This window comes from Silene latifolia, chromosome 1 (genome assembly GCF_048544455.1).
Source record: "Silene latifolia isolate original U9 population chromosome 1, ASM4854445v1, whole genome shotgun sequence".
NCBI classification, from domain to species: domain Eukaryota; kingdom Viridiplantae; phylum Streptophyta; class Magnoliopsida; order Caryophyllales; family Caryophyllaceae; genus Silene; species Silene latifolia.
Window position 1 is genome coordinate 6404896 of NC_133526.1, and position 58315 is coordinate 6463210.

The window sequence follows — 58315 nt, forward strand, 5'->3', positions numbered from 1 at the left end:
TGTGATTCTCGGTACGCAAATCCCCATCAAGTGCTCCATTTTTCTAGCTGCATATATTCAAATCATTCAAAACAGGTCATATTGCCTTGCTCTTTCATATTCTTAACACTTGTAAATCTTTATTTTAGTTATAAGTTTGTTGATTAAATTGTGCTTGAATACATAGTTTTGATTTTGGTTGAGTTGATATATTATTGTTTAAGTACTCCAATGTTGTTTTAGGCCTGCCAATTTGATGAATAACTTGTATACCTGCCTATTGTGACGTCTGCCAATTTGGTGTAGGTTCGCTATTATCAACTGCTATTAGTCATAACTATCTTTATCTTAGTAAATTGAAGTCTCGATTGGGATTTACTTGCAGTTATGTCTGACCGTACATGGATGTATAAAAGATTAGATGAGAAATATCTTTCAAGTGACTTTGTTAAAGGAGTAGACGAATTTATCAAAGTAGCATGTGAACAAGAAAATTATAAGAAGTCCTCGAAATTAAAGTGTCCTTGTCTTAAGTGTCACAATAGGCCTTATTTGGATGTAGACACTGTCAAACTACATTTATATAAGGATGGATTTTGTCCTAACTACACTTACTGGATTTGTCATGGTGAAAATTTACCCGAGTCGCAAAATATAGTAGGCGAGTCATCTTCAGTTGGTATTAATCATAATTTACCCAACTCTCCATGAAGAAGTCAAAGAAGAGTTTGAGAAAACTGCTGTTAAGCGCCTTAGAGACATGGTATACAAGGCAATGAAAAGGAAAACATGTCCTAAGTGGATGAGTAAAGAGGTTAGAAAGGGTATAAAAAAGATCAGAAAAACAAAAGAATTTAAAAAGAAATCTGCTCAAGCATCTAAAAATAAAAAGGGACCTAATAAGGGCATTGCGCACATTCAAGGATCAGTTTCAACTCGCGAGTTGGCACGTCGTCACGTAAGTATTCAATTTAATTAGATCGTGTAATTATATGTATTCAAAGGTGCATGTATATTGTCTGTACTAACAAAACTTTTTGAAATCTTATACAAAGTACAATAAACACAAAAAGATGCTTACGGCGTGGTTCCATAAAAACTCATATGAAAGAAGATGGGGCTTGGGTAGATGAGAAAGCAGAAAATGTGTGGGTACGTGCTTACTTTCTACAATACTTTTTAACTGTAAGATGTGAAATTTTCTCTTGTGTAAACTCATGTCAGCTCATAAATGTGTTAATTTGATTCTTTTTGGTGAAAATTGTCTACCTCTCATGAATTCATTTGTTTGAAATTTCATAATTTGCGATTGGCTATGCAGAAAGAATATATGAAAAAGTCCACAAAATCGGGGACCAAAGAAGATAATGACGCATATTTAGAGGCTGCGGGTGGTAGAAATAAAGATGGCACTGTTTATGGAGTCGGTAACCTTTCTCAATTTTACTATCCATTTCCCGACTTGAATAAAACAGCGAAGGAATTGCCTCCTTCAAGCATTGTTGTGCAATTAGAAGAGCAACTGGAGATTACTAAGCAAGAACTTAAGTCTACACAAGAACAGCTACAACTCACACAAGAAGAATTTAAAAAGCACAAAGAAAGTAGTGAGGAAGAAAAGAGAGAATTTCAGGGGATGTTATTAGGTATGAAGAAGGAAATGGCTCGTATGTCCGAGGTACTCGAATGCAGTGAATTCTCTATGAAGACCCCTGACTTCTATTCTCAAGGGCAATAATTTCATTTTGTTATTCTGAGTATTTGATAGTTTGAACTTTTGGATGTATTAGCTACATCGAATAATTGTTTTTGAATTTGAGACAGTTTTAAATATTGTATTAGCTACATCGGATGATTGTTTTTGAATTTGAGATAGTCGTCTCAAGTATTGTTAAGATATTTGTTATCGAATCTTTGAAATTGCATTATTAATTTTATTTGTAGTTTCTGCCAACTTTTTGTTTTAATTTAGTATGAAGTCAGCTACTAGCTAAGCTGATGTGTTTTAGGTGCTTGTGTAGCTAGTGCGAAAGCATACTATTGTGGTACTGTATTTAGCTACAAGCCGTTTTGGACGCTGAAGTTAGCTACTAAAACATCTGTCTCTAATGGTGACTCTATCGAGCTACTGCCATCGTCTGACGCAATTTTTGCTACAAAAATATCAGTGTCAAGATCCGACTCTACTTTGGCTACAAACTATTTTGACGCTAACTTAGCTACCAAACTAACCGTCTCTAAATGCTACCTTTTTAGCTACCATTTGATTTTGGTATCTAAGCAAACGACAAACAATTTAGTCGCTACTGCAGTTTCTAAGTTAGCTACCAAACAATTAGGGTAGCTAAGTTAGCGACGAAAGTTTTAGTCGCTAATGCAGTAGCTAAGTTAGCTACAGATTATTAGTCGCTAATTTAGTCGCAACTAAGCGTCGCTATTGGGGTCGCTAAAATTAGCGACAAGGGTTATAGCGACAGGAAATGTTCTGTAGATAAGTTAGTCGCTAGTATCATTTAGCGACAGAAAAGTAGTTTTTAGCTACGGAAACTTCAGTAGCTACGTGGCCAATCCCTTGTAGTGACAATTGGTTACTTTAAGACAGATTTAAATATAAACAAACTAGATAATCACCGCCTCCCTGTGGATTCAACCCTGACTTACCGCTAGCTATTTTGTTAGTAGTAGTTTAGGTTTACTTTGATTAAGGTGATACGACTTTAACCTTATCAGGTTTTAACTTCCTTGCGGCAACGACGACGGCGAGGGCTGCTTTCTCGATCAGTGGGTAATTCCTTTCGGCGTCCAACGGTATCGGCACGGACGGGTCGGCGGTGTCGAAAGGTGAGCTTTCGATTGCACGAAAGCTTGTGCTCTGTTGCTCCCCCAAGCTGAAATTTTTATTCCCTTTCAGCACTTGAAAGAACGGTGTGCTCTTGTCCGCCGACCGAGAGATGAAGCGGGCAAGAGCCGCCATTCTCCCGGTCAGCGTCATAACCTCTTTTCGGTTCCTCGGCTCTGGTAGGTCCAAAGATTTGCTTGGACTTTCTCCGGATTGGCATCAATTCCCCGCACCGACAAGTACGCCGAGAACTTGCCCGGACACGGTTGCACTTCTTTGGGTTGAGCTTCATTCTATATTTCCTTAGTAAACAAAATGTTTCGCTCAAGTCGGCCAAGTGCTCGCTGTCAGACTTGCTTTTTACAATAGCATCGTCGACGTAAGCCTCGATATTTCGCCCTTTTTGATCTTGAAACACTTTGTCCACCAGCCTAGTGTAAGTTGCGCCAGCGTTTTTCAAACTGAACGGCATCATTTTATACATGTATGTGCCGTGTATGGTGATGAATGCGCACTTAGGCATGTCTTCCTCGGCCATGAATACCCGATGGTATCCTGAAAAGGCGTCTAGCAGGCTCAACATAGTGTAGCCTGCCGTTGCGTCAATTAAACTATCTATTCGAGGCAAGGGATAGCAATCTTTAGGGCATGCTTTATTAAGATTTGTAAAATTAACACACATCCTCCACGCCCATGATGACTTCTTTACCATTACAACATTTGCTAGCCATTCAGGGTAAGTACAAGGCATGATAAAGCCCGCCTCTAATAGTTTATCTACCTCAGCCTTGATGGCCTCGTCTTTCTCGGCTGAGGAGTTCCTCATCTTCTGCTTGACAGGGCGAGCGGTGGAGAGTACATTCAGCTTGTGAACGATCATCTCCCGGCTCACGCCTGGCATCTCGGCTGCTGAGTATGCGAAGACATCTTTGTTCTTTCTCAGCAGGTTTAGGAGGTCGGCTCTGAATTTTGGCTCCAGACCGACACCGACAGTCACGGTGCGCCCTGGGTCAATTTCCACTTCTTCGGTCTCGGCTCCTTCGACCATGCCGACGTTGGTGTGCATCGGATCACCCCCCTGTTGTAAGGATGGGCTCTTCCCCTTCTCTGAATTCTTTGCCACTTTGAGGGATTGCATGTTGCACCCTCTGGCAGATACCTGGATGTTGACGATTTCATCCCTTTCGTCCTTTGAGACGAGCTTGTGTGCCTCCCCCCGGTCCGAGACGTACATCAATGTCAGGGCCCGGATGGACATCACAGCATCGGCCTCGCTCAAAGTGACACGGCCTATAAGGACGTTGTAGGCGGATGAACCGTCAATCACCACGAACTCAGATAGAACATTTTTAGCCGCATCGGCTTGGCGAACATCACCGGCGATCCCGATTGACCCTGGGGTACCAGGCCGGCCCCAGAGAAGCTTTACAGTGGGTTAGTGCAGGGGCTCAGGTCTTCAATCTTCAGACCGAGATTGAGAAAGCATTCCCTGAACATGAAGTTCGTGTAGGCGCCCGTATCAATTAGGCACCTCTTGACCAAGTGGTTGGCTATGTCCAAGTGGACTACCAGTGGGTCGCTGTGCGGGGCAACGACTCCTTCGTAGTCCTTCCTTCCGATGGTTATATCGGGGACGGTGGAAGCGGGGATCGCTGTGGTGGGCACAAAGTTGATGGCTTGATAAAGCTCATTCAGGTGCCGTTTATGCCCATTAGCCGACCTGCCGTTCTCGTTTCCTCCGATGACAACCTGGATCACTCCCATCCTCTGGAATACTGATTTTCTATCGCCCCGTCGGAGCTTGTTTCCGGGGCTCTAGCCACATACATACTGAGGGCCCCCTTTCGGATCAGCTCCTCGATGGCGTTCTTCAGATGCCGACAGTTGTCGGTCTTATGGCCGGGTTGGCCGTGGTAGTCGCAGAACTAGCTAAGGTCACCGTCTCCCCTCGCCTTGGGGGGCCTTGCCCATTTTTGCCCTTCGTTCCTGCTTAGGGCGAAGACCTCGGCCGGTGATTTGACCAGGGGGGTGAGACCGCTGTACCGCTTCGGGGTGTATGGTCCCGAACTCCCCCCCGGCGCCCGTCGAGTTCCGTTTCCTGTTGAATCTTTCAGGCCGTGACCTATTCATGTCACGGCGTCCTTCATCTACGTTGTCCCGGCGGCTCCTCCTTTCTGGGTGCCCAGCTTCGTTGTGGCCTACCCAGGTCTTGTGATAGTCCTCCACCTTTATGGCTCGGTCGGCCATCTTTCTGGCGGAGTCTAGGTTGAGGTCCTCGCACTTGATGAGCTCATTTTTGAACTCGCCTTTCGGCGGAGCCTTTCATCGCATCGAAGGCCGCCGATTCGGTGTTCGACTCTCGGATCTGCTGAACCTTAGCGTCGAATCTCTTGACGTAGCTCCGGAGGGACTCGTCCTCCCCCTGTCGGATAGTCAGGATATCCGAGGTCTCCACGGCCCTTCGCTTGTTGCAAGCGTACTGGGCTAGGAAATTGTCCCTTAGTTCGGCATAACAGTATACCGAACCATTGGGTAGCCCCTTGTACCAACTCTGAGCCATCCCATGTAGGGTCGTTGGGAAGACTCGGCACCACACCTCATCGGGTTGCTCCCACACCGACATGTACGACTCGAAAGCCTCGGCATGGTCGGTCGGGTCGCTATCCCCTTTGTATGATATGGGCGGCAGCTTCAGCTTGGTTGGCACCGGGACTTCGAGGACATAGGCATTGATGGGCTGTCTGACCACGTGCCGAATGACACGTGGCGATTGGCTCCTCGCATTCCTAGTCCGGCTTCTCTCCCCGTGGCGGGAAGGGCTTCTTGTTGTCCGACTTTGGAGAGTCGGACTTCTTTCTTCATTTCTTTGGCGGTGGCCTCGTTGGTGCCGCGGCGACGCTGTCCTCCCGCGAGTGGGGGAAGGACTTTGGTCTGCCACTAGCACCACGGGCACCGCCGGCGTCCTTGCATTCCCAGCTCCTTGTATTGCTCCGGTCAAGTTGTTCGGAGTCACTTTGTGGGCCCTGGTTGCCAGTGGAGGCACTGCCGTCACCGTCGTCGTGACAGGGGTGACCGGCGTACCACCCATCAGGTTCAGGAATAGCTTCAGTTTGGCTGCATCGACCACATGTCCCATGACAGTGACCTGGCCGTCGGGCAGCGGTGTTTCTGGCTCTCTTGGCATCCCGTACTTCACCGGCTCAATCACTCGGCCGGTGGGGGACTGCCCGATCTCAGAATTAGGGAACGTCTCATCCTGGTAGAATGCGGTTTCGTCACTCACAATTACTTCTTGTTGTTTTGACATCCTCATAGCTTTTTGAGTGGTTTTTTTTTTAAAGGGAGGTGACTAGCTTTTAGTATCTTTTTCCCCACAGACGGGCCCAATTGTTCCGAGTGTAATTTCGGAGCAGTGTTTTGTGACCACGTAAGCTTGTGGAATGATGTCGTTGCTTGTCTCTTCCTTTCGCTCTTTCCTGTTTAAGATGAACAAATTGAGGGCTCGGCTTGGTACCGAGCGTACTCACTCCGACGCTCAAGTCAGTAAACTTAAAGAGATTAAGTTGTGTGTTACTTGGCAAAGTATATTGTAGAGAGATAAGAGAGTTTATACCAGATTATGAGATGTTTAGGTTATATTTCGGATTATTGGATCGTTTTCTCAATGAGGATTGAGGAGTATTTATAGACTTTCACCTTTTGTCACGTAGTGGCCAAGTGGCCAAGTGGTAGAGCAGGTGGAAAGACTGTTCTACCCTCGGCCGAGGGACCCATGGCAGGCCGGCTGGCCTTGTTGACTCCATGCCGAGGGGTCTTGGATATGAGTACGCGGATATGTCTCCCGGCTGGTGGTTGCCTAGCCGAGACCAGTGACAGCCGACAAAGTCGGTTGCGTCGGTTAGGCTGTCTAATACGTTGACTTGCTGTCTTTTGGCTTTGACCTTGCTCAATGTGTTGACTCGGTCAGCGGGTGCAGAATATGCCCCATCAATAACAAAAGATGAAACTCGACAAAATCTATTGATAGGCCATGGCACATTGGTTGACCGGCCGTCGGCTTGGCTCAACCAATGTCCTGTCAGCTGGTGAACCTGTAACACCTCACGGTAATTGAAGAGGTCCAGTGATAGGCTTAAATGACTAGTGCTTAAAGGGATTGGAAGTACTACTCATATCAACAAAGTGCACTTTCTTTTATGGTCATGCATGCGAAAGAACTCCAAAGTTAAGCGTGCTTGGCTGGGAGTAGTCTTAGGATGGGTGACCTTCTGGGAAGATTCCCGGGATGCGCATGAGTGAGGACAAAATGCGCTATAAAGGACCCGTGTTGATCTGTGGGCCATGTACACAGCCTGGTGAGCTATCATAAGTAACCGCTCCCGGCCTGGTTTGGGTCGGGGTGTTACAAGTGGTATCGAGCAACCTGCGACCGTGTGGTGATCGGAGGCAGTTGTTATACGCTCCTGGAGGCGGTGGTTATACGCTCCATTGTGATCACACACCTAGCGGGGAGGATTACGGTTAGCGGTTATGCTCCCGAGGCGCAACGAGGACGTTGCGTTCTTGAAGTGGGGGTGACTGTAACACCCCACGGTAATTGAAGAGGTCAAGTGATAGGCTTAAATGACTAGTGCTTAAAGGGATTGGAAGTACTACTCATATCAACAAAGTGCACTTTCTTTTATGGTCATCCATGCGAAAGAACTCCAAAGTTAAGCGTGCTTGGGCGGAGTAGTCTTAGGATGGGTGACCTCTGAAAAGGTTCCGGGATGCGCATGAGTGAGGACAAAATGCGCTATAAAGAACCCGTGTTGATCGTGGGCCATGTACACGGCTGGTGAGCTATCATAAGTAACCGCTCCGGCTGGTTTGGGTCGGGGTGTTCTGAGAACCTGTCCAGCTCGACTCGACCAATCTTTTAATATCGACCGGTCAACTGGTTGTTGGTCTAATACCTAGGTCGAGACAAAAATTCTTAAAACCTTTAGATCTTTAATATCCCCAAGTCAACATAACCACAATTGAAAGTGCACGGCGGCCTGCCGATCGCCTACCTGCCAATAGCTGGTGTTTGGGATGGAAATGGGTCATGTACTCGTGTCGTGCTTAAACAATTCCTTCACTCCAACCTTATTTATTTGTATTTTGAACGTGTCGTTCCGTGCTTGGGCTAGCACGATTTTCTTTCTCAAACTTCAGCCCTGCCGTGCCATGCAGGGTTGTGCCGATCACTTGTCGTGCTAAACTTGGTCATGGGTTGCCATGTGTCTGCCCAATGACTCACGTGCCCACTACCATCTCTAACTGATACGAGTTCAAAATTAATTAAACTCTTCTACAAATTTAGAAAGAGCCAAATCTAAACCTACTTACCGACTATTTTTTCCAAATTAAAATAAAAAACTTATCTCAAAAAATTAATGAAAGCCCAAATCCAATCTAATCTACAATCTACATATACATAGTGGTAGTTGCCGTAATTGGGGTTTTAAATCTAACGGCTAAATAACAGCAAACCAAAGATCTTCAATCTTCATCCCTTCATATCTCTCTCTTATTTCCCCCAACAACTAACGACTACTAGTCGTAGCTTCCATAACAACAACAAACAAACATAAACATAGCCGTTTGATTTTCAATTTTCCCCTCTTTTTCCCTTTCCCCTTTTCCTTTATTTTTTTAATTATTTCTCTCTCCTTCTTCGTCGCGCCATCGCAATCCCCACCTTCACTCCTCAATTCCTCTCTCCTCAATCTTCAACGGTAATATTTTAGTTTTTTTTTTTTTTTTTTTTGAAGTATTGGATTAATTGAATTTGATGTGATGTATGATTGCAAGATCTGTGGTTTTAATTTGATTGATGTTTTGATTTTGATTTTGATTTAGTTGAATTGAATTGAATTGATGTATTGTGAATTGTTAGGGTTTATAAGTGAGTTTGTGTGGAATTAGGATGTGGTGAAAGGAAATGGCGGAAGGTGAAGATTATTGTTTGGAGAATAAACAAGCGACGACGACGACGGGTTCGAGTTCGAATTCTGAAGGAAGTGCTACTGGTAGTGCTAGTCCTAGTATCAAGTCTTCTGGTGTTAGTAGCCCTGTCGCCTCTTCGTCTTCTCATAGGTATATTACTCATCCACTCATGTATTATTTCAATTGTAAAGTTTATAGCTTGATTATTTTATGTGTGTTGTTTGAGCAATTTGAATTGTGAATTGATAACGAGATTGCGAATAAAGTATGTTTAGGTGATTGATGTACTGCAGGATTACCCTTGTTAAGCGGATTAATGAATTGATGTAATTTTGTCTAAAGTTTATAGCTTGGCAGTTTTCGTGTGAATTGATGTGTGTGTATGAGATTGCAAATAAATTATGTTTACAAGTTTGCTTTAGTCGAGCGAGGTTACCCTTGTTAAGTGGATCCCAATTACATGAGAACAGATCCTTCTTTCTTAGTTCAATTCTTTACTAATAACTAGGAGTTATGGGGGAGGATCCCTGTGCCAAAGCAGGCATCTTTCTTGGCAGTCGCCGTAGTAAACTTCCTTGAGCTAGATCAATCACCCTCTTTGTGCGCGATTGAAACCCCCACGCTTACTGGATAAATCCTTGGTTGTATTCATTCATTGACTCCCTAGATTGATACTTTCAGTTAGGAGATAATTTTAGGAGAATGAGGAAAGATTCGTCAGATGGTTTTTATATAAGGAAGATTATGCTCAATACCTTAAAGTATCAAACATTTTTTCCTAGTATGTTACTTTTGATTTAGGATAATTTGAATAGCTACTCTAGTTGTCTAGAACCCTAGATAATGCTAGATACTTCAGACGTTTCTTTCTAGTTTGGTCCTTTCGATATAATATAATTTGAATTATTACTCTAATTGTTCAGATGATGTTAGATACCTCAAATCTTTCTTTCTAGTTTGGTCTTTTGGATTTAAGATGGCTGATTCTTTTGGCACGATCCAAAAAGGAATTGCAATTGTTCTTATGGGATGGATCCAGTTCCAGTTTTGGTGCAATCTGTGGGCAGGTGGCTGTTCTCTAGTTAAGAGAGTTGGTGGCAGGCACGGGCAGTTTTTAGAATCTGAAAAAGTTTATCTAATTATGGCTTGTGATCCTTCTCTTTTATAGTAATAGTTGTGCTTTTAGTGGTTCAAAGTTGACATAGATCTTACAAAGAAGGTTTTTAACAACTGATGATAACATAGAACTTGTGGCAATCTAAAGGCAGTCACTTGTGATACTTTTTAGGGTAAAGATTTTAACTTTAGCGGAATTTGAAGAAGGGAAATGAGACACTTTTTAGTTTTTAGGATAGCTGATCTTCTAATTTTATAAATTTTTGAGCTGTTGACGCTAAGAAGTTATCACTTTTGAACATTGTGGAGGCAATGTTATTTCAGTAGAAATTTTCGGTTACTATAGCTGGTCAATGCTATACTCTTGAAGATATGTATTAGTTGGAGAACAATGCTATGCTCTATCATTAGAAATTAGTTTCTTAAGATATTTTGTGCCTTTTAAGCAGTTCCTACTATGAGATAACAAGTGAAGCTGAGAATGACCTAGTAAGATAAAAATTCTCGATATGTTTATTATTTTGGTTGAATCGAGTTACACTATAAAGTTTCTTATGAGATCTTTTTGTAGATATTCTACGTGGCGATCATATAAAACTGGCTAATTTGACATCCTTGATGTGTAACTACTAATTATAGTACTTATAAAAGTTAATGTGATCTATTTTGTTAAATATGATTTCCGCCTTCTCTTTTCAAGCAATTACTCTGTTGATTAATAAAATACTTGTTGAATAAGTGAATTTCTTGTTCTAATCTATATGAGGCCAGAGATTAAGTTTTATCATTGTAATAGTCATTGAATCCTTATTGGAAAAAAAAAGTTGTCACTGAATCCCATTTGTAGGTGACTGTACTGCAGATATTCTATAGTCCTTGAAATCAAATATTTAGTTTTTTTTTTAGCTTTTTACGTAGTTTCTCACTTCATAACAGATGTATACTGAGCATATATGTCTTTTGGCTTAATCTCAAAGAACTGTCTCTTTGTAGGAGGATCACAGGACCAATTAGGCGAGCCAAAGGGGGATGGACACCAGAAGAGGTTAGTACTAAATTTATTTTTCTCGTTACTTTAAACTTGAAACCTTTTATTTTATTTTTAAGCCTTTGGTGTTAAGTTATATTATCAGGCTTTTCTTGTTGTCTATTCGAAATTTTGTTCTCCATTAATAGACAAATGTAGCTTTATGAAAATAGACAACTTTTTCTTGGGTAATATAAGTTGGGGCCATGATATTAGATCTGTTACATGGCACCTTCTCAACTGTGTTAGGAAGGTGTTAAAGGCTCCCATAGCTGTATTGTAAGGTGGTATAGGCTGTGTTTATGGTGCAGCAATTAGGCCAGGACAACTAATTTTGAGATCAAGTCTCACATTGAGACTTAGCACCGCTTTCTAAAGATTGAGGGTCACCACGAGTCCACGAACATAGTTTGAAGGTATTGGTCGCATTTGCGCGACCAGACCGATTTCTACATCTTGGCTGAAAACAATATGTAGTTCTATACTTTTGCAGAAATTGTCTTTTTGCAACTTATTTGCACATGTTCTACTAATTTCTTCGTTTAGTTCTTTTATGTGACTGTAGTTCTTTGTTTTCTAAGAGAGTTTGTTTATTGGCAGGACGAAACTTTGAAAAATGCTGTCAATGCTTTCAAGGGAAAGAGCTGGAAGAAAATAGGTTTGCTTCATTTTTAAACATAGTTTATTGTTTAAACTTGATTGCTTATCTATTATTATGACTTGTAATTTAACCCAGCGATATTGAGTCTGAATATGCCCTGTAATAAAGTTTAGTAACCTCTTGTCTTTAGCTTAGTGCAGAAAATGTATGATTTTTGCGCCTCTATAGTATTATTTGCCAAATCATTTTAAGGGGTTGGTTTTGTGTGTAAAACAAAGTAGAAATATCTCCATGCATCCGGTCGAATTACTTTCTGCAGAAATTAACGCGGCAAAATAGGAATAATGTCTTCTTCTCAATGAACGGATAGACAATCTGTGTGTGTGTGTGTGTGTGAAATTCTAATTCGCGTGCTTCTTAGTTTATGTGAGTCGAAATCTTGCCTGAAATTGGAGTGAAAAGAGGAATATTTATCATGGGAGGGTAGTTTGAGACAGCAAATATTTTCAACTGTACTGTACCCTTGTAGCTGCTTAGTGTAAAGCGCAGTATGTAACTCTACCTTAGGAAGTTTGTTCAATAATACACGGTGGTGACTGATAAATTCTAACTAGTGTGCTTAACTTTAATTTATATGATCCAAATTTTACCTTTAGTTTGAGTAAAAAGGGGAATGTGACGTAAACTTGTAGTGGCATATACTGCTTTGGATGATCAATTAGTTTGTAGAATTCTTTTTTAGAACATGAGTATTCTTTTGACTAAGTATTTTCATCCAGTTGCTGCTTAGAATAACATGACCGGTAAATTTATCTCATCAGTAAATACTTGGTATCCAGCTATAAATTATATATTCTGATTAACTTAGTTTCTTATAGTCCTTTTATGTGAGTCCAAATCTTGCCTCGAATTTTTTTTAATTATGGAAGGTGAATTTGAGACAGTCAATGTATTCAATTGCCCTGTTCCCTTATATTGGATAAGTACCCTTTGGATGAGCAGCTTACATTCTCTAATAGGAGTGCAGATAAAGAGGGGTAAGGGGGATTGGATATACACATCCTTATCCGTGTGTTAGCAACACAGAGAGGTTGTTTCCGGTTTACTCAAAAAGGGTAATGACTGCTACCTCTCTTTAAATAAAAGTGCAACCAATTTAGTAAGCCATTTTGCTTGACTTTGTCACATCTGGAACCAAAGGTTTATGAGTTTCTGGGCCTTTAGCGTCACTGGAAAGGGAGATGAAACTATGATATGATGTAAAATCACTGATATTGGACTATCAGTTGCCTTTTAGAAATAATTTGTATGCTGGATTACTGGTTAGTGAACGTGTATAGCTTTGAAGGGTATATTCTATGATTAATGAATTATAATTTTTCTATAGCAGCATATGATGTGCTTCATATGTGTATTACTTGCTGAATACTAGTTCTTGGAGTATGTCGATTTTTTCTGTCCATGGCTGTATGGTTGTACCGTGTTTTCAAATTGTCAAGTCTAGCTAAACATGAGATAGTTTGGCAAATGTGTCTGAAAGCACTGTAATTCATAAATGCTTTATGCCGTAAATTATCTAATTTTCAGTTTGTAGTCTTACTTGAAGAAACTACAAATCTCCAAGGATGTTTCATCCCGCCGTATGTAAAGCTATTAGCTATGCACTGAAATGGCCTTATGTTTTTGTTTTATGTCAAATCCTGTTTTTTCATAGGTTGTAAGTCAACCTTAGTTTTATATGAATATAAAGTAGCTTGGCTGTGCTATTTTTGTTGCAGCTGAGTTCTTCCCTGATAGATCTGAAGTGCAGTGCCTACATAGATGGCAGAAGGTTCTTAATCCTGAGCTTGTCAAGGGACCATGGACCCCAGAGGTCAGAACTACCTTTTATTGCTAAGGCAATTCTTAAAGAAGCAACATATAGTTGTTGTATAAAATTTGAAATATCGTTTATTGCAGGAAGATGAAATGATTATTGAACTTGTGGCAAGATATGGCCCTTCAAAGTGGTCCATCATTGCAAAGTCTTTACCAGGACGTATAGGAAAACAATGCCGAGAAAGGTAAACTGACAAACACAATAGCATGAATCATGGTTAACAATCAACTTTGTTACTGCAATACCATTTATGCCTATGTAAGTTAGATATTTATGTCTATATTGCTGAGACTCACCAAGACTTGGATGCATGCAACAAGCTTTCGAGTGTTTGTTTCTGCTTTAAAATTAAGCGACGCATGGATAAAGCCAAACAAGTGTTTAGACCAACTATGCAGACACGGACGTGACTTCTTTTTGTAAATAACCCCCCTATCTTCTGTTTATAAATATTTTATATAACATTTACGATATATAATTAAATAGTGTAAACTAGTTATCTAGAGGAAAACAACCAACAAAGGTCCATGCACCTAATATAAGAATTCTCTTCATCCTCTAATTCCCTTCTTCCAAGTGTTTTTATTATTATGCCCTTTTGCTATTTTCTTTCTCTTCTTGCTCTCATTTCATTGATGAATTCAATCTTACGAACTCAGTCAAGTATCAGTGTAGACGTGTTGGACATTTGTCCTTTGTCTTGTCCGCCGTGAGTTGTGTCCGATGTGCGGCATGATATATAAGTGAATTATCGAAGTAAAAGAGTCTTATAATACCTGTAACTATTATGCATGAGCATAATTAATCCACTCTGACTCTATATTCTTGATAATGTCTATACACGTAGTGGGGGTCTTGCTCTCCAACTAATTCTGAATATTAATTAAATCATCAAATTTGACAAATTTGTGACTTTGAATATTTTGAGAAATTTTCTAAATTTTGATATTTTTTTGTAGGTGGCACAATCACTTAAATCCTGATATAAAAAAGGACGCTTGGACATCTGAGGAAGAACTAGCTCTCATGAATGCCCATCGAACACATGGCAATAAGTGGGCTGAACTAGCTAAATATCTGCCGGGCAGGTAATTCTTGACGACACCTGATATTTCTTTAAAGTACGAGGAATTAAATTTTGGGTGGACACTTTTCATTATTTATTAGGCAGACAGTTGATCCCCTTCTTTTTTCTGTAACCAAACCTTTAGTATGCTGCTAGTTTACGTTTTTCTCTCCCGCTGGCCTCTCCCAAGTTTTATGTGTTTCTTATGTAGAATTTGCGTTAGCTCGACATGTACAACAAATTTATTAGAAAGAAATGTTTTAATCAAGGTACAGTTTTACACAAGACATCAAAATTTCCTTGGCAGTTATCTTTTTACGGAATACTTTATTTTACCATGAGAGAAGACAGTTGTTAAGGTAAGCTTGATATAAGGGATTGCATTGTAGGCTCTTCCAATCTAGATGACTAAGTAGTGAATACTGACAATATTAATTTAAGAGAACATAAAATCAAACTTTAGATGACTATGAAATAAGCACTGTTAATGTTCTCTGAGAATATTGGGTTTAAGCCATATAGAAATGGAAGTCTCTTGCATTCATGTGTGCCCCAAGGATTTCACTGAAAAAGTGCTTATTTTCACTAAAAAGGTATTTTCACTGAAAAAGTGCTTATACATAACACTATAATCTTGTGGTAGCTGACTACCCCGTTTTTTTAAATCTTCTCTGTTTGATGGTGATTTTCCCGTGATTATTCTTATATGCTACCAGTATGCGGTATGCCTTTACTCCAATATATCTGAATTTCAGTACGGTTCTAGCTATACGTATCCCAATCCTCTCTTACTTCTGAAGGTTCTCTACTATATCCTTCGATAACTAATTTATATTTTCCTCAAATATGGTCCTATAGGACTGATAATGCAATAAAGAATCACTGGAATAGTTCCCTCAAGAAGAAGCAAGATTTTTACTTGGCTAATGGTAAACTCCCACCTGCGTCAAAGAATAATCTTCAAATGAATCCACGAGATATAGAAAGGTCCACTTGCAATGGGAGATCGGGTGGCATTTTAAAAAAAGATTCCGATTCATCTGCTCAGACTACCTCCGGTGCTGCAAATTTTTATGGAACAGAAGATGATAAAATCAAAGTGGATTTGTCCGGTAAACTCCAGTACGTGGGTCCATGCAGTAGTAATGCTGACGAATCTTCCAATTCGGAAGTTGTAGAACGATCGCCGAATATTGATTCCATCTGTAGAAAATCAAATTCTGTGCCACTGCCGGATGTGCTCTATGGAAATGATGCTCCTGGGACACCTGTTCGGCAGAAAAATCGATCCTTTGGTTCATTGTTTTATAAACCTCCTCAATTTGAAAGTTGTAGCCTCTCAGGATCGAACTTAGCGGATTGCACTCCAGCTCGAGGAACATCACAAGTAGGGTTCTTCACTCCACCTTGTGTGAAGAGCAACAGTCTTTCAGAGCACAGCCCTGAATCTATACTTAAAATGGCAGCCAAGACTTTTCCAAATACTCCTTCCATAATTAGAAAGAGAAGGGCACAATTCCAAACCCCTCAAACCCAGAAGGCGGGAAAATCTGATGTAGCTTCCTGTAATAGTCAGCACTCATGCTCAGTTGAGCAACAAATAGCATTCGATCAATCTGAATGTCAGAATGGAGGAATGAGTCCAAGTCCAATTCCTTCGTCTGTGGTGGATGAGTTTTTTAATGGCAAGTCTTTTAATGCATCTCCTCCATATCGGTTAAGAACAAAGCGCACGGCTTTGCTTAAATCTCTCGAGAAACAACTAGAGTTCGCATTAGACAAAGACAAAGAGACAGAAGGTGCAAAATCATTAGGTCTACAATCCAATGGCAATACTCCGATCAGAGAACATCTGTCAAAGACTAAATAAATAGTACCCTCGTCTCTGGTATGTTTTTCTTTTTTCAAAGATGATGAATTGCTCTCATGCATTGTCAATACTTGTAGAATTTAATTACTTGATGCGTATTTGGTGTATCAATTTGTCTTTGCACGATACCTAATTCAAATGTGAAACCGTCTTATACGAGACTCGTTACCCCCTGCCTTAATAAGCTGAAATCTTTATTTGATATGAACCTAGCTTGAAGAGTGACACAAGGCAATTGAATGGGGGCCTTGAAGAACACCGTGAGCCTTAGAACAATGTTGAGCATGGATATACCCCATTAGATTAGAACCTTTGTTACATGAGTCTGGCTCAAAATATCTGAGACATCTAATAGGTTCTGCTTGGTGCCGATTTTCCGTGTATTTCTCAGTAGAACATAGAGATGTGTGATCAAAATTAAAATTAATGGACACTTCCCTATTTATTTTTTTTATTTTTCTTGACACCATGCTATTTTGAAGTCAAGGACACTTTCCTATTCGATTTTTCTGCTGTGACCATGACTGACGAAGGAAGCAACAATGACATTTTTGATGATGACACATCTCGAGTCATGTCGTCAGTACCATTACGAGATTACTCAACAACATGCTTTTCACTTTTTATACATTTCCGTTCTTATTAAGTCTCCATTTTTTTTAACTCATGGGCTTGACCTCAACTTTTTAAACACTAATATCAAGGAAGCACAAAGACAATTTTAATACCGACAGGTTTTCAAACTCAGGTCATGGTTATCACTACTCGATGACGTTACCTATGAAGCTAGCTTATATTTTCTGCTGATGTTAATGTGTTTGGTGTTCTACATGTACCATTCTTGCTGAAACTTCGTTCTTCTACGTGACGTTTATGAGTGCCAATATTCTATAACTTTACCAACAAAACCTTGCTTATTCTTCTTGCTGATGATGTAAATGTTCCTCCATTTTTTACAATTACGTTTGCGTACCTCTGTCTCAGGTTAGAAGTTTTTGTGGAACATACAACCATTGAAGTAAAGTTCGAGTGGGATCCGGAGATGGCTCCCTCCTCAATCAGATCTCGAAACCACGAATTTGTACAAGAGCATGTACATTACTAACAATCCATAACAATTATGTGGAATTATTTATTTTGCTTACAAGCTTCAATTGTTCATACCGATACGCATAGAAGATTTGAGGTAGAAATGTCAATCATTGTATAATTTTATCATTCTATAGTTCTATACCCATTGTTTCAGGTTTATCCAATAAATAGCGATTGGGAGCTGAAACCCTGGTTACTGTGGACTCGCCCTCTACGAGATAATTTTTTCCTCTCCAATGCGGGATCTTATCTCTTACGTATGGTTTTCTTGAAACAGTTATTCCTGTTTGTAACGAAAAGTAACCTGTGACATCTCACAAGTATCTCCCCTCTTTAACATCATTTTAACATCGGATGTAAGATGTTACAAGGTTATAACACGTCACAAATGAAAATTTATGTTCTTGAAGACGTTTAGTCTACCATTTACTAAACGAAGTATGATTGGAGTTCCACTCCCTTGTACTCAACCTATCCTATACACTTGCAGCTTTTAGCTAATTTAATTGATGAAGTTATGAGGGATGTTAATGTCGAATCCCAAGAACATCATGTCCGCTATGGATTCCCTTAAAAACACTCTAAACATAATATTTATATTCCATTACATAAACACGGTGAAAAGCATGTAAACACATAATTGAACTCGATTATATTCCTTAAAAACACTCTAAACATAATAATGGAATATAAATATTAGTTGGGTTTTAACCAAAATCCTAAAGTGATGGTTGAAGCTCAACTAATATTTATATTCCATTACATAATTACATACACACAGTGAAAAGCATGTAAACACATAATTGAACTCGATTTTATTATTATAGTGAGATCGCCACACTTATGAAACGATTTCGTACAACAAATAACCCATACATCGACTTACAACTTAGATATGTAACAAAATGTAAATTATATAGGAGTATATAATAATTACTCCATTTCTAAGGAAAAAAATTACTGCGGGTTACTTAAATTTTCCAATTATTCGCAACCACTGCAGCTAAGTACCAAATAAGAACTTGTAAGTTGTAACAACACAGTATAATATAGGTTTCCTATATTTGGTCGTGACGCCGTCAATTTTTCCTCGTAAAAATAAGAGAGAAAAAACGTGATGGCAATAAAGCGACACTAAAAATACATGGTATTTCAATGATTTATGTTTAACTAAAGATTATTAATTAGCGGACTTTGAAATTCTTGCCAACGTAACTGTTGCCAAAGGACCAAGAAGCCGGAGCAACGTTCAAAGACGTGGAGGTCCGTTTGTCGCTGGTGGTAACGCGGAAGGAGAGGGCTTGGCCCACTAGTACCGCGTTAGATTGCCAATTTTGGCCCCAATTGCGACTCATACTCAACCAATTTGTGTTCGTACCCTTAATTCTAACACGTACGATGTCACCAGCGCCGGCCACGTTGGTTATAATTACCAAGTTAAAGTACTTGGACCCGTTGATTGTGAATCTGATTCCACCACTCTTTCTACATGGTACCCTGTTTATTAGCCGATAAAAAATCCAAATTATTTTAAGATAAAACAATTAGCATCCAAATATTATGACATTTTAGAGTCGATAAATTCTGGAAAAAACAAAGAAAGAAAGAAAAAACTCAGTAAGTTGATTATACATATGATGTACTACCACCAGCTGTATTTTCTGAGCATTATAATAAAGTTTTTGAGTTTTGTATTAAAAATTGTTTAATATAAAGTTTATGAGCATTAAACTCAAAAAATTACAATAAAACTCAAAAACATTACCTATAAGCTTAGTTAATTTTGAGTTTTGACGGAAAAAAATTAAAATATAACTTATAAACTTTAATAAGCTCATAGAAAATACACATATATACTCAAAAGCAAATAAAGTTTGAGGTAATAAGCTCAAAAAAATACATATATGCTTAAAAACAAATAAAATCTGAGATAGAACATATATTTGAACACATTTCTAAGTTGTTTTAAAAAATTCATTTAGAGTTTTTAAGGATTCGCAAATGTTAACTAGCTAATTTAGTTATTTAGCCAGTAAAGTTATGAAAGGTGTTACTCATGATTCGAGTTCAAATGTCATTTGAATTAAAATGGCCTTTGTTAAAATAATGATTGAAGAAAGCCCATAATCATGAATGCATGTGGACCGGATCTTATATCCCGGATTTTCTTGACCATAATAATAATTATACTCCGTAGCGTATTTCCCGTGCACCGCCCATACATGTCTCTTGCATGATTCTGCATCCTTCCTGTTCTTATATTTTGTGTATCCATCAATGTTTCAATTCACGTAATTCGTCACTTTCTGATTAGTTTGATACTTGGTGACGAATTGACGATATAAGACGGTTTTATCCAAGTATCTATATATATATATGTAGATCTGACAAATGAGTTATTCAGTTTGGCTTCAAATTGAGTTAAATTGGTGCTATTTAATTCGCCTTAACCTTGGTTTCGACTTCCGTTCGATTAAGGCTCTTTATTTCTTTAATTTTTGGACGTATATTTTTTGAGTATTTTCCAAGTAAAATGTAGCAAATGACAAAGAATGAGCAAGTACCAATGTACAGCGGCGACTCAGATTCCTTCTTTTTAAGTTGATTATTCTTTCACATGTTTCCGTGATTCTTGATAACCACCACTTTTAGGCTTTACTGTAACTCTTTCATAAGACGGTTTCATATTATACAAAATCTCATTGAAGACTGCACGTATCCGTCACTTTGGAGTGACGGATACCATTTCCTCTCACAAATGACCCAAATAGAGGAGAGAGGGAAGCACATGGGGGTGCCCCCACCTTGTCCCCCCTATCCATTTTGTGAGTGACATTACCCGTCACTTACTCCGACCCGTCTTCAGCAAGACTAACTGTTCATATTATGAGACGGTCTATTATATAAAAAGAAAACTCATTTATTAATACTAAATGAGCAAATATTTTATAAAATCGTCTTATTCTAGAATTTGTGTTACTATAAGACTATTATCGTTTTTAATAATTTTATGGTAAAAAATAAAATAATAAAATAAACAAAATGAAAATTTCAATCTCCCACTTTTGCGCCAAATTAGAAAGGTTAAGAATGTAATTAGACTATTTTCTCATAGATTGTGATTAATAAAAAGATTAAAGATAATATCTTGAATCAATCGATAATTATCGAATAATTCAGATGCGATATCATTCAACACAAGTACAATCTACCCAGTTGTAATTACTAATCTTGCATCATATTCTTATACTCCATATTATTTTCATATCATGATATCTGTCGACGGTCGTATTTAAAGACTATGCAATCATCTGTGATTGCTCCAAATATACTCGTATAAGTTTAGCTCTAAAACGGCACAATCAATGGGGAGGAATTAGGGAAATCTGCAAAACACACGACATATTCATTGTTTACTAATTGATAGTCTTCCTCCTTTAAACAACACAACTACATGCAATTGGCGACTTTGTACATTGCGCATTGATTTCTAAAGTATTCAGAATTGTGATATCAACATCATTGTTGATTAAAAAATGGATAACGGCGAAATTAACGTACTCTACAGTTTCAAAACTAGAAGATCAATTTTAATTTTAATTAAAATTTAGTTTTAATCTCCAATGAAGTTCCAAAAATACCCTTTTATGTAAAATAAGTTTAAAATTCAAAACGTTAAAGAGGGAAGCAGAAATATTAAGGAAATTACGATTATGCCATCGGTGGTACTCAAATTGAGTGCCACCAGGTGGCGCTATCTCAATAAAAAACGATCATTTCAAGTTAAAAAAAGAGGCAATTTTTTTACTATTATAAAACTACTTTGTAAAAGTGGGTCACATTTTAACGTAAAATAGTCATTTTTTATTGGTCGTATTATACCACAGTCGCCCACAATAACTAATGCAGTAGTATATTTACTTGAAAATTAGTTATACACAAAAATTAAGGTATTAAGTAAGTTAAAACTAATCACAAATTCTATTTTTAAGTGTTAATCGCTTTTTAACTCGGGTTATGGATAACATTATTAGATGACTTTACCAGTTAATTTAGTTAACGCTCATACATTAAATAAAATATGAAGTAAAATGTTGGTGTAAGACTACTAACCGACGAAATTGAACCGGGATTATTCCGGCATGGTATTGAGCAAGCTTAAGGAAGGCAGGCTCAGCGAGGTCGAAATGCTGGAGAGGAGGGTTGCACCACCCGCCATTGTCGTTCGCTTGCGCGTAATTAGGAGGGCAAAAATTTGTACCGGTAACCAGAATAGACGGGTTACCGGGAGTGCACCATTTGGGATCATCGTTACATTTAATTTCAAAGCACGCACCACATGTTAATCCTTTATTGAATAATGCCGTGCTTAATGCTGCCGTGTCGGTCCCGTACCCGGAACTGTACAAGTTTCCGAACCCACATGCTCCTCCTATATATCCAACATCAAATTTCCAATTAAATTAAATGATAATCAATATCTTTGTTGTATAATAATTTCGTCACAAGGTAGACTAACTGTTTATTCAGTTAATGTATGATTCAACTGGTTGTATATACAACTTATTGAATATAATTGAGCTTTGTTATGAAGTTATTGAGCTCTACTAACAAAATTATCGAACTATCATACAAAGTTATTGAGCTTAACAGAATAATTATTAAGCTCAATAACTTCGTAAAATAGCTCAATAACTTGTAAAAACTTTGAAGCGGCTGTACAATACTACTATTATACAACTGATTGTAGGATAGTATTTGTGCTGTTTATTTAATTGAATGATTAAAGATTACCAAATTGCTTACATTATTGCAAGCTCATTAGTTAAGATTAAGTAGTTCATATGATTTTTCGACTACATTTTGATTAACGCGAATTATACACTAAAAAGAATACATTAAGGTTAGGGGCCTAAAAATAGATGTAATTATTATTACATGGATTTTGATTTTGATGATTAGCTAAGATTAAATGAGGACGATATAAATGAGATAATAACAGCATCTATAGACCTAAATAACGTAATAGCAGAAGTAAAATATAAGAAAAAAAAATATATTAACGTACCCATAGTTCCAGACGCGTCATCACCACCATAAAAGGTAGCATGGGCACCGGTCCAAGGACCGGGTTGGTAAGTCCCCGGGACTCGACCATGAACACTAATGAAGAAGACACCTAATAATATAACCAAGCACAACACATTATTATGAGCTTCCATATTAGTTGTTGCCCTAATATTATGAAACTCAAGTCACTCACTTATTTGAGCAAAAATAAAGAAGGAAAATTTGGAAGTAATAATAAGAGGAGAAAGAGAAGTGGGAGTATTTATGGTGTGCACATTGTTAAGGGATGGTCTTACAAATTATTTAAGTGTTAAGTCATACCCCCCACAGGATCAGGGGATCTCCATTTATTTTCATGTTAGCTAAAATTAATGCACTTTTTATTATTGTTTTGCTTTGTAGTTTGTGCATTTGACATTTGATCATTTTTTACTCCAATTGGAACATGTTAATTAGTACGGTAACTTATCTTGACAAGTACTCTTTATAGTACATATACTTCTCCACTATAGATAGCTAGTTTTCAAGTGTCCATGTTATGTTGCACTTGGATTTTCATTAATTTCTCACATATTTTGATAAACGTAGTAAGTTGAATTGAACAAAGTAAGTATATTACGAGCAATGTCGTGATGCTTGGCCTGGTTGAAATGTAATCTACAATTCAGTGTTATGGTATTGAAATCACATTATGAGTTGCATTATTGTTAACTGTTGTGTCTAATATGGCAGTTTATCATAACTTGTTTATTATGTATCAGTCATATAAGCCATATTGGTTTATTATCGATTATATTTCCTTTATTAGCCAGACTCCCAAGTATAAACAAGTACGGGTCCATAGTAGTCAAATATTAACCGTATTTATCAAAGGTGAGGCACATTGATAAATACTAGCTACTCGTATATTTGACAAGTCTATATATAGAAAAATTGACAATAATTCTTCATCATGTAAGGACTATGTTGTATTCGATTTTGATAAGATATATGGATTATCTAATGTATAAGAACCACTTAAAATTGAGTTTGAGTGACTACATTTATGTTTATCTACTTGATTTAAATGATACACCATAATAAAGACTAGTTGACAACTGTACAAAATGATCTACTAAAAACCAATCATGCACGACCCATGACCATTGGAAATAACCCAACCAAGCAAGGTTGATACTCCGATAGCAACCAAGGATCCTCGAAATGGCTTGACCTGATTGAACTGACCTGATTTAAACTAACCCGAATACCCGATACATTTTTTTACTCAATAGAAGATACTTAAGTTTTTTTTTTTTTTTCCAATTAGATCATAGAATAAGACAAAAGTTGAAAAAATCGTTGAAGTATTTACATAAACCAATGTGCCAAGTCTTGTTGCCCTTAAGATAGTGGTCTGTTAATAACTACTTGTAGATGTAATATGAAACAAATTACACTCAACCTTGTTAAATTAATGCTATTAATGAGAAGTCAATTCTTTCATTAAATTAGGATTATATAAATTAGCAAGTCTCATTTCAGACGCGCGATTCATGTCTTAAGCCAAGGGCCTAAAACGGATAAAATGTGATCATTTTACAATAAAATGTAAAAACTTTCGGATAAAATGGTACCAGTTTATTGTTAGAAAATGATAATTTTTCTTTGTTTTTTTTGTATCCATTAAATAATTGCTTTTTATTTAAAATGATGATATTTTCCCGTCTTAAGTTATGATCGCTTGAAATAGGAATTTGTTATATTAATAATTTTAGAAGTATTTATTTTTATATTACCAATATACTACATTTCATAAATGTCACAACCATGAGGAAATTAATTTGATGGAATAATTTGGAAAATAATAGCAAGGGAAAGTAGGCATGTGGAAGTCACATGGGCACTAATTAGTTGGGGTTTGTTACGTTTGATAAATCAGCTTCTTTTAAGCTTACTGAACGTGATCACATGCACTCAATCAATACCTGCAAAGCTAAGCGTTGGTTGTTCCTGCCTTTCTTGTTAACTCTACCTAGGTGTTCATTCATCAAAAAAAAAAGAAAAAATCGACGACACCGGTGAGGGTTGGTCGTAAGTTCCGATTTACCCGTGTCCATTTAAATCAGTTACCAAAGAATTGTTCTGGTTGAATGAGAGAGCTCTAATGAGCTTATGATCACTTCAAACGGGATGAAACCAGACGATATACAACAACAAAAATGAGTACTTCCGTATGATTTAATTTTAGGTCAAGGGTTTGATTACTTGTGTTATAACATTATTCACAAATTGGAGCCAGTGGGGTGACCTTTGAATGATAAAACACAGCAAGTCACCCGAGCTATATGTTAACAAGGCTTACGGAGTCATCTTACTTCGAGGGTAAGATTATTTGTAGTCTTGACAAAGCCTTAAGTTGAGCCTTAAAAATCTAAGATTCAACTTAAGACTATGGGTGAGTGTTTACCCCTCTTTTAAGGGAAATTATCCAATGATTCGACAACATGTGCCAACAGAAGTGAAGTGGAAAAGTAGAGTCTGACGGATAATGTATAAAGTCTGAGGTGAGTCTGAACAATAAAGAAATAATAAAAGTTAGTGAAAAGCTGATGTGGCAGAGTTTTAAGACTTGGAAAAGATCTTGTTAAAGAGGTGACGAAAATACAAAACCAAACATTTTCCTGTAAATGTCTCATTTAGTGAAAGGCATTCTATACTCCAAAGTCCAATCCAATAGAAGGTTCCCTGCCCCAAAGATTTAAAAAGCTAACTGAAATCCATAGAGCAAAAGTGTTGTTGTTTTCCGCTTCATCTTTAACGTTTCTCAAACACTACAACCAACCTTCTTCTACATCAGTGTTCTAGTACAATACATATTGAAACATTAAGCCGTTAAAACTTGATGGATCAAGATCAAGATTGATTTGCGACCTTAATACACAGGCAAAACCTTTAGGAAAGTCGAAAAAACATTTGACCCAAACCTGGCTACCACAACGCCTAAAACTTGAAATCCTTCTTCTTTGATTTCACATCCTTGTCCTTTCGTTTCCTCTTTTTCTCATTCTGTGGAACAAATGATCAATCAAGTTAAAAAAAAAACAATACAAATTGAAACCGAGGAATTGTACCGCACTCTTTGGAATAGAGCACTGACCTCTGCCACCATATCACTGAAATCTTCACGCTGGTTGCGTAATCTCTCTTCCTCCCTTGCCTCTTCGTACCTGTAAATTTGATGGAGAAAAAAGGACAACAAACTTACACATCGAAACAAAGGATACGGAAAAAGATCAACAGGTCTATAGGATTCGAAACTTACTTGGCAGACAAAACATCATCCATGGCCTCCAATTCTTCTGGTCGTAGAGAGACGTCCACTTTATCTGTTTTTTGCCCTCTAAGAAGATCAACCTATGAGGAAAGAAAGGAAGCAAAAGATAGATCAGTATACAACACCTGCAAGTAGACTATGCTTGCTGCCTCCCTTCCCACAAACAAGGGTGTCTTAATCCCATATTGATTCGGGTCGGCTAACATGACTGTATTATTTGAAACAATCAACTGGTAAAATCATGATGAATAAAGAATATACAACAAATGGAAGAAATCGGTGTGAATGAAGGAGAGGACAACAAATAAGTAATTAAATACATAGATAATGAATTAATCAAGCTCCAAATTTGGGAAGTTAGAAACAGACGGAAATAAAGCAACTGCGATGACACAAATTTACTTACCCTCTTTGCTGCATTTTTGTCTTGGGTGGCACCTCCAAGAACATAACTGATTACAATAAAGAATACCCGCATGAGTAGGAAAACACTAGAACAAAAAATAGAACAAAAGGAACAAAATGCATACGTATGACTTGTTCCAAGTAGAGTGCCAGGCGCAATCCTTTCTTCTTTTTCCTCAAGTACCTTCACAAACATCAGAAATTTTAGATCATAACCAAGTAAACAGACGACATTCTACCAGTGGTACAAAATCACAGAGCCATAGAACTGGTAAATTAATATATCCTTGCTTACTTGATAGAGTTGTTTTTCAGGCTCTTTTCTTTGGTGCTTACGAAGCTCAATGACATCAGGTGTTTCAACTCCGGTGGGGGTACTGTACAGTACAAACAAGCTCATTAGTAATAAAATAAAGGGAGGGAGTACTGCAGAAACAAATTGCTAACAGATAATGCTCGATAACCAAATAGAGCACACTAGCCATCAAGTGTAGTTTGTTTGGGAGACACACAAAGTTCAATAAACAAAGTACCTTGAGAGGCTATCCGTAGACTGTATACCATCGAACAGCTCCTCATCTCCAATCTCTTCCTGTTCCTCTTCTTCCTCATAATCCTCTTCCACTTCCTCTTCTTCCTCAAGATCTCCCCAATGCTTGGACTTATCAACAGGCTCTTCCTGCATCCATTACACAATTAGAACAGTCTTTACATAAAGAAAGATAGGTGAAACACTGAAAGAAGTTAAGAAAATCCACCAGGATACCTCATAATTTGGCTCATCTTGCTGCTGGACACCAAATACATCCCCGTACAAAGGACGTCCATACTGTCAAAGCACATAAAATCATAGATTGAATCAAGTTCTTCTTCCATTACATACTTGCCAGAAAACAATTGTTCATACAAAGCACCTACCTCGTCAACAGGGGGTTTTCCCCAGCCACCAACATGATAACCAAAACTAGCGCCGGGAGGAATTGGAGCATTCAAACCAGGGATTTTGAGGTGAGGATATGACGGAGGAGGACCATACCTCTGTTGAAGAAAAATGCAGATAAGAAGTCTGTTAGCCAAGAGCCGGGAAACCGCAATAAACGCAGGATCTTTATAAACAATGCACTTAGTGCATCGGTTAAGTAGTTTATCGATGCAAAAAAAGATTCTACATAATGATATTCATTAGTGTGTCACAATTCGAAAATACTACAAATGGCCATAACTAATAGATTCCCCAAAGGTATAAATCATACCTCGACCAAGTAACCACCCTCCTTCCGTTCAAAAGTTCTAGACCATTACTGGCCTACATACTGCCGCCATTGACCATTGTTTACGATAAATTTGTTGGCTTTAACAGAATAATCATAATCAAAAAAATTACAATTTTACATCGTAATTTAGATCCTTTCCTCTTAGTGGGTAACAAGGCGAATCACGTTATGGAGGTAGTTGAAGAGCTTGTTGTCGTGGAACATAGTGGAGGAAAGAAATAGGGAGTATTGATATTTAGCGAAGGAAAAAGAGGAACATTGTCGGATTAAATTGAGGAGCAGCAATCTTAATTTAGATCTCAATTAATATAGTTGAGTTTTAAAATCACCTAAGAATTTAAGATACTATTGAATTAAAATATAATCTGACTATGATATAAATGGGAAAACCAGAAACATATAGATCAGTTACCTGCATATTTATGAGCCATGGCGGAGGGGCACCCTCTGGCATGCCAAGAGCTTCCTTCAGATCCTTAGATAAGGTACCAGGCTTCATCTCTCTCAGTTTTACCTGAGCAATAAAAGTAAAACATAATGACACCGATATCTGTAGCAACTAGCACATCATCCAGTGTCACATTTGTATTTGATCCTCATCTAAAGTTACCAACACCAGGAGGGTTATCCAACTATTTTTCAATGAGCATTGTGTGATTAAAACAAAAAACCACCCAGCAACTCACCTCCAAGGAAGTAAAGTACTGTAGTAAACAAGCCAGAGAAAAGTTATCCACCATCACCATTGTTTGTTGGGGGTTCCCATGAAAAAGTAGAAAATAAAGGTATACTATTGTTGCTCTCTTAGGACTTGCTGGATACCAAAGCATGAGGGGAAGGGGAGATGAGGGGGTTGAAAGATAGAAAGGAGGAAGTGGAAAGGGAGCCTTAGGGTGTGTTTGGATTGAGGGATTTGGAGGGAAAAAAAAGAGAGGGAGAGTAGAGGACTTAAAATCCCTTGTTTGGATAGCAAGTAAGGTTGGAAGGAAATGGGGGGGAGAGATTTTGAGGGGTTCATTTCCCTCCAAGCCTAATCAAAATGTCTCCATAATAGGCAAGATTTGGAAGGAAATTGTGTCCAAACACCCACATCCCACATCCCATTTCCCCTCCCCTTCCTTTCTCTTCCCTCTTTCCCGCTCCCCACCCTTTCCCTCCACTTTTGTTATCCAAACACACCTGGATTTAGAGGGGAAAAGAAGGGCGGGAGAGTGGGGGATTTAAAATCCCTCGTTTGGATAGCAAATAAGGGTGGAGGGAAATGAAGGGGGAAGGATTTGGAGATCCATTTTCCCTCCTCCAAGGCTCCAAGACAAATCAAAATCTCTCCACAATAAGCAAGATTGGAGGGAAATTGTATCCAAACACCCACACCACATTCCCCCTCCTTTCCCTCCACTTTTGCTATCCAAACACACCCTTAGTGTCTTCCTTCAAAATATATCCTATACTGAAGGAGATTTAATTTGGCTGGCTGATGGGGAAATGGATCACTCTTTTGCCCCCAAAACCAATATGCCGTCCAAACAGGGGAAATTGTTCCCCTACCTTTATCTCCGAATCACTCACTCCAAACAATGTGTTAATATCTTCCTATAACGACCACCATAAATACCTTCCTATGAAACAACAGTCCTTCTCCCCCTACCCCTCTCCCTACACCCCCAAAGGCCCAAACAAGAGAACCATGAAAAAAAGATCATATAATGGAGTTTCCATTCTATTACCAAAATTAATATTAAGCAGAAATAAACATCACTCAGCAAAGGTGTCACATCAGAACAGTAATCTGATACTCGCTTTGTTTGTGCCTCATTGAATATCTTGTTAGGTTTGAACTGAAGTAGGAAATCCTGAACTTGTTTAATCTTTAATTGGTACCACACCAAAACTACAAACATATTCAAGGGCTTGAGAATGATGAAGGCTTCCCAGGTTGTGGCACTAAAATAAAACCCCACATGCGGGCACAAAATTCATACCTCGAATTCTTTTCCTTCATAATACATATCACCATAACTTGTCAACTTTGGCTTTGTCTGATACTTGAAAAAAGCATCATGGAGAACCTGTAGGGTGCAATAAGGAACAATATCAGCAAATCAACAACCGGAGGAGGATAACCCAAAACAAATTTATCATTTCCATATCTCCCTTGACTACAGCTGTCAGTTATAACAGCAAAAACACTGACAAGTGTGACAGCACAACAAACCTGATAGTCAATATCCATCTTTCCCATCTTTGGCTGCATACGTTCACGTTGTTTCTGCTTTAACTTTTTGCTATCCTCCTTCTCAATATACGCCTACACATGGCACAATAAACTGCTTTGTCATGCAAATACTTATAAGAAACATTTCTCATGGTGACATCAAATTTTATAAAGAAGTCGCATGACAAGCAGTGCACAAGAAAAAAGCAATAAATACCTACAAGGATATAAGCAGCTGCATAAAAAAAAAGTTACTAAATCAGATTGTTCATTTTTCATAGGTAAGAACTGGACCAAGCTACACCTACTATACAGACCCAAGCTCAACTGGATGAAGCCCTCGTAGCACCCCACCCCACCTATGAGGACTTGACCACCAGTAGGGGATCAGCTCAGCAGTGGTACATGCACGAACTTGGGAGCTAGGGCCTAATTAATACTCCCTAATTCTCAGGAATTTTTCCATAGATCGTTTTGAGCTTATTCACTAGTACTGCCCCATTTCCATTTTGAGCATGTTTTACTTAGTAGAATCACCCTGTTTTAATGATGAGACTCACCACCCCCACGCACAACCTTAATCCTTGTGCAAAAAACAAATGGAGCATTTCCAAAGAATCAGCGTAGTATATAAGATAGATAAGGGACCATTTAAAACAATAAGAGGATGACTTGAACTATGCAGCATATTGAGGCCTTGAGGGTATTCAGCCCTATGTTACTCAAGCTTGACTGACTGTATGTGCAGCAAGGTAGTGGAAATAATTAATGTTTACGGCCAAAATGAATGTTCGAGAGTTCACATAGTAATAGATATAATCCTCTCTTTACTCTTTGAAATATCACCAGCCTTATTTTATTCTCCCTGCAATTCTTTCAGTTCTTTACGTTTTAATATTCTTGTGAGGAGTATTCAGTCAAAACGTAAAGAACCAAATGAGTCGGAGGAAGTAATGTTTATTTGCGCTACTTTTATTTACGAACAATGAAATTGACCAAAATACTCGTTCACCCAAGACTCAAGTAGGATTAGAAGATGGGGAAGGAAGATTGGTATTATTGTGACAACAGTCTTTTTATTAAGTTTCTTAAATTATCTCATCATAGAAACAAAGGGAGTATTAAATTGTCGCATTTGCCCCGATAGTTGTAACTAAAGCAAATCAAGGTAGGATGACATGGTGCCTAGTGTTGATAAGGATGTGATCTATGACGACTTTATTTTTCAAAAAATGTAGCCAAAAAATTTAAAAATAACAAAACTAATACAGCATCAAATACTTTGAATTCAAAGCATGCTGAAAACAGCACAAACAACTATAGGAAATATGGGGATAACATATTCCATTATCCCGCAATACGCTATGGACAACTACGCGTGTATCAAGACGAATATTCAATCAGTTACCTGTCTAATTTTCTCAATGCCAGTAGCAGCAATGAAATCAGGAAGCTGAAAGGGTTGTTTCTCAATACCTCGTTTCCCCTGCAAAAAGAATACCAAGATCTGATGAGGTACAAATTCACATCAACAATGAACCACGAAAAGTCGAAAATTGGAAAAGCAAAGTAAGAGTCCGCCCGATCTAAAATCTAAAAACAATAATGTCCCACAACATCTGAAATAAATTAAAACATCTTCAGGACAGCCTATATTAGACAAGCTAGAATGACTAGTGAAGCATACATCCTCGTGACAACAAACCCTAAAATTCCCAAGTAAACCTAAATGCATATCAACATACTACAACAATTCCTTTTTTTTTTTTGAAGAATCATACTACAATTCTAGTCAACCAAGTTCCACAATCTAGGTATCCAGTCACACCAGCAGACACATAATCGAGGAACCACTCAAGGGTCATCTTTAGCAAACACCTACCCATTTGGCCTCCAAGATTGTCACAACAGCCACCCTGCAAGAACCATGTATATCCGTATAAGATAAACCTCATCGAGTGTTACCAACCCTCACCCTGTTCCCCAAGACTTAAAAGCAAAAAAGAATCCATGTGTGTTTACAACATGCATACTTCTACAAGTGAAGCCAAATGATCAATTATTTTTACTAACCTGCAGGTATTTCCGCTTCTGACACCAGTGCCTAGGAACAGGAACTGTATTTCGGTACGACTTCAGAAACACCAAAAGCTTAGGGTCTGATGCAGTAGCGTCCCAAATCTAAAATAATTAATCAACGTTAGCTTTAAGCAAATATACAGAACAAAAGAACACACAAATTAACACAGATCTGGCCTAAATATGTAAAATTATATTTTCAAAAATTGTTCACAAGCAACTGAAAGACACGTCATGCAACTGACCACCTTCTAACTTATCAAACACAATGTTAGAGAAAATTGAAATGAAGTCAATTAAATAATATTTTCAAAGTTCAGTAGATTAATAAAATACATCATACAAACTTGCAGAAGTGCAATAACAAAAAAATAAAATAAAGAACCTAGTCTATTAAACATGTTGGCACACGAAAACACAAAAGACATGCTGAACCACGTTCTCACTAATATAAAACAAAAGATCAAAGAAATGAAGTCTCGGAAATAAAAAGAAACCAATGAAATGAATCATGTTCCCAAGTTGCACAAGATACTCATATCAACTCATTTAGGAAAATAAAATTTGCGAGTCCAATTGATTGCCATTTGTTTGAACCATATACACTAAGCTTACCACCACAAGGGACTCAACCCCCTTCCACTCCCAAAAAAAAAACATTTCCTGATTTCCATTTTCACTTATCATAGGGTTGACAGTATATGTTAAATAAAACTGTGATAAACAAGATACCCGTACCTCTACAACATCAGGCCTACGGCACACCTGCTTCAACTGAGCAATTTTCATTCTCCTTTGCAGCTGAAAGTAAGAAGAGTTGAACCAAAAGGCAGTTCAGCGAGAGATTAAATTAGCAAGTATACCTAAACTTACGAGTTCACAACTAGCCGGAAATAGAATAACAGAGAGGAAAGATAATAATTCAAAACCTTTTTCTTCTTATTTGAAACGCCCTTCTCTTTCTGTTGGGATTCTTGTTCTTCCTCATCAGAATCGGAATCGGCTTTCTTCTTCGCTGCAAGTTCTTGATCCGCTTCATCTTTCTTGGCATTGCCCTGAGTTGATGAGAGAAAAATCAGATTGAATAAGTCAACAGAGCTGTAAAGCAGAGCCAAAAGAGTCACAGGCACACAGCCCACAGGTGAACATTTACCTCAACTTCAAGTTCTTTGAAGGAAAATTTCTCAAAAACACTTTTGAAATCATCGAAAACGCCATCCAAATCTGCCTTTTCTGGCACATATTTAATCTCAACTTCCTCCACAATCTGGAAAATCAATTACGATAAGTCTGCTGTACTACAATTTTAAACAGAAACATACTCTCACAAAAAAAAAAAAAAAATTAAAAAATTAAAACCTACACTATTATTCTATTTCTACAAATTTCAATAAAGCGGAGTAAGCGGAAGGAGTAAATGGCAAATATAAGTGAGGGTAGTGTCCAAAGGATAAGATACAAGTTGAAAAAACACATTCCTCTATTCCAATCAGTAAGCAACATCTATCTTTTTCAACGAGGGGATGATCTCCAGTAGCATACCAATTTAAAAACAAAATACAAACTTCCACCATATTCTCCAGAACCATTACGCTAACTCTCCAGCCATCCATGCACAGAGACTGTTCCAATAAATTCCTATACTAACGGGGAAACGAACACTTAATGGAGCAACTTCTAACTAACCAGCACATGCATATATACCAACATGATGTAAGCAACAAAGTCCCACCAGCCAGAAATTCCAAGCCTAACAAATCTTACTATATGTTGATGAAAACAAAGTCATTGCCATCTGCTTTTAAAAGAGGGCGCATAAAGCTGACATTGCACCTCAATTCAAAACACTAATACAATTTGTGTATTCAACGAAACATTTAACCGGTTTGCACTCGAGCAAGTACAACATTTGTAACTCAAATTATGGGTAAGAATAGACTTTGAACTAGTAAGAGTCCATTGCAGCAACCTCTGACACCGAATAACCCAAACACAAAACCAACCCTCAATTTCCAAAAAAACTACCCTATTTCTAGTTCACAAACTCACTAAATGCTTCGCTCTACACACAACTAGACCCAACAACATAACTAAATAAAATCATACAACCTTATAGCCCAACTTCCACATCATTGACAGTATATAAAAGAACACGAGCATAAAACACTCAAATTGAAATGCAGACAACTCAAGTGATAAACAATTCAACAAATACCAAACCCCATTAGCATATACAATCTAATTAATTCAACAATTAGTCTCACTATAGACGGATATATCCGTCTAAAGTGAAAGACGGGTCAAATATGCTTAAAGTGATGGCATTTTTGGGCTCCACCATGCAACTTGTTGCTTGTCTTATTCTTAAAGTGGGTGGATATTTGGCCCGTCTATAACTATAGACGGATATTTCCCGTCTATAATGAGAATTTGTGTTAATTCAAATGATGCCTCACACTCCCATGTAAAACATGTTTTAGCATGAAATTTTACTTTCAGAATCCACAATCTAACAAGATTAAATTCCCAATTAAATAGAATGAATTTTTACTTCAGAATCCATAATCTAACTGATACAAATGGCGGGACAAGGATATACAATTATGGGTGCGAGACAGTGATGGAATAATAACATCAAAAAACACTAATTAGAGTATATACAATCTAATTAATGCACTTGATACTCATACACCAACAATCCCCAAATGAAGCAATCAGGACACGACTTTCTAACACCTGTGGCGGAGCAAGGATTTACAGTTACGGAGCGAAAGTTGTGCCACCAATGGTGGAGCAAGGATTTACAGTTACGAGAGCAAGCTACTAATGCAATAAAGTAAAACTAAACTCGAAACGAAAAACATCAAACATCTGAACTAAACAATCCGTATCACCATCGCTTTATCCCGTCAACTGCTCCAAAACCTAAAACGAACTCAAAAACCCTAATTTCTAGGGTTTAAAATCAACAATACAACAAAATTAACAAAGGAAGAGAATCGACCTTCTTCGGACCATCAATGGCGTCATCAGCGTGAGAAGAATCGTTAGCATCAACAGAACTATTATCCGTCGTAGATGATTGAACCTTAGTTTTCTTCTTCTTTTGTTTTCGGCGACGGCGGCGTTCGTTTTCCTTCGATTTTTTGTTGTTAGGGTTCGGTTTTTCGACACCGCCGTTTGCGAAACCGTTATGTAACGAAGCCGTAACGTCGACGGCGGTGTTCGCTATCTCCACCGTCATCGCCGCCGTGGATTTGTCGGAGTTTAAACTTTGTAAAGGATGGTTTGGGAGATTTGTGGTTTTGAGATTGGAGGTGTGGGGTTGTGTAATTTAATCGGGTATGCCCCTATCCGATGTCTCATGGCGGTTTATATATTTTTACAGCAAGTCTACGCGCATATCCGTCTTCAGCTTTTGACGGATATGTCCATCTTTAACGAGAATTTGCGATGTTTTTAACTCTCGTGGCTTGTGAGAGACGGTTTCACACTAATTCCGATAAATGTGCTGATCTATTGGTTGGGGCTAAATTGGGTTTTAGTAACGATAGATAAAGGGATTAATGAGGAAAAAAAAGAATAATTACTTTACTAGAAGTCTTCTTTCAATAACGTTTCGGGCAATACTCTATACAATATAAACTTTGTGTTGCTTGAATATACCAGAAAAAAATTTTGAATAATGTGTTGGATTGAACAAATGGGAGTAATTGTAAATAATCATTATTACAAAATGTTGTCCAATGTCAATGTCAACTCAGTATGACGATTTCAGCCTCTCTAATCACCATAATAATATTAATAGTATCGTTGTCTTACTTATAGTAACGTCATCTTGAATTATGAGAGTGATGTCATAGAGGAAGAAATGACGAGACAAGTTCTTATTAATGGTCCGGATTATATTTTGACAACATCTAACGTATCTAAATTTACGTATAAAAAAAAAAGAAAAAAAAAAAAAAGGAAATACTCCGTGGTAGAAATTACTTTTTTAAAAGAGAAAGTGTAAAACACTACAGTTTTTCTTTTACCATCTAAAAGTTTTGAAGTATGCACAACAATACGGTAGTATATTTTACATATTTCAATAATTTATTACATAACTTGATCGATTTTCATTTTGTGTTAAGTTAAAACATCATATTAGCCAAATTATTGATTAATCATATTTGTGTAATTGAACTATAATGTTCATACTCATGATGATGTCAAATTGTTTCTCGATAATCTCTAGCCAGGACGGAGATAAGCACACGCCAAACTGTGATGATGCCAAACTATTCATACTTATGATGATGCCAAACAATGTCAAATTCTCGTGATCTTTTATTTCTCACACTTTGTCTTACTACTTGGTGATGATCTCCATTCTCCAACAAGGACGGAACTAGCACAAGCCGACCAAGCCATACTTTTTAGGGGAGAAAAACATACACAATAAGTTTCATTTTTTTTTTTTAAAGTTTAAAAATAACTAATTAAAAATATAAAATTGATGTTTTGTAGAATTTAAACCTAACTATGCCCCTTTATCTCCAAAGTCATTTCGACAACCCTTTTAATTTTCCTCATCTGTTATTATTTCTCTACAATGCCTCATCCAACCACCGCGACCTTATCCAGAGTACTTCGTACATCTTTGGGCAAAACGTTATAGCAGTAGCTCTGATTACATACATATAGAGGTAACTCTGGTTACATATAATGCAGCAGAGGCCAACTAAAAACACCATATAAATTGACTAATGCTATGGCCGGAAAAAGGCCACTTTTTTATTGATCAAACAGCAGAGTTTCATGCAGAAGTACAAATCAAACCGAACAATGGCAGTCAACATAAACCTTTTAAGCTAGGTTTTTAGAAATCGAAATCAGTAAATAATACACTTGGATCGCTTAATTTAGAAGGGAGTTTAACACAATTTGGCCATGAAATTAAAAACGACTGGTTATTGTAGAGAAGAGAGCTTTAAAATCTGTAGTTGGTTCCCCAGCTCCCTCCGGCTTTGAAGCTAAATCAAACGCCTTAAATTTTGCCTCCTCAAATTGCAAAGCCTGTCAAGGTAAAACAAGTGAGCATAACAAGACACGAAAGGGTGGACTTAATATAGAGTCGTCAACCATTTTCCACATTAGCAGCTTTTATATAAAACTCGAAAAAGCATACATGAGATCAAGACTGTTCTTATTCGATTTGAGAAAAGTAAGTCCATTTGGTTCCCCAGTGTATCAATCGGAAACAATGTCTTCTCGGAAGGAATGTCATTGGTGAAGACTGGTCATAGGCACCCCCACCCGTGAACACTAAGCAAAACATATACTCATACAGTCATACCATCCCACAATGCACCATAAGTAAAAGCTTCCAAAGGCATGTCTCAATCACTAAAACATCTAATTCTATATACACCCTGTTTACTATTTAATCTATGAGACCGAGACCATGACTAGGGCGGCTGCTAAATGTTAAACAATGTTTGGCAAGTCGTATTCTCACTGGTAGCATTTTATTTCAATTATTTTCTGTTAACTTTGTTTATCCTTCTTTTTCAGCCACCAATCCAACCGTTGCAAATACCAAACCGAGAAAAAAGTTGTCTGGTAAGAACAGAAAATTAGGTTACAGTGAGATATGAGATATCTACCTGAATGCAGACTTCTGCCACGTCAGCTCTTGAGATGGTTCTTGTCTCAGTCTGAAGAAGTTCGTCATCCTTTCCAACGATCAATTCCCTGACACCTCCTGGTTTGTCCTGCAAGCCTCCGGCCCTGTGTCGACCAATTTATGTAAATTACTCCTTTGCCCTAGCTTCACTTATTCTAAGATACGTAGTATACCAAAGTGGCAGCCTTTGCAGCTACATAACCTAACTCAGTCAGTTTTAATGGAAAAAACTTGGTTTTCCCTTTAGTATCTGCTTCTTTTCCATTTCGGGCATTTCCGCACTCCAAATGTGTTTCACAATGCTCAGCTCAGATTATCTGGTCTGGGACTTGAGACGCTCTTATCGTCGAACATTTTAAGGTGATGCGTCATTTAACTCATGATGTCCCTAAGTAGGGTAGTCTGAATACCTACATACATCTAGAATGTTGTGGCCGTATGTAAAATTGAGATTATATCTAAGAAATGAGAATCCTCCCGTGCGACATGTAAAATGAGAACCTACTAAGAGTAATCAAAATACCAAACTTTATTCATTGTCATGGGCATCAGCGCATTGCATCCATACGATTAACATTTGTTTCACACAGCGGCATAGGCACGTATGAGTTGTTGGGGTTTCACAGATTTTTTGATAAATGATGCTTGATATCGCTAAATATTGCTAACTCAAAAACATGTTAGTTCAAGGACCCCATATTAAAAAGAGTATAATGACAATGAGTCTAAAATGAGCCCACATTCCTTAAGTTTCTGCTCCAACACTGGTTTCAGACTTTCACATAAGGCTTCAGTTGTAAGTCAAATTGTGTAAATACCTTATAATTGTATATGGTATTCCAGAATCAGCCAGATACTGCTCCGCCTTTCTCTTCCAGATCTGTAATATTGTAACAATAGCAAGACTAGTCAGTTTCCAATCTGGAAATAAACAGGAAAACAGACAAGGATGCTCATGACTGCCTCGATAAATAGCCTTTCCGATAAAAAGCGTTTCCAAACATATATCAAGTCTCTAAATCATTGAACATCTCAGAATTATATGTATCCACTGAACTGTTCCATCCATATTCTGCCAGTAAGCTCCACATTTTGTCCAGAGTTTAATTGTGAATTTGCAGTAAATGATCATGAGTTCATGACCAAACATAAAGGCAGAGGAGATCCGAGAAAGCAACAAATATACAAAGATAAATTGCGCTAGAAAATAAACTTATACAGTATCTCCTTCTGCTTTCACGGAGAATCTCAATTAGGACCAGATCATTAGTTCTGTACTCTAGGTTATTAAAACTGCATCACTAACAAAGCCTTACGCACAAAATAATTCGGAGTAGCCCAACATGAATCTTCATAAGAAGGGCAATTTAAGAAAACAAAACTGAAACCGAGAAAGAATTTTACCAATATATTTCCGTTAGCTAGGCTGTTCAGAGGATGATTGACATTTGTGCCTCCCATTGATCCGACCACCACAATGTGCTTTACTCCAGCAGCCTTAGCTATTCATAAGAAACCAATTTGAATGAGGTTCACTATGCACAATAACCCATCACCCATATATGTTCTTACACATTCTCAAACGAGACGGGCTCACACAGTACTTTTTGTGACACCGCTTCATTTTTAAAAAGTTGTATGTGTCGCCATTTATACGTGTGAGGCAGTCATGAGAGACAAACTGATATTAATAAGAGAAGTTAATTGGCAAGTAAGGTAACTCTTACCAACATCTATTTGATTCTTCTGTCCAATCCAATCAACCTGGCAAACAGAAAGCTTCCGTTAACATGAGATATAAACAATAACAACATTATCCTAGTGCTTGCGGCAGGGTAAGGGGGTCGTCAATCATGTGTACACAACCTTACCTTTGTGTCAAGAACAGCCATACAAAAAATGACTACAGATGAAAATTGCATCGTAAAATACACTGACACTCCGCTACTTCATGCAACAAGGAGCATATAGAGTTTAGAGGACCATTTTGCAATATTCCATCATATTCAAAAAGCAAAGAATAGCGAATCTTTGCCTAATTGGAAAATGACAGAGAGACATGACAAGCAGTAAAGTTTAAAAAAAAAAAAAAAAAAAAACATAGGCCGTAAAAAGCAGCAACCTGCTCCGGGTATGCTCCTTCTTCAAATATAAATTCAGGCCTTTCTCTAGCAGGATCAGACCCTGGTTTCATTTTGGGTACAGCACTTGTTAGAATAATAAGAGCATCAATGCCTTCGATTGCAGGAGCTATGCTGTCAGTATCTCTAATATCGCCAACAAAAACATCATCTGCTCCTCCAATTGTCTGCTTACTGTCACTTGTTCGGACCAAACCCTTTCCATTGAATTGGTCTGATCTCTCCTTCAACTTCTTGTACACAATTTGTCCTTGACACAAAAAAAAAAAAAAAAAAAAGAAGAAGCTTGTATCAAATGAGAAATCCTATGAAATAATCCAACGAACTCATGGTGATTGAAGAAGCTACACAGAATCATGATCTTTAATCGAGGCAGCGATAACTCATTGCGACCATTGATTACAAATGAGCATAAGACGCTAGTGGATCAATTGTAACACTACCCACCGGTAAGACGATCTTGAGATACCGTTTCTAAGATTTTGGTTAGAACTTTGAACTTCAACCACAAAACTTCAAAACTTGATTTTCTCCACTCCTATTCATTCATTCATTCACAAAACTCGGTTTCCTTTGAAATCGATAAAAAGAGTACCAGGCATTACAAAACCACCACAACCTAAACTGTAACACTAGTCCTGACTCTTGAATAAGACGATCCTACAATAAGACGACCGTGTTTCTGAGGTTTTGGATAAGCCTTCAACTTGAAATTCTACAAGCTTACCCCATAGCATGAAATCATCACCCAAACGACAAGGCGAGCGACTAGCAGAGACTGCCACCCCCTAGGCAATAAAAATCATGATTATTATTTATTTATTTAACTTGTTCGACTTTCCTAAGTCGTCTATTGCATTACTAGTTCGTCCCCATTCTTTCCAGCCCAAACCACAATCAATGGCAAAATTACGCTTTGAATCTTTCAACTTTTCCGTTTATAAGGGGAACGACAATCCACCCCGGAAAATCGTCAGGTTTTCCAAACCAAAGCGTCTTGCTTGTAATCCCGTCACAAGCTTGTGACCTCTCACAAAAAGGAAGGGAGAGGGGACAAGGTGGGGTACCCCATGTGCTTCTCACCCACCTCTCAATGGGCATTTTGATCGCCCGTCTTCAATGAGATTTAGGTTTTCCAAACAACAACCAAAGATTAACAAATAATCGGGTAAATAAATAACATTTCAATAATAAAACAGAAATAAGTCCACTTTCCCTGGTCAAATTGTTAAGGTGCACTTGCACATGGTATCATAAGATTAGTTGGTAAACTCACGAGCAGTGGTACTCATGATCTGGGTTCAAACCCGTAAGCATCAAAATTGCCCTTGTTGTATCATAAGGTCTTTTAATAATCATCAGTTAATATGAAAACGTAAAGAAATAACGGACACAAACCCGTTAATAAGAAAAACGTAAAGAATTGACCGAGACAGACGGAGTACATACCAGTTCTACCAGCAGCACCAGTAACAAGAACAGTAGGTTTACCCAAATCAGTAGCCATTGCTACAAAAACACCTGTAAAACTCTTTTTTCTTGGAAAATTCTTGGAAATTGAGAAAGAATCAGAAGAAGAATGTAATGATGACAAGTGGTTGCACGTAAATGAAAGAAGTGGGCCATTACCTGAGGATAATGAGCCCATTATTAATGGTTCAATCAACAACATTCAAGTTTGTTTTTATGGGTTGGTTAGACGTTGGTTGTTTCTTGTTGTTGTGTTGGGTGGGTTAGATGATATTTCCACCATTGTTGTGTTGGTACTACTCCTATTAAGTAGTGTGCTCGATCTTTGATTGCCTTATCGGCTTATCTTCCATTTTTCATTTCTTTTTTCTTTTTTATTCTCGAGTTTTTTCTATGATGTAATTTGGGGGTGTAATCGAGCCGAATTAAACTCAAATTTGAATCGGTTTGAAATCGGCTCGAAAATTTTAGCTCGAGTTTAGAAGGAAACTCCTTAGAAAGTAAAGTGCGGAATCGGCTAATAATCTATTTGAGCTAAAAACGAGCTTTATTAAGTCTTTATTTTATTCACTTTAATTAATTTGAAATTAAAAATAAAAAATATATATATTTTAAGATAAATACAAATACTCCCTGCTATTCACTTATTTTTTTTCCCCTTTCATTTTGCACAAGAAATAAAAAATGATTTTGTATCACACAAAAACTTCCAGAAAAGGAAAGGGGGAAGAAAACCCGACTATCCCAAAAACGGAAAAAAGGAGAAAATGAGTAAATAGCAGGGAGTATAAGTTACTATTCATGTAGTTAAGGTATAATTATACTCAGTACATGCTAAAGTAACATTCGATTAAGAATAAAAAGAATTGCAAATACTAAAAGTAAATAAGCTAAAAATCAGCTTGAATTTAGTCAACCTTGCTCGGAATTAGTTTTGACCAATTTCGAACAGAGCTATAACCGAGCTGATTTCACGGACATTACGAGTTGGCTCTTATCATTAACAGTTTGACACCCATGTACTTGTATAAGTTTTGGCTTCTAAGATCATCTAACATACTCATGTTTATAAGATGCTAATATTTAATTGCTCTTTTCTTTAAATGTGCTTAGGCAATTTTGATTGATACTCGTTTTTGTAGAGTCAAACACACCAATTCGGGTGGAGATGGACAAATGTGAGAATAAAACTAGAAAGCATAAAGAAGGGTTTATAAGGAGTATATGGAAATCGAGTGATAGACTGATAGGTTGACGAGAGAGCATCAAAGGATACAATCCTCAGGGTGTGTTTGGATAGCAAAAGTGGAGGAAAGGGAGGGGAGGGGGAAGGAGGGAAGGGAAAGGGAGAGAAGAGAAGGGGAATGGGAATGAGATGTGAGTGTTTGGATACAATTTCCCTTCAAATCTTGTCTATTGTGGAGAGATTTTGATTAGGCTTGGAGGAGGGAAATTGGATCCCTCCAAATCACTCTCCCTCCATTTCCCTCCACCCTCATTTGATATCCAAACAAGAGATTTTAAATCCTCTACTCTCCCTCCCTTTCTTTTCCCTCTAAATCCCTCAATCCAAACACATCCTCAAAGTCTCGAACAATCCACCATCTAAGAGCGCTACGGCTTGGCATGATAGATTGATAGGAGAGTTGTTCTTATAAACCCGACGTTTATTATAGGTTTGCAATTATAGTTATGTACATGCCATTTTACAAAGGTCGATAATTTCAAACAAAAGCGATAAATATACACCAAAATACTATTCCAATCCTTAAGAATATTGCCACACTGTGATAATTGATAGTTTTGTAATACGACTTATAAATAAATTGAATATTGAGATTCTAGCTATCAGGTTAAAGGAGTTCATATGATAGATTATCATTGGATGCATACCTGATACCACGTATTACATTCTTATTTATGAAGTACACGCATATCTATGTATAACTCGTTTGGTTACTCTTCTAATTCATGGGAGTTTTAGAATCCCATGAATTGTGTTTTTGAACACAAATAGGATTATACATCCAGTTGTACCATAAGCATGGTACAACCAAATATAAGAATCCGAGCTTATTTGTATTCTTTCTGAGCTAATTTAAATTTCGTGTTTTTAATGTGTAAATGAATGAACCCAATGTTTTCTAATAAAACTCATATTCTTTAATATAAAGCTCGGATACTTTGACACAAAGCTCAGGTTCTACACCGTACAACATATACAACTGGTTGTATAATCCATGAAGGTTTTTGAATGCTTGTTTGGTTACCCTAAATCTTGTAAAATGGTGGAATTTAAAACTCCCTTGGAGTTTATAACTCCTACATAATGGGGGGAGTTTAATTACCCACCCTCCTCATGGTCATTGGAAACTCCCACATCCATTCCCCACCAAATTTACTAATTTGCCCTTAAAAAATAGAAATTTATATTAAATAAGGGTATATTTGTATTTATTGATCAAAATCATGTGAATTGAAATAATGTAACCAAACAACCCATGGGAGTTTAATTCATGGGAAAAAGAAATTTCCACATGGCAACCAAACATTCTTTTTGCAATTCATGTGAATTGTGATGTAGTAATTAAATTCATGTAAACTGCAAACTAACACATGAATTTAATTCGTCCATCAACCAAACGAGGTCTTATAAGTAATTGTCCAGATACCTAAAGATTTGCAACATTAGCTAATTTGATAAAGTCTATGCACTAGAGCATAAACTAATCTTATAAATCCGGAATATCACATACTCACATGATAATAAATGTAATAAAAATGTGATTTGACACATCACCAAATTTCTATCATCATTTCATAAATAACAGACAAACGATCCCCACACTGAATTTTTCGACTCACCGCCAATTCGTCATGCACCTCCTCGACTCCTCCATAACACCCGACTAAACTATCCATGAACGATTAGTGTCACGACTGAACCCGAACCGAAAAACCAAAGGAAGAAAAATAATAACTAAAAAGTAAAAAATAAAAAAAAAATAGAGAAAAATGATTTGATCCCTCTCGAAAGGGGAAGAACATCCTCAAAACTAACAAAAAAAATGATCTCAAACACACCCTTCTTCCTTCTTCACCAAACTACTCCCTTTCCCTCCTTCTTCCTCTTCCTTTCCCTCTTTCCCTCTTCTTCCGACGGTGAGTCGACTCACCGAGTCACCGTCATCTCCAAAACCCCATCAATTCCTTGACCTAAATTCAATCAATCAACAAAAACCCAGAAATTAAATCCCCAAATGATGAAAGATTCAAGTAGAAATCGAGAGAAAAGAGAGTGTAGGGTTACAATACCAGTAATTGTTGTAATTTCAGCAATTATTTACATTTATTTTACTACTGTTTTTGTGTTTCTTGATCGTTGGTTTGGTGTTTGGTCTTCTCCTGGTGTTATTAATGCTCTTGCTTTTACCATTGTTGCTGCTGCTTGTGTTTATAATTATGTTATTGCCATTTTTACGGATCCCGGTCGTGTTCCGGGTTCTTTTGTGCCTGATATTGAAGATGCTGATAATCCCATTCAGGAGATCAAGCGTAAGGTACTTAACATTTTGTGTTGTTGCAGTTCTTGACGCTATTTTCATTTTGGGTCATTCGGAAATAGCGTCTTTGTGTTGCTAACATAAGGGTAAGGCTGCGTATGTTCGACCTTTCTTGCTAGCTCGCAATTTGCAGGAGCAATTGAGGCACTAGGGTAATGTTGTTGTTGTAGTAGTATTGTTTTTATGGTTTGGATTGTTTCGGGTTTTGTAAAGCTGAAGGGAATTGCAGGATTAATTGTAAAGGTGAAAGCTTTATGAGTTTTGGTTAATGGTCTCATTTTGCACAAATAATGAAATGTTAGGATTTTATGCTTCATTGAGCGATTTTCTTGGTTTTGTTATATATGCCGTGGTATTGTGGTCTTTGTCGAAATCTTTGGCACCTCAAGTAGATGGTTTTGGTTGAACTTTAGGTGAAATGATCACCAGGTTAGCATTTATGAAGTGATGGTATTGTGGTTTTTGTCGAAATATTTGGCACTGGAAGTAGAGGGTTTTAGTTGAACTTAGGTGAGATCACTAGGTTAGCATTAGTGAAGTGATGATATTGTGGTTTTTATCGAAACATTTGTCACCTGAGGTAGAGGGTTTTGGTTAGACTGTACGCGAAATGGTCACCTGGTTAGCATTAGCAAAGTGGTGGTATTGTGATTTTTGTTGAAACATTTGGGCTTTGGCACCTGAAATAGAAGGTTTTGGTTGAACTTAGATGTAACGATCATCAGGTTAACATTAGTATAGTCATATAAAGTTGCCGGACTTGACGCTGAGGATGTAAAGACTAGGTTTGAACATTAGGTGTCCATGATTTTGGCAAGTTAATCGAATATAGGTGATATGCGTTATTATGGGTGAGTGTGATTAATCTTGTTTTTATGGCATTGGCCATCATTATAGAGGTTTATGCAGAAAGCCTTAGATATAAGGAATCGACTTTGAGATAGCTTGCTAATATCATCAACTTGAGATAAAAAGCTCAAGATATGGCTTAGATGGTTTTACGAACTCTCATTTCTTTATGACTTATCTGACCCTTCCCCCTTTGGTGCTTCTATAGTTTTACTCTTTCACTGCTCATTTGTCTACGACTTACAAAAACCTTTTTTTTTTTTTTTTTTTTTTTGTGTGTGTGTGTGTGTGTTTCTCTGAATTCCTTTTCTTATTTGTGATATATACACAATCGAGTATAATAGTGGACACGCTAAAAATAAAGAATGTAGACGAACTTTTGGTGAATTGAACACCCATTTAGATATTAAGATGATGTAAGAGGCACATCATCAATACCCGTATGACTCTAAATAGGCTCCTACATCAAGTATGTCAAAAAGCAATATGATTTCTGTATCAAGTTTCCAAACTGAGATTTAAAAAATGTGTATAAGTTGTTGACTGTGTACTCACTATACATCTTTTAGACCCTTGTCTATTTACATTTAGTTTGGGTTTCTCAATGAACGAATTTTGCATAGTCGTACTTGGATGTGCTTAACGAAGTGGTAGACATACATTGAGCTGGATATGAAGACAGGTGTGGACACTTAAATAACACAATGTCACAATGTTGTCGTAAATTCTTATAGAGCGACTAATAATAATTTGTTGTCTTACAATTTGTGTTAGTTGCTAATTGGTTGTAATAAAGTAGAAAGAGCTCAAGCCTTTGTCTAGGCCGTATTCTTTTTGTTTGATCTACTTCGCTAGGCTGAATGTAGTTCTAGATGTAAATGTCATCTTGGGTCATTTGGAAACAACCTCTTTTTGTTGCTAACACAAGGGTAAGACTGGCTACATCCAACCCCTCCTTACCCCGCAATTTGCGGTAACCATTGAGGCGCTGGTGTAATGTTATTGTTGTTTTCAATTGGTGACGATGTTAGGGCTCATTCTTGTGTTACCTATCATTTACAGGGAGGTGATTTAAGATATTGTCAGAAGTGTTCCCAGTATAAGCCACCTCGTGCACATCATTGCAGAGTTTGCAAAAGATGTGTTTTACGAATGGTATGTCCAGTTTCTGTTATGCCTAATTGCCTACGTACATTTTATATCGATAAAGGTGATGTACTGAATCGATAGTCTGTTACCCTTATGAATGTCAGGACCACCACTGCATCTGGATAAACAACTGCGTAGGCCATGCAAACTACAAGATCTTCTTTGTATTCGTGATGTATGCTGTAATTGCATGCGTACACTCTACGGTTTGTTTTCATGAATCTTGTTTCTATTACTCCCTCCGTCCCGGTTAATTGTTGTCCTTTCGTTTTGGCACAAAGACCAAGGAAAGAGGAAAAGGCCAATAACTAAATGACAAGTGGAACAAATTGAATGAGAATGATCAAATTACTCATCAAGTTCATTCTTAAAATAGAAAGGACAACAAATGACTGAGACACCCCAAAATGGAAAAGGACAACAAATGACCGGGACAGAGGGAGTATATTATATGTTCATTGGTTTACTGCAACGACCTTCAATTTTAATATCAGGAGATTGTATTATCTACTACGTATCTTTTGAGGGAATATTTAATATCATAAAGTCGGGTTTGATCCTATGCAATTTCAGGTGTTACTTGTCGGCAGTATAGCTAGTGATTTTGGAAAGGAAGAAGCAGAAAACGAAGGATCTTCAAGAACCTTATATGTAAGGCCCTTGATTTAACTTTTTGGGATAAAATTAACCTTATTATCTTGGAAATTGGTCGTTTACTGTGTTTAATCCAAGGTAGATTACTTGTTGAATGTCTTTGGATTCCCTTGTGCATTCAGTGATGTCATGTCTTTTTTCTCAGGTGATATCATGCCTTCTAATATTCCCCTTGACTATAGCACTCAGTGTTCTCTTAGGATGGCATATCTACCTCATCCTACGAAACAAGACCACCATCGAGGTTTGCAGTCTTCATACTAAGGCAACATCAATTTTAGTATTCTACCCTATAATCAAATGAATTCAAATCGTTTCGTTGGTACTTGTAGTATTATGAAGGAGTCAGAGCTATGTGGCTTGCTCAGAAAGGAGGAGAAGTATACAGGCATCCGTATGATCTCGGTCCTTTTGACAACTTAACCGCGGTAAGTTGCTCTGCCCCTTTGATCTTCTAATGAGGCCACAGTATGCACTTATACCCGTGTGTGTTATATGCACCGTCCATATATTTTTGTTTGATTTGTGAGTTTGTGTTTTGTCGGTTTCTTATTGTTTGAAACTTTGAATGAAGGGATTTGGAGGGAGGGGAGGGGAGAGAAAGGGATATGGAGAGGGGGGAACATAGGGATCCATTTTACCTTTATACGGGCCAAATTAACATCATTTCGCATCTGGAAGATTTGAAAGGAAAATGACACTGCTCTATCCCCCGTCCCCTAATCTCCTTCTATCCTACAAGCGAATCTAAACAAACCCTTTACTTATTAGACGATGTTTGCCTAGATGGCATATTTAAGGCAGGACCTTTTTTGTTCAGGGTTACATACGTACTCCTCTCTATTTTAACAAATAAACCTGTTTGACTTTTTTTTTCCTCGTCTCAAGGAAAGTCAAATGAGGCTTTTTAATTGAATTGGAAGGAGGGTTCGGTTTTCGGGGAAGTGGTGAATGACCCCCATAACTTTGTGCAATTGTGAAATTAACCCCCACAACTTTCAATTGGAGTAATTTGGCCCCATAACTTACATAATAAGTGAAATTAAACCCTTTATCAAAATCTCACGAGAAATTCAATTTATCATACCAAAAAAAGTAAAAATGATTATGTTTTTATAAAAAATACAAAATAAAAGTTTACAAAAAAGAAAAAAGAAAAAATAGCATAAATTAGATAGAAAAAATGAAAAATACTTTACAAAAATCAAACAATTTATTATTTTTATATAATGTACAGATTTTTCAACTATTTTTTACAATTTTTGTAAAACAATTTCAATTGCAAAATATTTTTTCAACTTTTTTTTACATACGTGTAATTCGGTATGATTTTTGTTTAAAAAAAGACAATTAACAATTTTATGTGAATTTTTTTGAAATGTTGAAAAATAGAAAAATTTGAATATTTTTTTGCCCTTTTATTATATTTTTTGTCACGAAAATATTTTATTCCGACTTCTGATTTTAACACAACTACCTAACAAAATATTTTGCAATTGAAATGTTTTTACAAAATTGTAAAAAAAAGTTGAAAAATCTGTACTTTATTAAAAATAATAAATTGTTTGATTTTTGTAAAGTATTTTAATTTTTTTTATCTAATTGTGCTTTTTTTAATTTATTTTTGTAAACTTTTATTTTGTATTTTTCATAAAAACATTAACCATTTTCACTTTTTTGATAGAGTTTTTTGTCGAAAACTACCTTATATTTATGGGTATTTGTAAAAAAAACTACCTTATATTATTTTTTTTGTTTTCAACTACCTTTGTTTTCTTTATTTTTGGTCAATAACTACCTACGCTAAGAGTCTAGACAAACTTGCTCTAATTCCTGGCTGTAACCTATCATACATGACTCTTTTATGCTTTAATCTTGCTTAGGCCCAATTTTGGGAAGTCATGATGTACTTATGCTTAGCTTTAGTAGATGTTCGTAGTTATTATTGAAATGTGAAAATATAAATTTTGTTTACATGAAGTTAAATTGTGGTTTGGACGCAGTTTATTATTGTTGTTAGATGTAGACAGAGTCATGTGAGATGAGTTAATGTCGCTAAATGGACCAAATCTCGTCATAGTTTCAGCATAGGTAGTTTTTGACCAAAAAAAGGACAAAACAAAGGTAGTATAATACAAGAAAAATAATACAAGGTAGTCTTTTTACAAATACCCCTAAATATAAGGTAGTTTTCGACAAAAAACTCTTTTTGATATGATAAATTGAATTTCTCGTGAGATTTTGATAAAGGGGTTTAATTTCACTTATTATGTAAGTTATGGGGCCAAATCACTCTAATTGACAGTTATGGGGGTTAATTTCACAATTGCTGCAATTGTGAAATTAACCCCCACAACTTTCAATTGGAGTAATTTGGCCCCATAACTTACATAATAAGTGAAATTAAACCCTTTATATCATGTTTACCTCTGACCTATTTGGTTGCTGTGAACTAGGTACTCGGTCCTAATATATTTAGCTGGATATGCCCTACTTCGGGACACATTGGGGCAGGTACACGCTTTCCCACGGTTTATGATAAACTTACCGGACCAGCCTCAGACTAAAAAGAATCACTCTCATCTGGCTGATTAGCAAAAGCCATGATCAAGCCCCCTTCTCATCAGTTTCCGAGCATTCTTGCATTGCCTGGTACAGTGAATAGATTTAGTCGAGTGTCACAATTCTTAGCCTCATACGGAGTACTACATATTGCTAAAGGTTTTACTTGATTAGGAGTTATGTGGATAGGGGGAGTGTTAAGATGGTAGAATCCGAAAACCTTGAATGTTGTCGTGGCCCTGATGTTTGGATATGATCCCGGAAGCCCAAGTTCATTTTACAGCACATCTCGCTACTACATGAACAAGATTCCTTGATGACACGCATCACGTCAATGGGTTTGTAATTTTGGCAATTTATAATGTAAGTGTATATTTGTATTATGAAACAGAATGGTCATGGTCATTTTTTTAAAAAAATTGTATTGCTTGTTTCATAGGAATGACAACTTTAGAATAGAGAGAAAATAAATTAGTAAATGTCGATGTTATGTGTTATTTTGAGTAATAAGGTTGTCGGAATTCATACGTTGCATAACTGTATAATTGTCGTCCCGTCATTTCGAGACTTTGCAAATGTGTTGTGTTGTTACTTGTTAAGGTAATAAGCCTTGCAAAATCGGTTAAATGTACGATGAATTTTTTGACCGAAAATCTCTCTTTTTTCTCTGATTGTTATCTTTATATTAGAAAATATCATAGAAAATTAAATGATTAAATGATAACTGTTTTATCTAAATAAGTTCATAAATTTTGATGATTTGAAATTCAGCTACTTTTTGTTTTTTTTTTGGGCAACCGTAAATAAAGAGTTCTTATACAGATGATATTTGACTCATTTGGTCAAAAACGCTTATTTTACTAATACGATAAACTAAAACAATAAATTCAGCTACTTGAATGTTTATTTTCGAGTTGTATAGATCCGACCTCTCTTTATTAACTGTATTCTACGACTCTACGACGCGTCTATTTGAATACATGAATAATACAGTAGAATGTTTGAAGTCAGAATGTCACTGCTTTGAGTACTAATGTAGCAATCATAAATTCAGAATGTCTTAAGAATGCAGCAATACTTTTTGCTCATTCTCATTCTCATTCAATCTCACTTTTAAACTTCATAACCAAGCAAAGCCAGATTTCATTCAATTACACTTCACATTTTCCTGAATTCTATACAAAAGGAGTCGTCTCCGGCTCCTGTCTTATTGATTTTCCACCCCGAAAAAATATTAATCAACTGTAAAAATGAATGTTACAAATTATATACACGGACGACTAAATAAACGATTCACAAAAATCAATAAAAGAAATAACAATGTATATTAGTCCTAAGTAATTCACCCAAAACCGCGAATCCATCAGGAAAAATCCGATTTTGGTGAATGTTTGAGACTAACACTTGGGTAAATCAGGTGGCGGCGGAAGCATCTTCTCATTTGGGTGTTTTCCATCCAAGACAAGCCATGCCATTTCCAATCCCCAGCTTGTGTGCACTTCATAATGACAATGCATGAACCATACTCCTGCACCAATTCCCATAATACCGATGTTACATAAACATTTTCAGTATCGTATTTCTCTATAAAAACCGATAATAAATCAAAGAACTAGATAAAGTATATTATTATTATTATTTTTTTTTTGGACAGCATAAGGAGAATAACTTACAATGTTACAAAGTAAGCTACTCGACTAGGTAGTACCAGAATCCCGACAACTGAATAAGAGAAAGTATAATACCTGGATTATCGGCCAAGAAGCGGATAGCAACCCAACCGCCAACAGGAACTCCTACAGTATTCCTTTCAACAGGATCAACAAGATTGAAATAACCTGGATCTTTATCAGCATTAAAGTTTCCGAAACCTTGACCGACAACAAAGAAATTGAATCCATGTAAATGAAGGGGATGACTCTCAGCACCAAGAATGCTAGTATCTTGCATCACTACCTCTACACTAGTCTTATAAGGCAGGACAATCAGTTTCGTACCACTCGTAACAAATGTGTTACTTGGTGGATTTCCGGTATAGTCAAACGACTCAGGTGGACTAGTAGGGAAATTAGGGTTATATACACCCTTTGATTGACCAGTGAAATGTGCTTGGAGTAAAGCTCTGGTTGGTTGTACAAATGAGACGTTATTGATTGAGGCCGCGTATTTAGCCCCATTCGGTCCTTGGCAAGTTTTGTCGCGACTATTGCAGGAAGACGTCCCTAACCCTATTGTCAAATAGAATTTACTATCGACTTTTTGTGGGACTTTGGCCGGGAATTGTGGGGTTGCCAAGCTCCGAAGCTTAGCAGTAAACTCGGTTACAAACCCGGTGTCATAGAGATCAGGTAAAGTTGGTTTTAAGAAGGGAAGATTTTTCATACGAAGGGCTTGATGATGCGGATTAGAGGGAGATGCATACTCGAGAATGCCAGCGACAGCTGAATTGTCGAAATTTGCCAGGCCGGTCACGTAAGGTCTTGCAGTCATGAAATAAATGGCATGAGGGAAATCAGGTTTTGTGGTTAGGAGAATGTTTGTGGTTTGACCAGGCGCGATGACTAGGGTTTGTGTGTCGAATGGCTTGACGTATACTGCATCTACTTCGACAACTGTGAGGGTGTGGTCGGCGATGCTGAAGAAGAGCTGATCGTTCAGTGCTGCATTGATGAGTCGAAGCAGGTATGTCTTTCCTTCCCTCACTTTCAGCTTGAATGTCTCTGTTAAGTCAAGTTTACAGGGCAAATCAGTTCGAAATTCCACTAACCGAGTGTAGAATCTCCTATGTACTAAGAGAATAAAGATTCTCGAAAAGTTTTCCCTCCAAAATGCTCTAACTTAAATACGGAAACAAGTTAGATTTTCTTTAATGAAACTAATCTTTGATTTAAAAAATAATCTTTCATCATTAAACTTTAAAATATAATCTTTTAATTTATAAAAGGAAATCATTATATTAAAATATTTTTTTTGGAATATACACGTTTTCTTAAATTACTCAATTCTCTTGATTAACTTTATATATTAATGAGTGAAACATGAAAATTAAGGAAATATTATTCTAAAATGAGTAAAATCTATAAATAATACTGTAAAAAGTAAAAAGTCTGTATATACCGCGCATTTATTGCACGGAATTTAGACTAGTATGTACGAATTATGAAATTAATCGGAAAGAAAATATTTACGCTTAGAGGAGCAGCTATACAAGGGTCCTGGAAGTCCATTGATGGTGTAAGCATCGGAAACATCTGGACCTCCTCCGGTTAATGTAGCTCGATTAATCATCGCCTCAATGTCACCATTAAACCATTCTCCTACGAACATAAGTATGAAACCAATAAGCTTCTCGTGTATAACGCGGTAAGGATCCTCTGTCCCACTCCATACAACATATTCTGACACATCAACTAATTAATATGTATATTTCATATTTTATTCTTGCAACTAGTGATGTGTTAGAATATGTGGGGTGGGACACAGAATGAGACACAAAAGTGGAACAGAGGATTGTAGAACGGGTCATAGGATTAGATGTACGCAGTTTTACCATTGCGTCAAAATTGCACAATAAAAAGAAGCCAGGAGATTAGATTGGAGTCATACCGAAGATTAGAGGAACGTCTTTGTAAGGTTTCGGAAAAGGGTAAAAAGACAGGTGCTTAGGGAGAATGATCAAGGCTCCGTAAAGTGTAGCTCTAAGCCATGAGATATGAGCATGCCAGAACAATGTACCTCTCTGTCCAACTATGGTGTAGTTGTATACATAGCTTTGTCCGGTTTGAATCGGACATTGCGTAATGTAGGCCGGTCCATCGGCCCAACCATTCCTTATTTGCCTTATCCCATGCCTGCTTTAAACAATCCCTGCCATTATACTTAGCTTGAAAATGCACAAAAAAAAAAAAAAAAAAAACACACCTCGAATTCTAAAGCAAACGAATAGCGAGTCTTTTACCAGTGAATAGTGACGTTGTTTGGGACGCGATTGATTACTCGTATAAGAAGGCGATCTCCTTCTCTGGCTACTATTGAAGGCCCTGGAAATTGTCCATTCACGGTCACAATACTTTTAGTATGGCATAATCGTGTCACGCTTTTCATCACTACCTGCAAAACACAAATAAATACTCTTAAACTCCGTAAGCACATCACAAACATGGTAAAGGCCGAGACATTGAATGCTTTTACTGTAAAACCGTCTTGCAAAAGACTAAAGAGTTTAAGAAAAGCATATCATATCATACTTACATTGAAAGTGTAATGGCGAGTGATCCCTTCAGCATTTACGTTCAAAACTCGAAAGACTAAGCAAAACACAAGCACTAGCAAAGAAAGAAGTGTAGCTCTCATGTCTCCTTTTCCTAAGGAAATTAAACTGAAAGATATTTCAATTTTCTCTTGATAGTTTTGTACTTGTGTATGCTGATAATTAATGTTATCTTCACTTTGTGCTTCATATTTAAGAAAGTTTTGGGTTCTTTGTCAAGAATAATGCATATATATGCATCTAGTAGCTTATGGTATGTGATCTCCTTATTTTTAAGCAACACTTTATGGCTGTAACCTTACTGGTTTTATTAGAGGCTTCTAAGTTCGAACCGCCGATGGATTGACAGAGTCAGAAAAGACAATTTTAATATTCGTACTTATGCAACAAAAACTCCATCATTAGAGTTTATGAGGGGAATGCTGATTGCAGAGGTCAACTAGCTTAGTTGGTAATGTCATGAAAAGTGACTCATGACCTGAGTTTGAACCCCGTCAGCATTAAAATCGCTCTTGTGACTTCTTTTACACAAAAAAAAAAACAATCTTTAAAGGGGATGAAAATTGTATATAAAACAAGATGTACGCTTTGTTGTTTTTGATTTTGGGTATAATCTAATGCCCAAATTAGTCGATCTTAACCACTAGCCAAGACTTTATTATTACTTGTAGTTGTTAAATTCTCGATCTGGATCATATAGAATCCTACGATCATAAAAGTAGCGATAGATCCCGATTCTAGATAAGATCTTAATTTTATAGAATCTGGCGATTCTAATATGACTATTTGACTTTAGCCCCATTTTCTATTACTTTATTTGGATAACCCATTTTGACTAATTGACTTAATTATAATCTAATATAGTCTAGTTAATTAGTGGAGTGTATACTAATCCGGGAAAAGGCAAACTTAATGGAATGAAGTGCAAAGAGTTCGTGCATATGATGGTTAACGAAGGAACACGGACCAAAAATAGCGTATAAACGTAGTTGGCTGCTGAAAACAAGATAGCCGATCTTGATCAGTGGAATGATTCTCGATTCGCGTACCATATAATTTCAAGGAAGGTTCGCCTATTGTAGAAACGTTTATCATTAAAAAAAAAAAAAATTAAGTGGCTTGATATGCACATAGTCACACCACACTATCATCAATTATCGAATATGAGACTGTAAATGTTACCGAGTCTTTGTGAAATCTTAAGTAATAAGACGTTTTTTATTTTCTTTTTGGGAAAAAAGAGTCACATGGGTAAAATTTGATGTAGATAGGCGGTACATGTACGCATGACCGAGACCGAGAGTTCAAATCTGGTCAACATCAACTAATATGACATGATTTACATGAAAATGAAATAGATCCGAAATTCCCAATGTTACATAGATTAAACATCTAAACATTACTTTTGGTATCAACAATGACTTGTATTTCTATTACAGTTGTGATTTCCATAATCCATCGGAACAAAACACAATTGGACTAGAAATATAAATCCGCGACACCAATCCTTTGCGATAAAACACGAAATTCGATCACCAACATATATATTTTCGCAATTGGTATAACAAACCAATTTTAATCCGAATCAAATCCAAATTTATGAAGTAAGTAGCATATATGAAAACATGATTATAATTAAATTTATTTGTCAATTTGATTAAGCTTGCCTAGCCCATTGCAATTCTGACAAACAATCTGTGCTTGATCCTTACGAGCAGCATTCGCCCGCAGTTGCACCCCTGATTTCCTCACGAAACCCGCTCCATCACATTCCGGACACCTGTATCAAATTCAGTTAATTATCGCGCTAATTAAGACGACAATGTCACATTATTAATTAGTCTACACAATTTACCAAATAAGACTATTGTAACACAAGCAACAATATAATAGAAATAAATATAATACAGAACCAAAGGTCACGAGTTCGAATCCTGACAGCCTCTAATAATTCACGAAGTGAACAGTGGCAGAGCCGGGATTTGTCAGCGGGGGTGAAAAAATTTCAGCTAGTCGGAATGACTAATGCCATAAGGTCAAATTGAAAAAGTCTGAAAATTTAACTAAAAATTTCGGATTTTTCATTTTTGTTCACAATTGCATACGAAATACTTGACGATATAGCAGCGCAAACAATATACAAGTAGAGCGGAGAATAATGAATTGACAGGAAGAATAGAGGAAGAGAGCGAGAGTGACATACGTATCTTTACGAGAGAAAAGGATAGGAAATGCAGTTCCAAGCAGAGCGACAGTAACAGCACCAGCAATCAGATACGTCGTGCTATCAGACGACAGATCCCCGACTGCTGCTGTTACAGTTAACTGTTTCTTCCTGTTGAACCCGGGTTGTCGGACTCGAATAACTGATGGACCCACAAGGGAGTTACAGTTACTGTTACTGAATGCTGTTGGTTTCTTGGTAATCATGAATGCAGATTTCAGGGGAGTTACTGATGCCATATCAGCTTTTTTAAGGAATGCAGTTAATTGTTTCTGACAGACTGACAGTTTGATGTTCTGATGAATGTTGTCATGATTTTTGTGTTAAAAAAGGGAATAAAATGAAGAAAGAATGGTGGTGTAATGGATAAGAACACGTCAGAATATAATTGAAGATTGTATAGATAGTTTGAGTGTGTTTGGATAAGGTTTTGTCCTACATTTTAGTGGTCACATCTTTTGGGTGAATTGAGCCTTTAGGCATGGTATTAAATCTCGGTTTTGGTGTAGAGGAAGCTCTAACAACCATTTTAATGTCGACAGAATTTGAAGTGAGGTAAAAATCATGTCTAATTCTATTTTTCTCATATACTTGTTGGCTAAAAAACCCAAGTTTAATTGGACTTGCCAATATATTTGGGAGGCCTTGTTCTGAATGTAAACGTTGAGGGCTGATATAAATTCAGAAATAAAGTAATTCAATGATGAGACACATACTTATTTTCTTTATTGAATTCTAACTAAGAAGATCACTTGAAATTGAGTCTAAGTTTGGGGTAGATATAGCCTATAAGTAATTTATTCACCCCCTATAGACACCTAGGCTATTCCCGCTCAAATATCACGCACAAGTGCAACTTTACGCTTAATTTTGCTTACTACGGAATATTCTCTTCTATTTTGAGCAAAAATAAATCCTAATTAATATTGTAGTCAATATTACGGTCAATTTATCGAATTATTCTCTTCTATTTTTAGCAAAAATAAAACTCGAAATAAGTAATGCAAGACATTATAGTTACAACTTATCTTAGTATCCGTGCAACTCACGGGCATAAAAACTAGTATATTATTATTATATCTCAACTTCACTGTTAACCTTTTTATTCCCAAATAGATTTACAACCATCGGATCATAATAAGTTAATCCGAACCCTTGAATAAGTAATGGACCTCTATCTTAGATATACCCTTATAAGGACTTAAGGAGTATCCCAATATCAATTCTTATACCATACACCTAGGTGTATAGTACTTCCTACTCTCACTATATATTAAAAATAAAATAAATAAAATTAAAAGATAAAAATTCACTCACATGATCAAGCAGTTAACAACGCTTACCATAAAACCCTTTTTCCTCCCCTTTCATACCTAGATCTTTCATACTTCTAAAAAGAATAATGCATAGAATTTTATTTTATTTTTCATTCAAACCTATTAGTTTTGTATTTTGATTGATAATCTTCTAACTCATCAGGTACGTAAGTGTATTAATTTTTGAAAGCTACCCATCAGTAGTAGAGTAAGTGTATTAATTGAATGAATTTATATTTTGTCTCTTATTATTCATGGTTAGTTTTGTGATTTTAGGAGTGTGATTCATCATATAGCAGTATTATATTCACTTTTAATTTAGTGAATATGATAATTTAGTTTGATGGTCATAATGTCATATCCATCATATGACACTATTATATTCAATTTGAGTTTAGTGAATATGGTTGCATAATTTGATGAATATGTATTATGGAATGTCATATTCACAATGTGACACTATTATATTCACTTTGAGTTCAGTGAATATGATAGTGTAATTTGATGAATATAATCTCATATTTACAATATGACACTATTATATTCACTTTGAGCTAACCAAATGTGTTTGATGTGGTGGTTGTTCAGCTCATCCCTTAACCCTGAGGTCAGGGGTTCGATCCCCCCAATGGGAATGGAACAAAC

General features: G+C 37.1%; 7 protein-coding genes across 8 annotated transcripts; 2 read left to right on the forward strand and 5 right to left on the reverse strand.

Moving 5' to 3' along the window:
• The first annotated feature begins 8390 nt into the window (after positions 1 to 8390).
• Positions 8391 to 17629, forward strand: LOC141595180 (transcription factor MYB3R-3-like). Of its 2 annotated transcripts, none has more exons than XM_074415153.1 (9): positions 8391 to 8580; positions 8771 to 8941; positions 10901 to 10952; positions 11535 to 11592; positions 13314 to 13408; positions 13495 to 13598; positions 14374 to 14502; positions 15339 to 16368; positions 17335 to 17629. In XM_074415153.1, exons 2-8 carry the CDS (start codon positions 8787 to 8789, stop codon positions 16348 to 16350), a joined length of 1605 nt encoding a protein of 534 aa, XP_074271254.1. In that variant the 5' UTR covers positions 8391 to 8580; positions 8771 to 8786; the 3' UTR covers positions 16351 to 16368; positions 17335 to 17629. The 2 variants fall into 2 exon arrangements, with proteins under 2 accessions (XP_074271254.1, XP_074271257.1); XM_074415156.1 differs by having other exon boundaries at positions 8405 to 8580; positions 8742 to 8941.
• Positions 17630 to 18236: 607 nt separating this feature from the next.
• On the reverse strand, positions 18237 to 22742 carry LOC141595198 (expansin-A4-like). The gene is made up of 3 exons (XM_074415171.1): positions 22511 to 22742; positions 21556 to 21874; positions 18237 to 18939 (listed from the first exon to the last, which is right to left on the reverse strand). The coding sequence occupies exons 1-3, from the start codon at positions 22662 to 22664 to the stop codon at positions 18627 to 18629; spliced, it is 786 nt and encodes a 261-aa protein (XP_074271272.1). The 5' UTR covers positions 22665 to 22742; the 3' UTR covers positions 18237 to 18626.
• A 2532-nt stretch (positions 22743 to 25274) lies between these two features.
• Positions 25275 to 35167, reverse strand: LOC141595190 (uncharacterized). The gene is made up of 18 exons (XM_074415163.1): positions 34806 to 35167; positions 32955 to 33068; positions 32731 to 32856; positions 32540 to 32602; positions 31796 to 31903; positions 31131 to 31208; positions 29723 to 29815; positions 29490 to 29576; positions 27920 to 28021; positions 27152 to 27271; positions 27000 to 27062; positions 26767 to 26912; positions 26529 to 26610; positions 26359 to 26417; positions 26235 to 26280; positions 25817 to 25908; positions 25652 to 25721; positions 25275 to 25560 (listed from the first exon to the last, which is right to left on the reverse strand). The coding sequence occupies exons 1-18, from the start codon at positions 35043 to 35045 to the stop codon at positions 25495 to 25497; spliced, it is 1755 nt and encodes a 584-aa protein (XP_074271264.1). The 5' UTR covers positions 35046 to 35167; the 3' UTR covers positions 25275 to 25494.
• Positions 35168 to 36545: 1378 nt separating this feature from the next.
• On the reverse strand, positions 36546 to 41476 carry LOC141595205 (uncharacterized protein At5g02240-like). The gene is made up of 7 exons (XM_074415177.1): positions 41063 to 41476; positions 39595 to 39863; positions 39200 to 39236; positions 38877 to 38974; positions 38291 to 38352; positions 37453 to 37576; positions 36546 to 36862 (listed from the first exon to the last, which is right to left on the reverse strand). The coding sequence occupies exons 1-7, from the start codon at positions 41283 to 41285 to the stop codon at positions 36743 to 36745; spliced, it is 933 nt and encodes a 310-aa protein (XP_074271278.1). The 5' UTR covers positions 41286 to 41476; the 3' UTR covers positions 36546 to 36742.
• A 2644-nt stretch (positions 41477 to 44120) lies between these two features.
• On the forward strand, positions 44121 to 50513 carry LOC141595212 (putative protein S-acyltransferase 16). Its single transcript, XM_074415182.1, has 7 exons — positions 44121 to 44643; positions 46558 to 46650; positions 46749 to 46850; positions 47218 to 47295; positions 47444 to 47542; positions 47631 to 47726; positions 49755 to 50513. Exons 1-7 carry the CDS (start codon positions 44344 to 44346, stop codon positions 49863 to 49865), a joined length of 879 nt encoding a protein of 292 aa, XP_074271283.1. The 5' UTR covers positions 44121 to 44343; the 3' UTR covers positions 49866 to 50513.
• A 572-nt stretch (positions 50514 to 51085) lies between these two features.
• LOC141647643 (laccase-17-like) lies at positions 51086 to 53964 on the reverse strand. Its single transcript, XM_074455950.1, has 5 exons — positions 53819 to 53964; positions 53467 to 53711; positions 53049 to 53177; positions 51606 to 52580; positions 51086 to 51388 (listed from the first exon to the last, which is right to left on the reverse strand). Exons 1-5 carry the CDS (start codon positions 53962 to 53964, stop codon positions 51258 to 51260), a joined length of 1626 nt encoding a protein of 541 aa, XP_074312051.1. The 3' UTR covers positions 51086 to 51257.
• A 1497-nt stretch (positions 53965 to 55461) lies between these two features.
• Positions 55462 to 56911, reverse strand: LOC141595217 (uncharacterized). Its single transcript, XM_074415186.1, has 2 exons — positions 56334 to 56911; positions 55462 to 55910 (listed from the first exon to the last, which is right to left on the reverse strand). Exons 1-2 carry the CDS (start codon positions 56591 to 56593, stop codon positions 55772 to 55774), a joined length of 399 nt encoding a protein of 132 aa, XP_074271287.1. The 5' UTR covers positions 56594 to 56911; the 3' UTR covers positions 55462 to 55771.
• Between the last annotated feature and the right edge of the window lie 1404 nt (positions 56912 to 58315).

Coding starts and splice junctions, on each gene's coding strand:
- LOC141595212 (XM_074415182.1), top strand. CDS start 44,344: ATGATGAAAGATTCAAGTAGAAATCGAGAGAAAAGAGAGTGTAGGGTT. Junction 47,543..47,630: donor GAAACAAGACCACCATCGAG/GTTTGCAGTCTT, acceptor TGGTACTTGTAG/TATTATGAAGGAGTCAGAGC. Junction 47,727..49,754: donor CTTTTGACAACTTAACCGCG/GTAAGTTGCTCT, acceptor GCTGTGAACTAG/GTACTCGGTCCTAATATATT.
- LOC141595190 (XM_074415163.1), bottom strand. CDS start 35,045: ATGACGGTGGAGATAGCGAACACCGCCGTCGACGTTACGGCTTCGTTA. Junction 27,272..27,919: donor CATGGCTCATAAATATGCAG/GTAACTGATCTA, acceptor TTTCTTCAACAG/AGGTATGGTCCTCCTCCGTC. Junction 26,281..26,358: donor CTACTTGGAACAAGTCATAC/GTATGCATTTTG, acceptor TATTGTAATCAG/TTATGTTCTTGGAGGTGCCA.
- LOC141647643 (XM_074455950.1), bottom strand. CDS start 53,964: ATGAAAAGCGTGACACGATTATGCCATACTAAAAGTATTGTGACCGTG. Junction 53,712..53,818: donor AACAACGTCACTATTCACTG/GTAAAAGACTCG, acceptor TGTTTAAAGCAG/GCATGGGATAAGGCAAATAA. Junction 52,581..53,048: donor GTATAGCTGCTCCTCTAAGC/GTAAATATTTTC, acceptor TTGACTTAACAG/AGACATTCAAGCTGAAAGTG.
- LOC141595198 (XM_074415171.1), bottom strand. CDS start 22,664: ATGGAAGCTCATAATAATGTGTTGTGCTTGGTTATATTATTAGGTGTC. Junction 21,875..22,510: donor TGACGCGTCTGGAACTATGG/GTACGTTAATAT, acceptor TTGGATATATAG/GAGGAGCATGTGGGTTCGGA. Junction 18,940..21,555: donor ATCCCGGTTCAATTTCGTCG/GTTAGTAGTCTT, acceptor GCTAATAAACAG/GGTACCATGTAGAAAGAGTG.
- LOC141595180 (XM_074415153.1), top strand. CDS start 8,787: ATGGCGGAAGGTGAAGATTATTGTTTGGAGAATAAACAAGCGACGACG. Junction 11,593..13,313: donor AAAGAGCTGGAAGAAAATAG/GTTTGCTTCATT, acceptor TTTTTGTTGCAG/CTGAGTTCTTCCCTGATAGA. Junction 14,503..15,338: donor GCTAAATATCTGCCGGGCAG/GTAATTCTTGAC, acceptor ATGGTCCTATAG/GACTGATAATGCAATAAAGA.
- LOC141595217 (XM_074415186.1), bottom strand. CDS start 56,593: ATGGCATCAGTAACTCCCCTGAAATCTGCATTCATGATTACCAAGAAA. Junction 55,911..56,333: donor CTTTTCTCTCGTAAAGATAC/GTATGTCACTCT, acceptor AATTTGATACAG/GTGTCCGGAATGTGATGGAG.
- LOC141595205 (XM_074415177.1), bottom strand. CDS start 41,285: ATGTTGTTGATTGAACCATTAATAATGGGCTCATTATCCTCAGGTAAT. Junction 39,864..41,062: donor TGGTGCTGCTGGTAGAACTG/GTATGTACTCCG, acceptor TTTTGTGTCAAG/GACAAATTGTGTACAAGAAG. Junction 36,863..37,452: donor TGGCAGAAGTCTGCATTCAG/GTAGATATCTCA, acceptor TTACCTTGACAG/GCTTTGCAATTTGAGGAGGC.